Source organism: Cyclopterus lumpus, chromosome 15 (assembly GCF_009769545.1).
Source record: "Cyclopterus lumpus isolate fCycLum1 chromosome 15, fCycLum1.pri, whole genome shotgun sequence".
Taxonomy (NCBI): Eukaryota; Metazoa; Chordata; class Actinopteri; order Perciformes; family Cyclopteridae; genus Cyclopterus; species Cyclopterus lumpus.
Genome location: NC_046980.1, coordinates 14,109,090 through 14,180,674, shown reverse-complemented (window position 1 = coordinate 14,180,674; position 71,585 = coordinate 14,109,090). Strand labels below are relative to the sequence as shown.

Sequence of the window (71,585 nt, the reverse complement as noted above, 5' to 3'; positions counted from 1 at the left end):
TCTTGTAGCTGAACAAAGAGAGAGGAGTGCCTGGGCAGCTGATCTTACCTCTGCAGAGGTTCTGCTCATCTGCAGTGTATCCGGATGTACAGCGGATGGTCCGACTGGATTGAGAGACCCCCATGTTTCCTGTCGACCATGGGAGCAGAGGCTGGCTTGGTGGAGCAGCTGGAGCAGCAGGGACAGCAGGGACAGCAGGGACAGCAGGGACAGCAGGGACAGGAGGGATAGATCCTGGCAGCGGCACTTGCTCGCCATCCTTACTGATATAGATGACGGCGCTTTTGGGGAGGCACAGGTATCCACCAAAGTGGTTGATACACTGCATCCCTCCTTTGCATGCGTCGTCTAACAAGGCACACTCGTCGATGTCTGACAGGCAGATAGAAAGACATTACATATGACATTTCGTGTGGGGGAATTATTCCAATTGGTTAAAATGTTAATATTAAAGCTCATTAGCTTAGTTGAAAATATATGAAAAATAAATACACATTTAAACTAATTAAGCATGAAAAGCTGCCCAAATGTATGATAACTGATGCTTAACATTTCTCACCTCGGCACTGCTCTCTGACTCTGTCATACTCATACCCTTCTGTGCACTGTGAAGGACAGATAAAGATTACCATGAAATTATACATATTTGAGTGTCCTTGCATGTGTATCAACATCATATAATAACAATAAAAGCATGAACCCTGATGTCTCCATCAGCTAATAGTACACAGCATCTCCAGCATGCCAGGTTGTGTTAAACCTATACAGAAAAACACAGACTGATAAAAAAAAAAAATCTCACTTACTGTGTAGAAGACCGGGTCCTCAGGCTCCTGAGAGAGGACGTGTGTGAAAACCGCACAAAGACACACGCAGATCCCCAGCATGTCGACCAAACGTGGGAGCAGCACTGTAACGAGATGCAGAGGAACCAAATGGATAGAGCGTGCAAGATCATTTTTCGCTTGACAAGCCTTCAAGTTTTAATACCAGCTATTACATCATTGATGGCATTGCTTAACGAGTCCCAACATCTCCCGCTGCTGGCGTGATGTTTATGTTGGCACCACTCCAGCCAAATCTGCGACTTCAACTAAGTGAAGTGTTTTTCTGCTGTTTTTCTCCAAAAGGATTAGTGCGTAATACGCGTAAAGATCGTGCGTAAACATGCCCTCCTGTGTCAGTCAGTGTCAGGAAAATTAACGACTCAATCAGCCATGCAGAGCTCATGTTGAGTCAAATTATGTATTTGCACAAAACGTGTCCAATTTAACAATCGGCCCGATACAATATTATTCTGCTTTGTTCAAGAAACACTTGTTACTGGTCGATTTCCCGACAACAAGCGAGCGACATCAGAAACAAGTGCTACTGCACATTTTGTTTAACTTGTTTCAACATTCACACTCGCTAAACGGCTCTCATTGTTATCCGATTAGAGCGCTGTGCTCTATGCAGTCATCCCGTGGCGCCTTGGAGACGTACCTGCAATTACCTGCGGATCTCCAACTCTCCTGGCGCGCTGAAGGAAACGTCCCCGGTTTATTGTTCAGTCGCAATCCGAGAGTGCGCGCCTAGCAGACTGGCGTTTGAATGCAAACGGTGCAGTGGATGTTAGATCGTTGGAGGAGTGCAAGCAGCACTTGTGATGAACATGCGGCTCGAACAGTATGACATGTTGGGGGCGGTGTACCGGGCAGGTTGAGCTCCGGGTTTCTCTCTCACCGGGGAGCAGTAAACGATCAGCAGGCTACAGTGGCTCCCTCTATGGACTGATGACTAGTGATAAATTAAGGTAATCATCATAATACATCGGCAACCTATAATTTATTGTACACATTATAGGTTATCCAAATAAGCTTTATAAAATATGTTCATTGTACCAGTGTTCTTTGACCAACACTGTAGGGAGTTTAAAGTGATAGTCCTTATTTTTATATGATTTCAATCGTTTTCTAAGAGGAAATCTGGGGCCATACACCTTTTAGTTTGTATAGGTCTGCACCATTTCTGCATGTTATTTTAAGAAGGAGCTTCCATGACTTTTGGGGTTGTAACTTGCATACCCTGTCATGCTGTGGGGGGATATGTAGTATGTGTGTGCAGCAGGTGTTAAAATCAAATATTGTGTTGAAGACCTGTGTTAGCAACCACTACATTAGCCTATAATAGATGTCATTGTGTTTACAAGATGCCTGCACTTCAGTAACATCTGCTGGAATTGGCATGGCTTCCTGGATTTCCCATGTGTGAAGAGACAGCAAGTTATTTTGTGTGTGTGCGTGTGCGTATGCCAACTGCTTGCTGATAAAAGTGGATAGAAATGGACTTGGCACCATATCCTTAAATGCTGACCTTTCCTTACAGGGTGTGGATGACATGAGGATTGCAGATAGATTCTGCATGGTGCGATACCCTGCAGGTGCAGAATCAAACACCAGTCTTTTTCTGGCAGAAATCTGATTGTTTTCTACCAAGACACAAGTCCAGTATGTACTCTTTAAAGTGAGTACTTATCTTGTAATCAGAGGGCATTTACCAGGTTAAACACATTAAAACGGGAAATTTAAGATCCAAGTTTCGGTCATGCACTGTATTCAAGTCCGCTCACATGATGAGAATAATCCGAATATGGCAAAAGATTAAACTACAGAATATGCAAATAAATAACTTGTACAAACATAGATAACCCAAAAAAAGAACTGCGCAAAGGCTTGACTCTTCACTAAAAGTTTATTTTACTTGGCAAGCTATTTAACAGATGCACAAAAAGACAGATACATTGAGATAAAGCACTTGAATAATCAAAGTAGTTCATAGAGATTAATAGAAGATGTTATCCAAGACTGATGAAAGAGGATAAGAGCACATTCCCCGAGGTCCTATTCTTCACCGGAAACCAAATGAGAAAGTCATGCTTGCAAATTACAGAGGTGTTGGTGTCCCAACACCCTAAGGGCTAATACACTAGTGAGGTACATTTTCCAGAGCAGATAAGGAGCCGGTACTCTGACGTTTCTTTCGATGCTGAAGGCAATGCATCAGGTACTGTTGGCAATTAAGCATCAGCCAATCAGTTCCTGATGCAGTATCATCCACATCAGAAAGTTCTTCCTTCGCCCCAACATCAGTGCAGGCGCAGCAAAAGGTGAAAAGTTCACAACACATTTTGATCCTCGGCAATATCTCTTCATGGTGAGATGAGTGATTTAAAAAATACTCATAGAAACAAGCCATTATTATTCTTTTGATGCTACGATAATTCAATAGCTACTGTACAGTACACATCATTGTAAGTCAAGATGGCAGCAGCATCTGGAAAGTGAATTAATGCTAATTGAAAGTGGGCATGCATTATGAAAGAGCTGCAAGAGATGAGGCTGCACTTCAAAAGACTGTCGAAAAGAAGAAAAAAAAGTAAAAGTGGGGAAGGGGGATGCAAGAGGAGGAAGCGCAGACAGAGAGGGTGCCTGTGAAACGCGCTTGTGTAATTGCAGTGACATCTTCATTGAGAGCCCTCCATCTCTTTCCTGTGTGCTCCAAAGGGCGTCGCTGACGCCGGTCGATGGGGAGAGCAGCCGAGGCGCTGTGTTTAGCATAATCCCAGAGGCCATTGTGAGAGCAGCTACTGAACGACTCACAGTTGCCAGCTGAGATTTCACCAAAACACAGCAGAATGCAAGGAGAAGGGGAATAGACAGGAAAAGCAGAGGTGGAGGAGGGGTAAACATGGGTAAAGGACTCAGGCCAGAGACAGGAGGATTGATAGTAGCAAAAATGTAGATGTGTCAAATATTACTTTATATAGACATGTAATATTTAGTATGGTAGGTAGGTATAGTGCTGTGTTGGAGCGGGATGGCAGGATGGTTGTGGGAGCAGGGCGGTGGTGGTTATCTGTGCAGTTTGCACAGCATCAAAGAGGCAAAGTGTGAAACATGTTTTCTTCCAGGTGGACTGCACCTGTTGGCCCTCATTCAGGACTACAATGTAATAATACCCCCTGTTCTTCTTTTAAACAAGCACTAACTGTTTTGACTTGTAATCGTGAGGCATGAACAGATTAAACAAAAGTGTCTCATGGCGACATCTCTTTTATTGTGCAATCATCATTACCTTAAGCTAGAGCGTGAAATCCTCTTTGATCACCATTTCACAAAGGCAGACAGTTTTGAGCCAATCTTTGGTAAACAATTTGATCTCCTCCTGACATGTTACAGAAAACAGTGAGATGAAAAATACGTTTCATTATATGGTTTGTGATAGAGACAACAGATATGAAATAAATACAGTTCAAGGGTTTATATGAACAAGCTTTTAAGGCATATAAAACAAACTGCAGAATCTCTCCAGGTGATTGTGAGAATATAAAGCACCATCACAGTTGCCTGCAGAGATTACCCAGTCAGCCCTTAGATTCTTCACACACACACGCATTTTTGGATATAACATTGAATTACATTAATTTCCTGGAGACTTACCCTCATCGTAACAGCTACCAGCCTAATCCTAACCCTTAACCCTTTCCTGAAACAAAGTCTTAATCTTAATTAGTAACAATTTATGTTATGGGGACATGCATTTTTATTATCATTTAAGTAAGTGGAATCCCTAAAAGATGACTATATTATCAGATGTATGTCTCCAGAAAATGGGTCTCACACACACACACACACACACACTATATCTATAAGAGCAAATTGGCAGCATGTGATTAACACTGATCAGAATAAAGACCAAGCTTTGACCCCCCCCCCCCCCCCCCCTTCCTAGCATTCCAAAAAGGTCCTGGGTTACCATGGTGACAAGGCCAAGGCACGTGCCTCCCTTTGTTGAGCAGTATCCTCCAGGGTCAGCCGCACACCCACTTAGAGGTCAGATGGCACCCAGGCCTCTCTCTCAGGTCACCACTCACCAGCCCTCAGCCTTTGACCCCAACAAGCTCTGAAACAAATTGAGAGATGAGGGAGAGAGGGGAGGCAAGATGGCCAACATCACAACATATTTACTCAATCAATCTGCACGATCACATGACAGTTTAGGATATTTTAATACATCTATGCATCTGTTGTGTTTCAGACATTGCGAGAGCAAATTAGCAGTGTAGTCCTGTGTGGACAATGTACAGTATGGTGGAGAATCACTCTGCATGTTACAGTATGTCTCCCTCTTGTGGTGAAATATAATGTTTGAAACTGATTTTATGTGGACTTGAGTCGAAGTGTGGCAAAAAAAATGCTGAATATGGGGGATCCCAGAAACCTAGGGGTTACTTCAAATATATAACCACAACATCCTGGTTTGATTCTGGTCAATTACCCTTGTACCATGTGTTTGTAGTCTACATCTACACTGTAAACTATCTAATTGAAGGGGAAATGCCCCAAAATGCATCATGTCATATTTATGCTTTGAGATTTGTTGCACTGGTGCATCAACAATATGAGACACAGATGCTACTGATTGGCCTTTTATCCTTGAGGTTTTTTACAGTCACGTAATGCTTAATTTTAACCAAAGAAATTCCATTTAACATGTCGACATATTCATCAATGCAGTTTAACGGACCAAATCATACTTATGTACACACAGTTTTGAAAGTCTTTAGCCAGAGGTGCAATCTTTTCCACTGAGCCTTGATGCATGTTGGGATATTCAGGTCATCGAGTTGCAAAGTGTTGCTCTGGCGTTGACAAAAGAAAAATCTTAAGTTTATTAAACGGAACAGGCTGACAGTCCACACTTTGTTAGGCAGTGAATGAACAGAGTGGTTTTGACAGGCCTAACCTCTTAAGCTTCGGGTCCCACTGAGCTCGGCACAGCTAGAGCTAAATGCCATCTGTCCCAACATCATGAGGCCCCGCCCCCCCCCCGGACCCTTTACCATAGAAATCATGCAACACTGCTATTAAAGAAGAATATAAGATTATTCTACTCATGTGATATCCTCTTCAGTAGAGGCAAACATTTCAAGGCATTCCAGGTCGAACACTTTTGCAAACAATAGATGTGTGTGTAATCCACACAATTTTAATTTTCAAAAGGAAACATGCTAAATAGCTTTCTTGAAAGTAGCTGCAAATGCATTTCTAATGTAATATGTTTAATGACCAAATAAATAAATGAACCAAAATGATCTTATGTTGTATTCTGCCTTACACCAGTCTTGGGTGTCAAGAGTCCTGCTGTTACACTTGAAAATAAAGAGTAGAACAGCCAGAGCACTGAAAGGGGAGCGAGCAAAGACAGAGGAATTAAATGGTCAATCTGAGCTGATACTGGTGACCCCTAAATAGATCCTTTGCTTTACCGACTACAAATAAGTCCCAAACAAAATAAGATTAAAGTTTTGATTGAGCAAATAATGCTACTCAAACCCCACATTAGACCATGTATGGCTTTATGCAAGGAGAAAGCCTGGGAAGGTCAAGATGCTCCTGCACATTACGGGTCTGACACTGACAACCTATTCAAACCCAACTCATTGTTTTCTTCCGTTAGTCTCTCACTGTGACTCATCAATGGCTATTTCAAATTCAGTTTTGAACAAATTCGTGTTACGCTTTACTGGCTTCCACATATAGCTCTGAACAATAAAATAATGATATCACCATATGAACTTTAGTCTCCATCCTTTCACAGTGTTGTCTGCTTCGTTAGCTGTCATCTAATGTTAAGAGCAAAAACGACCTTTGTGCCCTGTAGCTTTAGCACTTCATTAAGGCCCTGGACCTTCGCTGTACAAGCAATTGTCTTCCTCTAACAAAAAGACTGACGCATTGTATCAGTTGGAGGTACATTTATCAAAGGATGCCGATACAATAGACAGAGCTGCCCAAATTATGAAACAGGTCTGTAAGGGGCCTCCTGGTGAGCCATATTGTACTGTTTGTTGATGGTCCAGTTTGGACTGAATGACATGTGGTAAGATTTCAAAAGAATGTGCATATAGAGAAATGCAATGTTCATGTACAATGTGCGAGTCTATAAATTTGAGTGCATGTTCAGCATGGTGTGCAAAGGTTGTGTGAGGTTGGGGCTTCGTTTGCATATAGAAGCCATGCTGAGAAACACAGGCAACCCATAGACCTCTTGGAGGTGCACACTGGCGAAAAACAATTGGGATCTCCATGAACTGATGTGACATGTGTATTTGTTCAAGCCTTTCCATGGGAGGGGAGGTGAAAGAAAAGAACTGCTCTAAGAAAGAGAGGGATAGTGGGATGAGGAGGGGGCACAATGTATTTGAGTAAAAGGCAGCAAACTGCAACAGTACAAGCAAGTTATGCCACGTCAACTATACGGACAATGAGAAGCACATGAAAACAAATAGAAAGTGTACCACATGTTTTCATTGTTTCAGTGATTTGTATTGTGTTAAATTTCCCAGATGTTTGCCAGTGGATGACTAATCTTAAAAGCTGCAACAAGTGGTCGATTGGTTGAAGTCCGTTTTTAAAGCAAAAATAAGACACATCCTCTGATTCCAACCTCTCCGACGGGAGGATTTGCAGCTTTTCTCTTTTATAATCACTATACAGAGATTATCTTTGTTTTTTTGGAATGGTGGTTGGACAAAACAAGATATTTGGAAAACTCATCTTGGACATTTTCAAATATTATTGAAATATCTGACATTTTACAGTCAAGTGATTAATCGAGATAAGAATCCGCTGCATAGACTAGTTACATCATATATTACACTTCCTTGTAGTGCTGTGGGGACCTTTAATTAGTTGCTAGTCGTTCGGTGTGGGACTGGCTGCCATTTAGCCCCTGCATTGCAGTCTCAGATGAAATGGGCCGGTAGCACATCAGACTACTCACTGTCCTGACCATATTTACATCCTCTCTCAGTTATTGGACACATAATTCCTCCACACATCTCTTCAATCTTATATTACCCACACGGCTGAGTACAATTATAATTTCATATGCCCCAGTGTATCAGCCACCCGAGCAATTTTCTGCCATTTTAATGTGAATTTATGTCTCATGTAAATGAGTGCAGAGTCGATTTAGGCCCAGTGGAGGACTGGCCTGTTCCGAGGGAACATTACGTTATAGGTCTTTGGTCATTTCAAGGTCTCCGTTCATTACCCTGATTTAACTGACGGCACCGGCATTGAATGAGGCCTTGCTATCTCATCAAATACAGTATCACCAAATCAAATATGAAGTAGCATCTCAGTTTTGCAAAGCTTAACAGGGAACAATGGAATGGTAACTCAAAGCATCTCCCAAAAAGAAAATCACAAACATGGGCCACATTTATTAAATAGTTCCCTCAATGCACATTAACTCTATTCAGTTTGCGTGGTATGATTATCTTAGACTTTTACATGGAACTAAAAATATAACATTTCAGCAATCTTTATAATCAACTTGCTTTGTAAATTTGACACAAAGGATTTGCTCTTTATAATGTTGGGTTATGTTTAAGAGGTTTCTATTATGAAGAGTCTGCTCTGCTCCCTTCTGAGCCGAAGGAAAACACTCAAGTTTTAGTCGTGAGGTGAGTTGCACTGCACCATCGTGTGGATTACCTTCGGCTGGATGCTCATGAAGGCGAAGTTACTTTATAACTTGCAGACGCGACATAAGAAGAAGGAACTTCATTCATATCCAATCTTAAACATGCTTATCAATGTCTGTTTTGTAATGACTGCTGAATTATGGGTTTGTGGTTAAGTTGTTACTTAAGTGTGTAGTTTCAGTTCCATAAATGAGGCTGTACGATTATTTGATGTTTCTTTAAATGGCATATTTTCAATTGTGAGAATAAAACCCTTGACAAAACATTGCAATTAGTGCATGTTTCACAGGGTCAGTTATTGGCTGTTTTATTGGCCGCATCACAACATAGCAAGCAGTAATGTGTGACCTTTGCAAAGAGCATTTCTTGATAACCCGGGCCCCGCATCCCTTCAGTAAGACTCCAAACACATCTGTAGGTGTCTTTATAGACGCTTTACAATACAGTTAAATATTCCATTCCTTTGATAAACTTTGCTCTATTGTATTTTCTACTACTCAATACATGTTTAAGAGGCCAAAAAAGATTGTTTCAACACTTCAGTTAGTTCAGGAGATAAATATGAAGTGAACCTTTCAGCTGATCAAACTGTCTGAAAGACAAGACCTTGACCGCACGATCAATCACCTGCTCTTATCACAACAACAACCAATCCACCTGCTGATTATCACACGCGTTCTCGAAAACTGTCGCCCGCAGCATACTCACCCTCGTGTCTTATCCAAAGCCCAAGGTCTCAACGTTCATCTATCAAATACAGCTGGCTTTGGCCACTACCATTGAGCTATAGTGGATTTGATGGTGTCCTTGCTTTGTTTGACTGTGTTTTTACATTTTCTACATAATTAAAAATAGCAAATGAGGGAGTTTTGTGAGATCATATAAATGACCTAATTAGATATATGGTAAAAGGTAAATTACATAGGAAGAATGTGCCTAGTGACCATATTAGGAAAACATAAGGACAAAAGAAAAGGGTAGTTCCTATTGGGTGAGGTGCACGCAGAGTTCTCTAACACCTGACATCAGGTGCATACAGGGAAACAATACGTCAAGCAGCCATGGAGATGCCTTGTTGTGAGATTAATAAAAGGCTTACAGTAGTTTCAGCAAGGGAAGGGCCTTCAATAACATATGTTGTACTCATACTGTTATTTTAAGACATTGTGGAAACCACGAACATTACGGACGTCCCTCTGTGCATATTTTACTGTGACTAAAGAATGAAGTCCTAATAGAAACAGTGTACAATTTATGGGGCTGATTTATAAGTTACACCATAAAATGTCACCTCTTGTCAGATTAAAAAGACATGGCCGCGCACAAATGTGTTGCTTGAGTTAAGATGCAGGGTAAAGACAGAGTCCAGAAAAATGCAGTGTTGCAGGTAAAATGCTGTGTAATTCCAGCCCAGAGAAAGGACTTGAGGGACCAGGAAAAAAGCAATGCGGCTCACCATGCATTTGTGATTGATGGTCTCCGTCTGTGCAATAGCTGACTGAGCAACATGTACATCTCTCTTGTTCACACATTTAATGGCATGCACAAATGGTGTGCCTAGTTTAACATATATGCACCACAAACCCATACATGTGATGTGCAGCCTTCCTTAAAGTAATACACATCAGGACCGTCGTGGTGGTTCATTTGGCGGAAGAACATACCATGCAAGTACGACGTCCTCGTTTGGAGTCCGACCTGGAATCTTTGTGCAGGTCTTCTTTCATGCTCCCTCCCATCACGCTGCACTGTTGAATCAAAAAGAAAAAAACAGAGGCAGAACATCTCAAATTATTAAACTCCTTAAAGAATGTGCATAATATACATTCCTGTGTACTTTGTTGGTAGTATGGCTCAGCAATACTGCATACTGTACGAGCATATTTTCCCCCCAATCCTTGATCCTGTCACATCTCTGTTGTCTGGTGCCAAGACATGTCTGGTCTGGCTTTTAGCCAGGCTGGGCTGGTCGCCACTTCGGCCCCAGCAGCCTAGCAGGCAGGCCTAGCTTAATGCTGACACATCAGCCAGGGAGAGCAGACCTCTGGGAGACGCTGAAACATCAGCACAGCACCATTTCAGATTTACAAGGAGGGGCACACGTTCTCATCTACAGTAGAATTTAAGTAAGTGTCACCGTATCATTGTAGGAGATTGTTTTAATGGCACAACTTAAAATGGGGGAAAAATTGTATTTAAAGAAACCTGAGAGGCAGAGATAATGAATATTAGCACACGATTGTGGAAATTAACTAACAAGGCCACACCGCTACAAATAGACCTATGATCAATTCACATAAAGCGATCATAAAATAATGATTATAATTATTCGCCTACAAGAAAAACATATCAAAATATTGACGTAGTCCTCGTTTTTAGAGTTTCACACTTAATGCAACATGATATTAAGGGTGTAGCATGCATAAACATAACCAGTTCACAGAGTCCATATATAAAAAAATAAAAAAATTGGTACAGTGGTTATAGTTATATATATATATATATATATATATATATATATATATATATATATATATATATATATATATATATATATATATATATATATATATATATATATATATTCCTGCAAAGAGAATCTTTTCTTCATTTACTGGCATTGGAAATAGGCATGGAAATCGACTGATCAGCGTAATCATTTATGAACGTTACTCAGGATCGTATTCAAATGTATGCATAATGAAGTGTCTTAAAATTAAACAAAGGAAGGATACACATATTATTGTAAAAGGGCAAACACAAACTGACATTACACAGCCTATTGACAATACCAATGTTATTTTTGTTCACATTTATATGATCATAATGGCTGCCTTTTGTGTTTAGCAAGCCATGCAAATGAGATTGGCAAAATCGTGCATGTGCCATCAATATGCACAGATATAACCATCTGATTGATGATGCAAACCTTCTCTCTATTGCCTTGTTTGTGACCTCTGACTCCTCACCCCTCAAGGGGTTAAACTTATTACCCTTTGACTCGTGTGACCTCTGCTGTGAAAGGAGCTTGATTGAAGGATGACCACAGTGTTGGTGCTATTGGCCGCTCTCTGACCAAACTGTGGCCAGAGGGCTGACCATCCCAACCCTAGAGGGATGTGACCCTGGCCCTGCCACACGCTCTGTGGATAATACTATTAACAGGTCAATATAAGCTTAAAAAAAGGGGGGAGAGAACACTGCTTTAACCTGAAGGATGAGCAGAAGAAAGGGGATGAGGGGGAGATGATTGTGGAAGGAACCGATTTCCAGGAGGAGTTTGGAGGTTGTTTGTCAGATCTGTTTAAACAAATGGTCACCAATTTGATTTCCAAACAGGGATGTAATGACCTGGACAATTTTGAGTACTACTGATAGACAATAAGAGTAGGACTGTGCTGAAAACTTCAATATTGTTAAAAAATAAATATGGTCATTTACAGACTGTCATGACATGTCCTGAGCAAACAACCAAAAGCTAGGCCAGTGAACAAAATGTCTTATTAGTTCAAGAAATTCCCGGGTTGGACAAATCCAAAATAGGGCAAACATTTTAGCCTAGTCATCCCTGTAAATATGTCACATATAATGAAATGGACAGTAAATATAGAATTATAAACACTTTTATAACTTGTGATTCTGTTGCATATAGAAATAAAATGTCTATAGTAACTAATTTAAATCAATATATTAGAGAGTATTGTTCCAGTAATTCTATCTCTAGTATCAGCAGAAGAGGGGTGTATTGGGTGTTCACCATGCAAGACATGTGCTCTGCCTCACTCACTTCACCGGATTATTAGCCATCTCCCTTATTTCTCTCTAACCAATATTCTGGTTTGGCCTTTACTAATTATGTTTTTATGTGACAGACAAATCTACTTTTTTATGATGAAGATAAATTTGCAGCATGGCCACAACTCATCTGACTTAGTTTTTTTTTTTTCATCTCCAACTCTTTCACACCATCATCACTACCACACCCAAAAAAAGTGTAAAACTTCACTTTTATTGCAAAAATGCTGCCATGTATTACTAGACTTGAGGTGACTAAAAGCCTCGACCCAAACATTATGAATCCACATCTAATTGGCAGTACACAAAGCATTCATAATGCGCTTTGTCTCCCTCCACCCTTAAGAGTTGAGCGCCAATAAAAATAATAAAATGCAAGACTAAACCATACAACAAGCAACCCCCATAATATTAGTTTTGAATGAAGCATTACATGATAATAAAATCGAGGTGAAACACATGTAGCTAATAGAATCCACTCTACTAAAGTTGTCAGACCAGCTGTACAGTAGAGCTTGTAAACAACCATGCAAGCATGCATCCAGTCTCACACAAACGCACATGTAATCTCCCACAAACATGTAAGCAGCAGTGTCTTACAGATTACTCGGAACAACGAAGGGAAGAAACCTTCGCGCAAAGAAGGAGAAACAGCAAACCCAAGAAAACTGAAGAAGAATTGGGCTATATGACATAAAGGAGAAATAAACAAATGGAAATAGTACCTTCTAAAGCATCCATGTGATGAGAGAAGGGTGGGACACCTGCAGAACCACGCATGGTCTATCCAGAGCTCTTCAGCGACTGCTCCCTCACGGAGCAGAGTGTGTGTATGAGCCACAGAGAGAGTGGGTGTGTGTGTGTGTGTGTGTGTGTGTGTGTCTGAGGGAGGGGATCCTACCCCTCCTCCTTAGGACTGAGCCTCCTTACAGGATGGAGGGGTAGGTGGGGCCACTGCAATAAAGCAAGCACACACACATATTTTTCTTTGGTTGTTATGTCCTCGCTTCTCTCGTTCTTTCCCGCCTCCACACTTCAATCTTTCTTTCCCTTTCCAAGACTTGCTCTCTGCTTCCTTACCTCAGCGACTTGCCTTGTCTGTCTGCATGGCTCTTACACTCTCCCTCCACATTTCATCTCCCACCCCACCCTACCCCTTGCCCCTATCTCTTCCTCTCTTGCTGTACGGTAATATTAACATGCTCCCATTAATCTGGAGAGGAGATGGGGGCATATGCCCTTTTTGGCAGGTGGTCCACAACCTGCTAAACTCCTGGCATGTGTATGCGTGTGTCCCGTCGGTCTTCGTTTCATAATAATACAGCGCTAAGATTAAGCGCGATAGTCAGAGAGCATGGTGTGTTTGAGAGATGAAAAGAGAGGAGGGCAGCGGGAAAGGGAGGAGTGGTGCCACGATCAACAGCAGTGAAGCACACTTTTTTTTTTAACCTTTTATAGTTCTTCTTGCTTTGGGTCTCTGTACCACCCCTCCTCCTCCCCTCCACTCATCCGGCCACCAAACACAAATCCCATCTGATTCAGGGAGTAGCCATCCCTACATAAATCATTCCCCTATTCCATTGGCCGCATGTTACATTGAAAGTATTGATTTTCTCCCCCCTGCCTGCCGCAGCACTGATTGCAAGGAAACCCTTCACAACAGTCACAAACAGGAAGTGGAAAAACAAACCGCGGGTGTGTTTCGATTGACCACAATGGTGGATCCCGAAGCTTTGGTCATAATACTGAAGACAGGAGATGTATGCTTTGCTGTATAGCACACAATGGAAACCCTAAGACAACATGTAAAATGCAAAAATAACACAAGCACAAAGAACTATGTAAAATATAACAAGCCATTCATAATGCTATTTCAACTGGGCAAATGTGCAGCCACATAACCCTCAAAACAACCTAAAGCATCAGTACTACAACAGAAAAAATTACAAATATCGGTATTTAATATTTCCAAATCTGGACATCAGTCCAAAAGGATAATATCTTAAGTTGTTCTGTAGCCACATCAAAGAACAAGTGTAGTTTTGGAGCTTTAAAAATAAACATCAAACCTTTCAACGCGGAGACAAAAAAAAAGCATATTATACTATAGTTTAAAATAAACCACTGCCCTTGGATTAAAACTGACCATCAGAGGAGTAAACGCTGCCGTTTCCATGACTGCACAGCTGATGATACTTTGAACTCTGACCTTTTACTCCTGCCTGTGCTCTGAAGCGGTGACCAAACCCAGGGTCAATCAAAAAGAAGGTCAGCAGGGATCAAATGGTAATGACCCCTCTCTGGTTATGCAATCACATGATATCAGCATCCTGCAAGTAGCATCATTCATCCTAATAAGAGCTGTGCACCTTCCAGGAGTACGTTATGGGGCTGCCTACTTATGAGATATATGTTCACCTGTGTGATGATGCATGAACAATCAAGAACAAAATACAAAACACTAAAATAACAAAAATATACATCTACACAAGAGATGAAACATTTAAAATTGATTTCAGGACATTTTTACAGTAGATTGATGTGTTAATACCTCGATTTAATTGGTAGCAATTTTGTATTAACTTTAAGTATTCCTTCAGGAGCAACTTCGATGAAATACAATATGTCAGTGTTTTACTATAACTTGGGATTGACAAAAAGGCCAGTTATCATGGTATGTACCGATAGGCCCGACTAGGTACTGTTGGTGTGAAGCGGCACAGAAGTTATAAAGAATAATAGTGTAATATTTAATAGCAACAATGTTCCTGTAAGGTGCATTTTTAGGTATGCTAGAAGCCTGAGATGAGTCAGCACAAAATAGAGAAGGGTTTAATGATGATAGGACAATATAATAGTTCAACCCATCAAACAGGAGATATTCAAAACTGTCAAAACTACTGGATTTGTCTAAGGACTATTGTTAAAACCCATCCCAAGAGAGGATGGGTGTCTTTAAGAAAGGATGACCCCGTCTTGGGGTAGAGAAACTGGGTTGCAAAAGAAGGGGGAAAGACAGATGAAGGGGTGGAGGGAATGATCAGAGGGGTGCCAGACACAAAGAGGCCAGGCTATGGCCGGTGGCACGCGATGGGCAGATTAACCAGCGTTTCCTCCCCTAACTGAAGCATTAGGACACCTGACTGAGTCCCGCCAATGGCAGCCAGCCAAGGATTGGGGGGGGGGAACAAGCTGGGGCTCGCCTTTCAGCACTCAAGCTCTTCAACAACACAAAGAGGGGTGGGGTGGTGTTCGTGGGGGAAAAAAAGAAAATAGGGAGTGATGGGCTGGTGGCTTGGATTTGGGAGGGGGGGCTACAAGCCTTGCCCCTCACCATCTGCTGCCCAGGCTAAGTGAGGACAGGGGTAGAGCCAGAGTGCAGGGTGGAGTATGTGAGCGTGTGCACATAAAATACACGTGTATCTGCGTGCATGCACCTGTTAGTGTGTCACTGGGTGGGTGGGTGAGTGGAATGGCAGATGGACAGGGCATACTCCTGGCACCAGAGCATCGATGTTAGTCATCCTACGTTAAGGAGTAACCCTTCCCCCACATTCCTAACCCCTGCTACCTAATCCACAGTGCCAGCCAATTCTTTATGTTTTGCTCAGTTTGATTAAGACATCCCTGATTAGAGACATTATGGGCTGGGTGAGAGGGGTGTGTGCGAGCGCCGCTTATCCATGTGGCTGTTTACTGTAATCAAAGCCAAACAGACGCTGCCCCTTTAGCCCCCACACCACTTACCAATGTCTGCCATTTTAACTAAAACATGTTTTTATCAGTCACTAATCCCAATCCCCCCCCTAATTTCTCTTAAATGAAGAATACACATGGTTGAGAGGTAGACTCCTGAAATTGTGGTAGATCAGATATATAGCACTATTGCCCCAAACAAACCACACTTTAGACAGTTTCTCCAATGCATCGTGTTTTTCTGTACATTATCAGTGAGCCAGCTATTCTGGCTGTAAAAAAAAAAAGAAAAAAAAAGGGGGTCAGAGCAGCAGACAGTTCAGTCTTGCTGAGCGGTAATCTGAAAATGCCTGTAATCCTCCATGGAGACCGTGGTTGTAGTGTGAAGAGGTGTAGCCTCGTCTCCGTTTAGCAGCCATGTGTTTGACCGAGTTTGACACGCAACCAGGACCTTACAGCTGCCAGGACACACACCGAGAGACCAGGCACAGTAAAGCTGCCAGTCACTCACTGGAATAATTATGCCATTTTTCGCCCGATACAATGCAGCGCAGGTCACTGAATTTATTCAACTCGGTGTTAGAACAAGTGGCATATTTGGGAGCCAATGAAATCACTGGTTTATGAGGTTGTGGAGAGTATATTAAAAAAGCTCCCATTTATGAAACACTAAAACACTGTTTGGGGATAACTGTTTATTTGGCAACACCAGCAGCAATCAGAATAGCTGTCAATGATTAGATGGATGACACTTATTTAAAGTAAGTACACAAGAACCCTCCCAGGGGATTTCTGTTACGATGAAGCGGCACTGAAGTTCCTGAAATAAATAGCAGATTTGTGCATCTTTATCATTTCCACACACAAAAACTGCACAGGGGTTAAGTAAGGAGCACATTTGTACTTGCAGTGTGTTTATGGGTGCATTTTAGTGAGTGTCATGGACCACATCGAATCCTGAATTCACCTTGGGCTCAGAGTGGAAAACACATGGTTCACCGTCAGCAGTGTAGATCCTCTTGCACATCGTACGTCCCAGCAGCATTTCCATGATGTAGTTTATACCTGCGACGATCTACAGGAAACGGGACTCATTAGGGGACTCGTGTTTATGGTATAACATGTACGTACATGACTCAAGAATTAAATCCTTACCTGAATCTTCGCCGACGTGATGTTCACAGTTTTGTAAGCAAACTGCTCTTCTGCATTGGCCCTGTTGAATTCAACCACAGCAAAGTGGGCCGCCCTCAAAACCTTGGTGCCGTTTACCGGGACTTTGTGTGGCTGACCAGTCTTCACTTTCTCGCCGCTTACCAGGGAAGCGGCCGAAGCACACGCGACAACACAAAACCACACGAACATCTTGCACCTGACAAGTCGTCTTGGAGAAGCTAATAAGAGTCACGATGAACGGCCGAGGGCGCGTTCAAAGCCGGGTTAAAACGTGCTCGCTGGAAACGCACACCTGCATCCTATCTGTTAATTAAAACATGAACGTCCGACCACACACACGTGTGCTGCTCCGCTGCCGTGAAGCGCGTGCTGCTACTGCTGCGAAGCGTTGTTGCACAACGTTGTAGGCTAAGTATGAGGAACAATACAATTCTTCGTCAAGAGAAGTACAGCAACGTTTAGGTCGACAAGCACATAAATAATACTCATACATGATTAACAAACAAATTCAGGAAGCACACACTTTTTTTTCACGAGGAAAGCATGATTGACACATTGTGACCTTACCTCCGTGGTTGTTGTCAATCCCACACGAGCCTATATTTCATGACCGCACAATTTGGCGAGAAGAGTCAAAAGTTTGCAACACTATTGACGTTTATTGTGTAAAAAAGCTGACACAATAGTAATTAAAACTATATATATATATATATATATATATATATATATATATATATATTCCAAAAAAAAAGTGCCAATCTCTTGACACACTTGGCCAACCATTGATCCTGTTGCTAATTGTTTTTAGAATGCACATAATTAAGCTGAATGGAGGTCACCTGTAGTGTAATCAAGGGATTTTAATTACAATCCAACCGCTGGTTAGTGGGCCAACATTTCCTGGCAAAAAAACTAGTGGTCAAGGGAATATTCTAATCCATTACATACAAAGGCTACTGAGTCAGTCTGGGGAATGAAATTCATAGTGCATTAAATATTCCTTGAAATTGGAATTTCAAATAGCGGTGCTCAAAATCTGCCTTAATCGGAGCAGGCTAAAAACATTTGGAGTCTGTGTGGCAGGCCACCACTAGCTCATTATAATGCAATATTTGGTGTAAGATAAACACTGAAAATGAACAGAAGCACAGCATTGCCACCATGAAGCCTGGTGGCAGCAGCACCATGCTGTGAGGATGCTTCTCTGAAGCAGGCCCTATGGCTAGTGGAGGTCGAGGGTCAAATGCATGCAGAAAACTACAGAGACTGTGGAAGAAGACATGCTTCAGTTTGTAAAACTGAAAGACAACTGAGAGTTCAGATGACAATTGCTTTAAAAATGTGTCGCAAGGCTTCAACATGTCTATTGACTCCCCGATGCAATTTGATAGAGCTTGAGCAGTTTTGCAAAGACGCATCCAAACTCTGACATTGATTAATGCAATCATTAATTTTTTGTTTCATATTTGTACTTTGTTTTAAACTATTCATTAATATGCCATTAAAGACTTCCTTGAGCAAAAAAGATTCATGATTAATGATATCGAAAACAAACAGGCCAAAATCCAAGGATATCGAATACATTTTATTGGCAATGAATTTCGCTTTATTTTTTTGCAATTCATAAGCTTGTTTTTCCTTGAGTAGTTCATTGCTGTGCCTTCCAATGACACAAATCCCTCTCGAACAAGGTTAACAATAAATGTATAAATATCATTGCGTCTAAATTCATTGTTATTCGTTTCGGGTAAGCATCCAAAAACTTTAACCGAGATTTACTTCCTGTCCGATGTCTAAAACTGAGAGTGATAGGAGGTAAACAACTTTATGTTGTGTTATTTGGGTAATGTATCGATAATGTGTGTATATGATCAAGAAAAAGGGTATTTTTTCATCCACCCACTTCATATACTGTGTATTTGATGCAAACAAATTAAGAGAAATGTGTTAAGCTCAGGTCACACTGATGAGAAGATCTTGTTGCCAGGCAGCAGTGATGGGCAAGGCAGGAAGCATGGTGCTGCTGGTTGGGCAGTTACAGTTCTGTTCTTTGGATCTTTTTCCTAAAAAAAAAAGGTCAAAAGACATTCCTTTGTCGTACTTGTGGCGTGGGTGGGAGACGACATACTGAAGCTGGGTGCAGGGTTTTGTTCGTTTTGTGCGCTCGGAGAGGATAACTTCAGTATGGACAGGAGGAATCATTACAGTGGGGATGCAACTGATGATTATTTTCTCAATTAATTAATTAATAGTTAAAATATATTTTTTTATGATTTTGCCCAATATAGCCCAGAGGTGACATTGTTTTGTTTCATCAGCAGTCCAAAGATATTCAAGAAAAGCAGTAAATCCTCAAAAAGCTGAAACCCGATAACAGTTGGCCTTTTGCTTGATAAATTACTTTAATTACTTGGTTATCATAGTTGCGTAACAATTTTCTGCCAAAAGGCTGATCGATTAATGGACTAATTGTTTCAGCTCTAAATTAAAGGTCAGGTCAACTTTGAATATCTTAATCCATCCTTTAATAAACCTCTTAAAACCTGTGCACACTATACAGCTTTGTTTAAGCTTTTACAACTTATTTAAAACAATGTATTTAGATACTACATTGTATATCAGGTGCAGGCTCCATTTGAAGTAATTGTGCTGCCATTTAATATTATTTTACTAACCATGATTCAGGTTCAACAAACCAAGCGGATACAGAACATATGTAAGGCCTTGTACAGTACAATGTGCTTTGGCAATACTGTGTAATATTATGGTCATGCATTATAGCCTCGTTGAAATTAATGGATTTTAAATAGCTACGTTAAATATTATTGAACTACTTAAGTATTCAAGGTATCAAGTATTCAAGCCCTGTCAGGGTTATATCATTAGATCAGTATCATTGTATGCAACATTTTAATGTTGTAGCTGCTGGAGGTGAAGTTCCTTTTACCTACTTTATAAACTAGTAGCTTAGTTACATCGCATTTTAACTGATTATGTGCAACATTATTAAATTGTGAAGTTTTTTTCTGCTGCTGCTAACGTCAACCGTTACGTTGCGTTCTCCTCCCCACCGGTAAACGGGTCGCAGGTGCGTTGAACACTTCCACGTAAAACCGACTGCCTGTTGACCACGAATACTGAGCCCACCTGAATGCATTCATTACAAATATGATTTCATGTCAACAAACCACCAATGGACGCTGGCAGCCATAATCAAACGCCGTTCTTCATTGCGCTTCTATAAAGTGGGCTAACGTTACCGCCCCCTATCGACTTGGAGTCAGCACTGCTTTTCCAAACATGCTTTCCAAGAAGTCTTTCCTTCGTTTACTAATTCAATATTCCTTCACGAAACATCCCTTAAAACAGTGGTTCTCAACCTTTTTTCAGTGATGTACCCCCTGTGAAATATGTTTTTCAGCCAAGTACCCCCTGACCAGTACAAAGCATTGTTTGGTTGAAAGAAATATGTAATACACAGCACTGTGCCATCAGTGTGAGATTTAATATATAATATATACAACTCAGTTTATGAATGTACACTTATATTTTATTTAATATTTATGAAATAACTATTTTTTTAAAGGATTTATTTTATGGATGCTCATTTAAAATATTTAATACAAAATCTCACATACCCCCATTTGAGAACCACTGCTCTAGAGGATATGAACTTTTGTATACAACATATGTAGCTCTTGTAAGATCACCATACCATTTTCTGGACCGAAACACTGACTTTATGGGACTCAGATGGGTTAAATGGCTGCCCAACCCATGGTGGTGTTTTAAAGTAGGATTGTGATGCACTGGAATTCTGCATTCTGTTTAACACAGAAAACAGAAGAAGAGAAAGAGCACCGTGTTAAGACATTGGTGTAGTGATATTTTGTACCTACAGTATCATTAAATAAAGATGCATTCTCATTCTGACCTCATTAACCAAGACAGTCTTTGATAGCATGGATATTGGTGTACAGTGTGTTCTAAACATGTTCCTATTAATCTAGGGTAAATGTTCAACATCAAAACTAGATCTGGAGGCTGTGTGGTTATTTAGAGCTTGCCAACTTTTCTACCTGGGATTATTTACCTCTTTAATTAAGAGTATAATGATTGTAGTAACACTGAGGAAAAAAAAGCATGTGCTCATATAACCTGTTGTATTTTTCCTATATGGTTTTTGAATACATTTATGACTCGACTCCCCACTTAATAAAATAATAATAATAAAAGCTCCAGCTCCAGATTGTACCCAAAGGCACAGCAGTCTCATTGCAAATACTATTAGTTGTACCTGTAAGAGGATAGTGTTTGTAGATGGTACAACGCTGACCTCTAGCGGCAGAGGTCAACAACTGCATGCCTCAAAGTGAGTAAACACTGATTCGTTGTTTGTTTTTGCAGATATTATAATGGAGGCCCATACGATTTTTAGGTCCTCCTTCTGAGACTGACAATCTCAGAATGTGGACTTAGTTAGTAAGTAAGACATCATTAGCATTTTGTATAATAACAAGTTGAATATACTATCTTAAGTCCAAACTCCACTGAGACAGGAGGATGCAGGACGGTCTTTGCAATTGGAACCGGAGCTCAGTTGATGATCATTGTTGCTCATGAGTTTACAATAAAATAAAAATATGACAACCCGGCTTTTTTCATTTCACGCTCTAGTTTAACATTAAAATTAAGTATTAAAGTATTAACTCGGAAGGCAATGAATGAGCAATGAAATATGTTTGGTTTTCAATTCTGTCAAAAGTACAGTATTACATTTGAGCAGGACAGCTTTGAAGAGATAGTATAATTAAACATTTGTATGTGGGTATTAATAAATATATTAAGCATTATGTCAGCGTAAAGATTCAGACATAATACACAGCAAGTTAACATCGACTTGTGATTCTCTAAAAGTGAAATTGATTTAACATAATCACTATCCATATTGTAGTTGCTTGTTCCTTTTGGATTTTATTTCACCCCAATTTATTTGCAACTTGCTGCATAATAAAAAATTTAAAAAAAACTGCATAAGCAAAACAATGTATAATTATTAATTAAAAAAGTAAATCTGTAGGAATTAAACAACTTGAACTACTACTTTTCTATACATTTAAGATACATTTGAGAATTTAAAATGAGTTTTATTTAAAACCAAACTACAGTTTTCAAAAGCATATTTTCTTCATTGTACAGAACATTAGTGTTGAACAAGCATCTTTTTTTATTTTCATGGCGACGTGAACAAACAGTCACAACAAATAGTGAAATCAATTAATAAATGTTCCTATTCCTGGGCAAGAATGATGTGAACCTGTTTCAGTAATATCCAAAATGCAGACCAGTCTTTTCCTTTAAAAAGGGGGCTCACTCGAAGCCAAAATAACTCCCATATACGTTTGGTCTGAATCTACACAACACAAAACAAATCACTCTACACAAAAGCTCCATAAGAGCAAAATACATCCAACAAATTATGCTTAGAAACAATCCCTTGGATAATGAAGGAATGTAGTGCTGGTTCATCTTTTTCTTATGGCTGGCAAAACCGGTACAAATACAAAGAAACATTTAAAAGAAGAAGAATATAAACAGCCAGAAAACAGACTTGGATTAAGCTACACATCAGAATCAGACCCTTTTATTGCCAAGTATGTTTTCACATGCAAGTCCACCCTTAAATAAACTTAATTAAAGTTATATCTTATTAGGTTTTGCATCAAAGTATGATTGTTTTGGCACAATATGTGGTATTTGTAGTATGAGATGTGCGATGCATTAAATAAGCAATTCAAAACACTACTTGGGCTGTGAAAATTGTGCCGATATGAGGAACTGATAAAATGCAAACCACCGTTGCCTAAACCAACTACTGTGTGATGTCTGCAAACGAGTACACTTGTTCATTATCTGCAGCTACAATAACCAATCTTGAAATCACAATTCAACGCATAATTACTTTCTTGGGTATGTTTCCATAAAGCATCTTCACCCCCATCTTAGGGAACGTCGCACCTGAGTTATCTTTAGCATCAGAGACGGCATTCAAGCTTGTCCAGTTAAAGGAAATCACGGCAAAAAAAAAAAAAAAAAAAAAGAGTATGAAGATTTTTTTGTTCTTCTTGACGCGAAATATAACAGCCTCAAGAGCGGCAGCTTGGTCACAAAACACACAATACTGACCTCTGAAATTAAGATTTTACCAGTACAAAAGGTTTCCACAGACCAACAGTACACACACACACACACACACCACACACACTTTTTCCAAACTTTGCTTTTTTGGATACCATTAGATGCCCGTTACTATGCTGTTCATCAAACCACACCTTGAAGCTCAATTAGATTTTCTCGTCCCATATATCTGACATAATGTGTGCATGGTACTAGGCATTGAGCAAATATTGCCCTTAAAAGGAAACGGACCCAACGTGAAACAGAACAGTTTGGTCCCTTTCTTGATGGTTTTGTGGCTCAATAAAGTTTCTGCTGCAGAGCAAATATCACTGGCTCGTCTGATATTTTAAGATTGTCTCTTAACACAATCTAACACAGAAACAGGCCATTCATAATCTGAAATGTTTACTACAAATTTCCATAGCTCAAATACCTCTCATTGATATGCGAGAATGGAGAAGAAGTGTGCAATATGATTTAAAAAAAAAAAAGGATCTACTGTGTGATACTAGCCTGCACAAAGGATATAACTTATGAGTGTGACTGCTGCTGTGGCACAACGAGGGTGGAAATAAAAGATGACCTTTTGAAAAACAGAGAGTTGACAGTCATGTTCGGTAGAGTCTTGCCGCTCCAGCTGGAGAGAAGCCCTGGTTTGTACACACAATGGTCTTCAGTCAGAAGGAAGTCCGTTAGAACCTCCATGTGCTTCTACAGGGTCTTATTCTCCGGGGAGAAGAGAGCTTCCAGGCCCAATGCTTCACTGCTCTGTACATCTTTTTCTGGCTTGGGCTGTTTAAAGAGCAATGGAAGATTTCGAATATGAACCTCCTTCCTGAACTGCTGACACAGAGCTTTCTGTTGGCAGGGGACAGAGAGAGGAGAGGTTAAACACAGCTATCTGAGCTCTACCAGTAAGAATTTCATTAGATTGTACAGCCTCATTGAGCTGTTGCACATTTATTTTGCTGCCAAGCACAACAAGAAAATGTACAGCACAGCCAGAATCAGAGTGCTGAGCAATCAATGCCTTGCAGTGTGAGGCCAGTCTGTGGCTCCAGTCTACAGTGGGATATAATAGAGGAGCACTGCTCTCTAGTGGCTAAAGGTGGCATTACCCCAACTGTTCCTGCAATGAGTCTCTTGAACTGGTCTTTCCTCTTCTTTTCTCCAAGCTTCTGGGCATTGGGGTCTATGAGCCTGTGATCGTACTGGTCCAGCGTCTCCACACTGATGTTTGGAATCTGGGTCATCACCGCTCTCAGCTCTACGTATCGAGGCCGCTAAGACAGATTGACGGACAGGAAAGGAGTTAAAAAGAGAAGGAATTAACTTGAATGTTCCACAAATTAAACTTATACCTCCAGCACTATGTTAATTTAAGATGAAACAAATAGTTGATAAATAGTTTTCGGCATATTTGACTAAACTGGTAGATGTAATTTTCTGTTTCTTTTATGAGACATTTCTCATGCCATTTTGTTTTTACATCCGTTATTTGAAGTTTTATGCTGCCTCAAAATAAAGATTTGAAATAGAATATATGGAATAAATAATAAAAACTAAGCATCTTTGGGTTTTGGACAGCAAGTTAGTGAATAAAACCTACTGACATCTTATAGACAACACAAAGAAAATAGGTTGGATAAATGATAATGAAAATATGGTTAGTTCTTTAACTGATGAAAAAGCAGAAACAAAGAGCACATATGGCACAGATAGCTGCCTTTAGCCTCACCAGGTTTTCATAGATGAGCATTGCCAGCTGAGAGAGGGTAGAGTTGCAGACCTCATGCTGCCCATGAATCTGAAGGCCTCTAAGGACACTGGTAAAGAACCATGTGACCGCCTCACGAAGAAGATTACCCCCAACGACCTGCAGAGACAGATGTGGAACAGAAAGAGAAATATGTTGGTAAGATACTTTTCACAGCCTCCTTTCAAGTCATAGGCTGAAACATTGAATTACCTCAAACTGACAAAGGCAAAAAAGAGTGCATTGAATGAGAGTAAAAATACATTAGTGGTCAGAGAAATGGTAAAGGTTTAAATGAAAATACATGACGGGTATTTCCTGTGTATCCAAAGCCTAAAGTAGCTTTTTCCTCTGCTGTAGATTTCCATTGTTGCAAATTATTACTTTTCTTTCCTTATTCAAAATGAAAGTATATTACATTTGAATATTTGTTCTTAAAACCCCCCCCACAGGTTTGAACTATTCGAACATCTATTTTGGGCATTATGTCCATGACACAGTGCCCTAACTGTCTGCGTAAGACCAGCTGAACTTTTGTTTCTCTTTATCCGTCGCTCTCTTGGAAAGCACTGCAGTGGCCGAGGGATGGATGATTGGGGAAGTTACAATACCTCATTTCACTACAAACACCGTATTGTGGCATTTGGCTGCAGGTAAATCGTCAGGGAGCTGAACGTTTCCTACTTGCTGCCGGCTGTGTCATTTCCAGTAAATATTAAATATAAAACGTGTGTTTTGTACTTAAAGTGCAAACGCAGGAAGATAGCAAGTACAAACACCCATCTTTTAAGTGGTTCCGTCTGCAGTCTGACCTCGAGGCATGTGGTTTGTTTATATGCGATAACGTAGCCCTTAATGTTAGGACACAGTGTGTCTCTCTCGCTGCGGCTGAGTTCTCTGCCATCAGTATGGATGTTAAATTATTCCTCGCTGAGCTTCACTTAATGTGACGTTTCATTTTCAATTAATGAAAGAGACGGTGTGACTCCCGTCATGCAATGCATTTAGTGGGAGCAAGGCAGAAAGCTGTAGCAGTAATGCTTTTTATCATAATGTAATATTCATTTTCATATACGAATATATATTCGGATTTAGAATATTCATTGACAGCCCTAATATACTTGTGCACAGCTTTGAAAGATTTACATCTTCAAAAGGAAAGTATGACATTAAATGGTATTGTGCTACCTGCCGCAGAAGCGTCCAGCAGACCATTGAAGCAGTGCGGTGACAGTTAGTGGTGTCCTTCCATGACAGAGAGGTGAAGGAGAGGGTCAACAGGGTCATGTAGATGTTCTGGACAGAGGAAAAAGAGAGGCATTAAGTTTCTATACAGCATTTGTGACCACACTGTCCTCTGGGTGTTATGCTCTTAGGCTGACCTCGTGCTTTAACAGGCATTTTCCCAGCTCAGTCAGCTCCTCTGTGGGCTGGGCAGGAGACGCCGCCTGCACTGAATCCATCATGTCGTCCTCTAAGAGAATATAGTCAAGTAAAGCGATCAGACGCTTTGTCAGAATCAAAAAACACAGTCTAAGATTGTGGGTATTTGTTTTGTTTCTGTCTGGTCAGCTGAGCGACATCACAGCACTGAAAGATGGTTGAGGGGAACTCTCGCCAAGAAAAAGAAACTCATGAAGTATAGCTTTTAAGAAGCACAGCTAGACTGTGTCTATTGTATATATTAAGATAAAAAATCAACCCAATGATTAAAATATTTGAAATGTGACTCTTACCATCTATTTCCTCCTTATTTGCTGCTGGTTCAGGCAGTTTTTTTGAAATACAGCTTACAGCTAGAAGAGAAGAAAGAAGAGAATACAATAACTTAACTCCCCAAATTGCAGTCAATTTACAGTCAGTCTTAGAGTCACAGCTGATCATGCAGTTGTCTGCCATTTGCTATTTCGGTTTTGGAGTGCTTAGTGGAAGTAAATTATTTAAAAGTTAAGCAAGTGGGTTGTTTGTCACCCAAGACAAATCCTATTGGTCTACCACATCTATAAAGTCTCAGCGATATCCAGCTCATATTTGCACTTTCCTGATGGTTCTGAAACCGATCTTGGCTTGTGTTGCTGACCCAACCTTCCCACATGACTAACGTGCACAAGCAGTATTAAGCAATAAGTCCTGAGCTTCCCTTACTGCTTCGCTTTACAGCGACAATATATTGCTGTCATAAAACAAGAGTAACATCATTGTGATTACAATAGATATTTTATTTTTTAAATCAATACTTATGCCGAGAAATGCAAAGTAGCTGGCACAAACCGCAACAAACCGGAACAAACCGCAATGCTCGTCAAGACTTCCTTCAACTCCAGTTTATTTCAAAATGATCTGTTTATACAGACATCAGAAGCATTTCCAGGTAATAGTTATCAATAAATCAAGTGTGCATGTATCGGAAGTTTAACCAGGCTTTATGTTGTCAGATTACAAGCAACTGTTGTTGTTTGCTATACTTTTCTGTTAATGGGAGAATTTACTAGAGATGCAGAAACTTACCGAGAAGATCCAGGACCTCCCTGCTGAGCAGGCGTACCAGCTGCTCCTCCAAGATCTCTTGCGTCACCTGGCTCTCCTGACACAGCGCCTCCTCCTCCTCATCGCTAAAAACACAACAGGTTACACACAACCAGTTTGAGTCATCAAATAATTAAATATACAGTATATGCAAATGATACTTTCGAGTGATTTAAGAGATCTTATCAGTGCTTATTTTGAACTGCATCAAAATTAAAAGGAACTGTGTTTCATAGATATTTTACATGAAAATGTTCTATTCTCCAGCTTAACAACCGGCATTTTAGTGGGAATTGTGATTTGAGGCATTCATGTTTAACTTGAGTTTTCAGTTAATATGTTTAACAACAAACATTATCCCACAACTTACTTGACAGAGCTCCTCTGGTTGATGACCTGCCACTTGGCGTTGAGTCTCTTTAGAATGAAACAGAAGCAAAGCCAAGAGATTTGGCAACAAAAACATGAATGACTGGGGGAATAAAACAGAATGATGAGATTAAGATGTGTATGAGATAAGTGTTACAAATTGGGAGTGGAGATCTGACCTGCTGCATGTAGGCGAACAGAGGTCCCAGCAGGGGGCAGAGGAGACTGTTGTAGTACTCCTGAGGACATGCTAGCACCAACTGCCTCAGGAACACCCGTACACTTGTTAAGGAAATGCCATGTTAACACGAAGCAATAGCTCAGCCTTGTTCATGTCGAGAAGTATACATTTAAAATGTATATAGAAAAATATATTTTACAAAGTATAACAAAACCCCTGAAATAGAAAAAAAACTGGGTAAATCAAATGAAGCAAATAAGGATATGAATCATAGGACGAAGTCTGTGGTCAGGCACATTGTCGAGGGAGAGAAAAGCAGAACCAGCTATTTCTTCACTCAAGCTCTCAATGGTGTAGAATTCCTGCTGTAAGGCCAGACCTGCATTTCCCAGGACATGAAAGCTACAGAGGTAGAAGAGCAGTAGAGGAGGCAGAATTTAAATCGGCAACTGCATGTGAACTGTAAACAACACAGAAGAAAAGTCTGGAAAAAGTCTCACCAGTTGTCATACAATGTGGAGAAAAAACCCTGCATTCGCTCCAGGTTGGTTCTAGTCACAGGAGAGTCATGGATATCCAGGATATGCTGAGAGAGACCTGGAAAAAGCCCATATTAAGAGGTTTTAACCAGAATCTTTTCAGATGATGGCTAATGGGCAGAAACCATGTGGAGAAAGATCTTCTCACCAAGAACAACATTTTTGTCTGAATCCATCACTTCATGGGCCCTGGAGAAAGACTCACTCAGACGAGCCATGTTCTCCGGCATGAACAGACTGTTGTTAGTTCTGCCGTGAGGAGCAAGAAAAGACACAGATCAGTATAATAGCAGGAAGTATTTTTGAGACGCTGTTAGACTTACTGATAACCCTTTTACACAAATGGCCCACATACAAGTCCCACCTGGAAATCGAGGTTAACGTGTTTGTTCACACGTTAGACCATGACACACCCATATGATGTGTAAATAACCTCAAATCTGACAATCATATTTTCATATAGGGGGTAAAACGATCCTCAGCTTTTTGTTAGTCCAATACAGTTCTCCACGTGGCTGAACACACGGTTCAGCGCCCCCCGACCGGCGTACCTGATTAGAGCCAGCAGGTTGGGGAGCAGGACCAGAAACTGGGCAGTGTACGGGTTTCTGTAGATGGGAGCTCCAGCAGCGGTGTAGCCCATCACAAAGCCACCGGCCTTGGCTTCCTCCAGATCTGCGGGCCAGCGGGCCCGCTTCACCACCCCCAACATGGCATACAAGCAGAAACCCAGCTAGAGGACGAGAAGAAGAGATAAATACTTGACTAATAGTCATTACTATAGGTGACTAAAAGCAATTTAGGATGACAATGTCACGTTGTTAGCCAGTCCCTCACTTTAGATCAGACTGAATCATCTCAAAAACTATTCACAGATTGCCATGAAATGTTCTACGTTCAATCGTGTCTCCTCACGCGTCATCACATTTAAGCCTTGATTTGTCCAATAATTAGCTTAATGACCAAACGCCTGAAAAACTCATTACTTTTCCCATTCTCCATCCTGGGTAGTGCTACTTAGCAAATGTTAGAATGCTACCTAGGGCTGGGCGACATGAGGAAATCTAATATCACAATATTCTTTCAATATAGAAATTGCGACGATATTGTAGGGTTGACTATTACTGCTTTTACAAAATATGTACACATTGAGATTTTTGGTAAATAACCAATCCGTAATTAATACATACATACATACATACAGTGGCATCACAAGGGGACAGGTAGTGAAGGGGCGCTACAAAATGGCCACCAGTGCAAGAACTACATCTCCCAGCCTGCCTCACCGCTCACCCAGCTGCAGCTGCTTAAGGCACCTGATTGAGGCAGGGCTGGGAGACTTAAGAGAGCACCTGGGAAGGAGAAAACACACAAGCGGAAGTTGAACCCACAAGCACCTGGAAGAGGACGACAAGGAAGAGGACCTCGTAGCCTGGAGTCACCAGTGTTGAATTTTGTTTGGTTAATTAACCACTTTCTCCTCCGGGATGTTTTGTGTTGTCTAACTGGACCCTTTTTTTTTTTTTTTTTTTAAATATAATACTGCTCGGCTACTTAACACTGGGCCGGCAGCAGCAGCGGATGAGCCACCTTTTTCTCATCTAAACAGCGTTTCCTGGATACTGCGCGACCAATTCCACGTACTCACCGATGGCATCATTTTCCGCGTCGCTGACGGCTTCCTTCAGGTTGCACTCGACATCAGTGCTTTTGTAGGCGGCGATCAGGATATTGAGTGTTTCCTTCTTAGCCTCGTCACGCGTAAAACCTCGATACTTCGCAAGATTGTCCTCTCCGCATGCGACTAGCAGCATGTGGCATGCCCACGCGAGTCGCTTGTACAACGTGGCCTTCACTGCTCCGAGATCCGCCCTATAGCCGTAGTACCGATTCCCTCCCACAGCGAGTGTCGCGGCCTGGGCAGCTTCCCACTCTTCTGGATAGAGGCGTCTGATGGCAAACCATGCAAAGTGTGGGTGCACATGGATGGCACGGTTGATGATGTCCAAGCTGGTGAGTCCTGCGCCTCTGGCCTGGGATATCATGACGCGAAGACGGATCAAAGCGTTGCCCGTGAAGTATCCCTCCCAGCGTTGGAACACCGCCTCGGCGTCGCCGTCGCGAACACACGCAGAAAAGGTCCTCTTCCTTGTCGTCCTCTTCCAGGTGCTTGTGGGTTCACCTTCCGCTTGTGTGTTTTCTCCTTCCCAGGTGCTCTCTCTTAAGTCTCCCAGCCCTGCCTCAATCAGGTGCCTGCTGCAGCTGGGTGAGCGGTGAGGCAGGCTGGGAGATGTAGTTCTTGCACTGGTGGCCATTTTGTAGCGCCCCTCCACTACCTGTCCCCTTGTGATGCCGCAATACATACATACACACACCTACCTACACACTTACCCGGCCCCTATTATGGCCTGCTTTGTCTGCATCTCGACTTTGCTCATTGACCACCTGATCAGCACCAACAAAGGACAGGAACACAGCGGGGTCACACAGCACCCTGAAACACAAAGAGATAAGAAGTCAAGTATCTGCCATGACACTGGAACACGTCATGTACGATCTAACCAAAATAGGGAGAACTCCAACGCACTGCCTCATCTCATCCGAGGTCCAGTCTGCAACCACTGAAGCCATCAGTTCATCTAGAAAAGCCTTCTGCTTTGCAAAGTCTTTGAACTGGTTACTGATGAGCACCAGGGCTTCCATCAGCGAACATTTCTCCATGTGAGTGAGCGTGGCCGTCGCTTGAGAACAACTTCTTGACGTGACTGTAAACAAGTCAAAACAAGGCTGGAAGAAGAAGAAGAAAAAAATGTCAAAGTCACTAAGATCTACTCTGTCTATTCATCAGCACGCTGTACTTCAGGTACACATTTTATGCATAAATATATTCATATAACATAATTTGTCATTTTACTTTAAACTTACCAGGATGTACTGTGGGTAATCCCGGCATATTTTGATGATTGAAGAACAGGCGTGCCTCCTCACGTTCTTTACAGCTCGGCTCCGAGGTGCCTGAAGACATTAGAAAATATATTTGTTTGGTCTTGGACAAGAATAGGAGGAAAAGTACCAAATATGGTTCTCCGAATGCAACTCTTACCGTACTTTCCTGACCAACCTCAAATGTTATCGCATTAAACAGCTGTAGGGACAACATTAAAAAAAAACGTCACAAGAAAACACTGTATAAACTATACATTTCCATATACAATAATACATCTATTGTAGATAATACACATCAATAATATGGAGTGACCAATGACGACTCGGCTGACCTTGTCGAGAATCTGTGGCAGGAAGTGCGGCTTTGTTTAACAAATGGGAAGAGGGCAGACACATTGGTGAGCACACAGGACAAGATGAGCGGGGTCTTTGGTGTTGTAGTTCAGCACGGCCTGCAGCAGCTCCATGCTCTGATCTATAGGCAACCTCTACACAGTAAAAGGCAGAAGAAAGGGGGAACCTTCACATCATTACAATCAACATCTTTTTTTCTCATACTGTTTTGTTCTGTTACATAAAAGTGTTCCTGTTACCTCCTCCTCCACATTTTTAAAAATCTGTGTGACCACACACTCCATGAAGACGGTCATTGCATCCCACTGGACCACTGATGGAGACAAGAGGGAGCACAGGCCCTCAACAGTCTTAGCTAGTGAATGTAAGAGAGAGAAGATATGTAAATTAGCTGCATGTAAGAATTCAAGCTCATCTACATGTATATAAAACTAGTTTTGAAGTCCTTCAATTTAATGGTCAGAAAAGTTCAAAAACATGTTTTGCTAATGCACACACACATTCCTACATCGCTATCAAAGTGAGTCTGTTGTACCCAAGTGGTCAATGGGGATTGCTCCAGTAAATTTAACTGATGGGGACTTTGTAAGCAAAGATTTAGATCCATATTGCTGCAGACTTTACATGTTAAACCAAACCCACCACATGTACAGAAAAATCCTCCCTAAAAGTGTCAAAAATGAGGACAAACACTTACACGCTGTATCCCGGTATCAATAGGGCTCGCGATCTGATATTGTAGCCATTCTGCTGCTATCTGGAACGCCTCCAGAGGGACAATACGACATGCAATCCTCAAGACCTCTCCCTGCTGTGCTCGAAAAGCTGTTAAACATGAACATGCATTGTGAAAAACATCCAAGAGATAAAATAACGAGTACTGATCTTACTTAAAGTAAAGTCAAATCCATAATACTTACAATTAAAGAACGAATTGAAGTCCTCATCACTGTCAAAGTCAGCACGGAATACCTGCAACTTGGGTTATCGTTTCTAGATGGAAATCCAGTACTGGGGAGAAAGACAAACCGTTACACCTGTTGGGTTCCATGTACACAGGGAATGGAAGCACTGACATCAGTGTCTCACCTTGACGAGGTTGGTCATAGACGCTCTGAGGTATTTGATGGCCATCTCAACAACAATACCGCGTCCTTCGACAGAGTCTCATGTCGGAACAAAGCTCCCCAAGTGGGCAGAGTGGAGGACTTTAAAAACTGCGGGGAAAAAAGGGGGGACAAGTCACAGGAGGAGAGCTCAAACACAGCTGCAAGATTAATATTGTACAGATTTTAAATGCATTGTCTTCTACCTGACTGGAATGTGTAGTGAAGGCTAAAAACGCTTCTGTGTACTTGCTGAGATTTGCAGGTACCTTGACCTCTACATCTGAACCCTGTGGAGAGAAACATGACATTTAAACAAAAGAGCCTGAACTGTTAAGACAAGCTTTTTGTTATTTCCCATTATGTGTGTAAATATGTGTGTGGACAAAGCCCAGATGAAAGACCATGAAAGCAAAAGGAACTAATTAACACCAATTCACCACTAATGAGCAGAGTTGGCCTCCCAGGGCACATAGGACCTGACACAGCCTCTTCAGGAAGATGTAACGCCGGTCCACCACCTCCACTGCTCTAAAGTCAGATACAGAGGACAACAAGTCATAGCTAGATGCACTGAACAAATGTACTATGTATTTTTATGAGTGCTTTACAGTGTGTGACATTACTTACTTTGATTCAGCGGAGGTCTCACATATTGCCAGTCCATCTGCTGACCTGTAACCAGACAGACACAAACCATTCAATTACTGTGAAACCGGTAAAGGGAAATGATGGAGAGAAGCAGTTGTACTCACTGGGCAGCAGAAAGGATGTAGTGGATGGCCACATCATCAAACAGCAGCATGAATGGCTTTCTATCCTCCAGCTTGCCCTGTGGTAGAATTACACAATTTATTACACATCTTATTATTGTCCGTTGAATTCTAGGCAGTAACTATGCATACTGTAGTTTGAGTCATATGATCTACGATTCTATAATTGAAGATACTGCTCATTGTAGTGAAATAGAAAAAAAAATATCAGATTGTCCAGGAATTCTGTAAAAAAGACTCTTATCCACAACTCTCAGTTGAGGAGTTATGAGTCAACGGGTGTTACAAATAGCCACACTGCAGAACTTCTTTCCATGGCCCAACTTTTCAACAAATTATATTTAAATCTGGTATTTCTACGATATCATAAAGCCGTGACTATCTGACGAACAGAGACAATAAATGAGACTGAAAGAATAATCTCTTTACAGCTCATATTATGTCTTCACCATGGGGTTTCAACAGCAGGTGATCCCCCTGTGACTCACCTTCCGGCTGATAGCGATGAGCAGACACTCGGCTGCTTCCAGCTGCAGCTCCGGTTCACTCAGCAGCAAGCACAACATCTCCAGTAGATGACAGTTTCCGGTGGTGATGTGCACCAGAGACACCCAGTCTATGTAGCCTGCTAGTGTATTCAGCGTAGCCCCCGCGACTCGACAGTGAGCTCTGGCCTGTGTGTGGAAAATTAAGAAAAAGAAGGTAAGTAATCAAGTCCATAAGAGGTTAATTTTAGAGCCGTGATGCAGTGATGTTTTCTCACCTGTAGTTCATGTCCGGGTGACCCATTCTGGATGAAAATAAATAAATAAAATGTAATTTAGCAACAGAACGATAATATATCAATCAATGAGATTAATACTGAGACGTAATCGTAATGCTACCCATTTCTGCAAAAGTTAAGTTAAGACCCCACTGACCAGTTTACGGTAGTCCTCGACATTAACATGCAGAATGGCCATCATGAAGCTGACGATGCTTTCCATGTTTAGGGTGAGTGTCTGCTGGATGTCTCTGCGTCGCTGGTTGGGCAACGTCTGGAAGGTGATCACATCCTCCGCCAGCCTCAACAGGATCAACATCACTAGCTCTGTCTGTGCCTCCTATGAAAGTCAGAAGTGCATTTTTACTTTATTTACTTACATTTGATTTTTTAAAGAGTTCATGACAGGATTAAAGGGCTGCATATCTTGGCCAAAAATAATGTTTGCACTGATAAAATAATCAAGTTCATACTTGCGGCACTTATCCCACACTTGCCAATATCTACCAAGTTGTCAAGTTGACATGATGATGCCACATGAAAATGAACACGACTGGTACATATTTGCATGCAAGTTACTACATAACTTTATTAAAATCGTATGCAGGCGGGCAAAGGATATGACTAATATGCAGTAACATACTATAGACACTATATATGTAACTTACCCCATGGCTAGTGAGAGCCTCCATCTCTTTCAGCATATCTGGCCAATGTTGAGGCCATTCCCCTCTTTATCATTTCCACAGTAATTCGTGACAGAACATCTTTGATGTGGCTTTCCTCCTCCAGGATAGCAAGAGTACCCTGAAAAGACCCCAAAGAGGTGTCAGATAAGTGTTTACGACTGTGACCGTAAGACAGAAATTAAGTTTCATTTGTTGTCCTGATTCAAATTAAACTTAAAATCAGGCCCATCTCGTCTCAAAGCGATGCAGAGAAATGTGTTCACGCATTTGTTACTTCTAGACGAACTGATGTGATGTCCCGGGACAGAGGATGTTGTACGTGCACAGATTGTAAAGATCTCTGAGGCGAATTTGTAATTTTGGACTATACAAAATTAATTGAATTTAATTGAACCACAAGACAGATGGTTATGTTGTGAACAGCTTAGTACTATCACACTCACGGTTGACAACAGCTGCATGGCACACTCCTTCAGCTGGACTTTCTCTTGTTGTTGCATGGTGTTCCATCGAAACCTGCAAGAATGTTTTGCTTTCTTTCACATATCCATCTTTTTATCAAGTAATTACTTGTTATACTTCGGTTATATGTTACTCACTTGATGACGTGCTCCAGGATTTGCAAACCAAAGTGTCTCACTACAGCTGGCTGGGCTTTGTCGGCTAATCGTAATCCACATGGGACACAGAAGGAGCTCGTCTCTTTAAACTCCTCACAAAACTGTTGTGGAAAAATAAAACCTGTTATATCACCAGCACCTAGTTAAATAAACTACGTCCAGCAGGTTTAATAATAATAATAATAATAATATCGTATAATTACTGTACAGGCGTAGGGCGGCCGTGTTGCTACAGCAACAGCTGCCTCAATAATATAACAATAAATACTTAAATAGCATGAAGCTAACCGACCAAGTGACGTTAGCCACACAAGCTAGGTGCAACGTTTCCATTTGCAACAAAACGTTTGAATGAATTGTATTTATATATGGAGCTCCGTCATTCATAAGCATATGTAAGGCTGCATTAAACCAGATGTTAACATTTCTAAGAATGAATGGCCCGAGAGTGGTCAGTGGCTGTTGCGGTGAAGTGACAATCATAAGTTGCGGCTAGCTCGCAAAGCATCTGGCCACCATCATCATTGCATATTTAGCTAACATTAACAAACGCACACGAACTGTATGAACTAACGCTACGCCTTTAATAACAACACATATCTATTCAGCTCTGCAGGTACATGATTCTACTTTTACGACAGCGAACTAGCTACAACACATGACAAGCTCCGCTAGCTAGCCGCTAGCTCGCGACCCATAACGATGTTACCTTTAGGGCCTCGAGTCGGTAAATCTGTCCCGTTTCTGCATCCATCATCACATGCACAGCTTTGACGAGCTGCTCACACATGATGGACACCTGGTCAGCCATGACTTCAGGTCGTGTCTGGCACACTGTTGAGGCAAAGGCGACGAGCTCTGCTATGCAAAACACCTGCACGACGGTGGGCTGCGTACTCTCAGAGAGGGAGCGTTACCCAACGTGCTCAGAGTGTGCAGCCTGTCTGTGTGAAAGGTTGGCTCCCCCTGGAAAAGGAGTTATGGGAGTTGTAGTTGCTTTAAATAATAATAATATTAATAATATATTGTCTAAAACAAATCAAATAACCGATGTCGCCCTAATGTGTGCGTCTAATTTTATTATTAATTATTAAGACCTTATTAAATAAATGATCATATTAGGACATTAATGATTCAATAAATTGTGAAATTATAAATGATCGAAACTAAACTTAGGGTGACATTTTATTTCATCACCTTCTTTATAGAAATTGAATTACAGTATTGATTACATTTTTAAAAGGCCTTTTTGTGACAGTGGAGTAGAGCCAGTAACCTTTGAGGTCATCAAATTATTTCTTATATATATACTATCTTGTTTTTACGTATATATATCTTATTTTATTGTGTCATATACGTATTTATATTATTACAGTGTTTCAATTATTTATTTTATATTGCATATATTGGGGTTCCATAATAGATTGTCCTCTCATCTCACCAGCAATCAGATTTTTTTCCTAATTGTCATCATTCCAGCCTTGAATAAGTGGAAGGTCACATTTTATTAAATCACCAAGAGATGCACTTATTATACAGTCCCCAAACATCCAACAGAATAGGACATAGTGACTTGTATATTGACATGTGTTATTTATACCATTGATGATGGTAACCTGTGCTTTTTATACTCTGCAATGTCAAAATGTCGTCTGTGAAAAATGCATATTCCCAAACAAATACTTAATTAGATTAGCACCAACTAGCACCAGGTTAAAGGCTGGAGCTTTCAGGGCCCCTGCAACTCTGAAAAACAATACGGGGCAGTTTCATGCTTTGTAATTCAGCCATCATATTTGTCATCAATAAAATAAAGATATGGGGGATTAAAGGTTACACTTTTTCAAGTATGTCTTCAAACAGTATCATCATTACTATCACTCTGCTGTGGCTTAGCAAGATAAGACTGTATATTGAAGCACAAAGAGATCATTTCATCCCAAAGATAGTGGAGGACATATCATTTGATTTGTCCAATTCAGGCTACCGTAGCCCCATATTACTTTGGAAGTCATTTTTACACAGAATAGATTCAATAATAAATCCACATATACTTACATTTAAATTACGTTAGAAAGGAAACTCTGCATGGAAAGTATGGACAGGGGAACATTTATAGGAACCAATAGCCCTATAAATATTGTATTAAATCTATCATTTAACATTTCAGATGGCTCCATCAGGATTTTTCCTGAATCCTGATTCTCATTAAAACGTAAATATGTCAAATATCAGAGACCTCAGTTAATTATTTGACAAATCATAAATGAAACGTGAATCCTGTCAAGCTGTACATGAAACATTCATTGGCAAATAGTTTAGCTTCTCAAATGTGCAAAAACTGCTGCTTTCGACAATAAATAAAGTAATGCAGAAAATAATCAGCAGATTATTAATGAAAATAAGAAGCAGTCCTAATAGTTTAATATGAGCTCCATCTCAACCAACTACAACTTTTACATTAATGAATGAATAATAATGATCTAACGATATCATAAATCATAGTGTTAGTCATACTTAAACCCTCATCCTACCAACATATTTAACATGCATGGACTACCGACTGAAGGGTCCAAATGGATTCCATTAACTACTGTAATAAACACCATCATAACACAATGTTCACTCGTTTCTTCTCAAAACATTATTGGTGATATCATAATTTCAATTGAAGAAAAAAATGATCATGCTTATTTTAGGAAGAGGTTGATTTACACTTTGTGTAAAACGAAAATACAAAGCACATGAGGAAATTGGTGTTTGCTGTACCTGTTTCTGTCTCCCCTTTGTGATACTTTAAATGTTGACCCATGGTAAACATTGTATGTATCTATTCTATTTCATCTAACTGATATCAAATACATTTTTATTTAAAATGATCATCTAAAAGGCACTAATTAAAACAGAAACATAAAACAATGATAGGCTTTGGAATCGATTAGGAACAAACTGATTGACAAAGTAATACAAAATTGGAATGATATAATAAGACACCTGTGACATATGACAACAACTTTTACATGTACCAGAGTATTTCACTGTGTAGTATTAGTGAGTCTACTTTGACTTTTTTAAGGATAATCTTGCTATAACTCCTCCCACTTCACGTTTGGCTTTCAGCCTGTCAATTACGAGCGGAGTGAGACATCGCACTTACCTCCGAGTAAACTCAGGTTGATTTTTTACCTGAAATGGAAGTTTAATTTGCTTCTCAGAACTGAATGGTGTCGACCTGTAGTATATTGTAATGAACATATGTGTTTTTCTTCCTACACGTGCGCGTGAAGGGCTTAGTATTTGGTTTACAGCGAGCAAGTCTGTCCGTTGGGGGTTTTGTCTCTTCCAAAAGGAGGCGGAGCTTGAATTCCAAACGGGAACGAGTTTCCTCCCTCTACGTCACTCTGGGATAGGCTGCGAGCGACCGAGCAACGCTGTCAGTCAACGGGGTTTCGGGCTGATTACCTAGGCGCTCTTTGGTAAGCAAAACATAAAAAATAGTAAATAATCCTTTCATAGATGTTTAATTTGTTTTACTTTTAGTCTACTCACAAAACTTGAGGTGTTTTTTTTAGCATTGCCTCGCGCTCGCATTGAGCCTCCACAAAGTTCTAAAGCTATGCTCGCGAAACTACAACGGAAACTTTTGTCGTGAAGGCCGTGCTATTCGTTGCAACAGGTCGTCGAGACAAGATAGTGTATTTTATTCTTTTGACATGTTGGTTGTATTTAAAATCACGATGTGCTTTGTTTTTTTTTATCGCAGCACGGGACTCCCAACAGGAGAAAGTCGCCTCGCCCGTCGCGGGTTCGTGCTCCGGGATTAAAGTGATCGCCAGTCTCACAGCTTTCGTCGAAACTGCCCCGTGGGGATTCATGCCGTGTTGGTGAGCTAAATGCGGTACGAAGCTAAAATGATGCCGGTGAGTTTGTGCTTTAATCACTTGGCTACACGTTTAAACGTTGTCCTACAGCTAAATACGTCCGCTTTCGACATTATATTGCCGCATTGTTTACACAGTGAGTTACCTGGACATTTAAACTGGCAAGTTGGGGCGGTTGCTATTCTGTGTCTCCCGTAGCACGGGTTTGTTTTGAGAAGTTTATTAGCAGTGACAGATGTGTGTGCGTGTGATCGCCTTGTCTGGTTAGAAGCTATGTCATCTATTTGCTTTCTGGAATAATATCCGCACATTTGACTATTACATGCACCGCTGAACCAGTCTCTGTCCCCTGCGTCATAACGCCACGGTGTATCTAGACTAGAGCCTGTCTTGGGACAGTTGACATCTACCTGACAACACAGTAATGTATCGTAGATGCATGTATTGTAGGCGTTGTTAGTGTTACACACATCCAGCCTTCTCAGAAGAAGCAGAAGGCGCCTGCCAAGTCTTGATGGCACTACGCTAACCTTCGCTCTGGACTCCTGCCATGTCTTCACTATCATCATCACCATCATCATCAGAGGTCCATTGCTCTTGCTGCAGTGACAGCGTCTATCTCTCAGCATTTTGTTGATGTATGTAGAGAGGGCAGTGGACAGTGGACCTCTTGTATGTGCTCACTGTCTTCCCAACAAATAGAAATAATGACTTTTTTTTTAACGAAGCACTTTTACTTCTCTGTCACGTTGTCTGCTTGCTGGTAAAAATTTAAAAAAAGTTATGTCTAAAATGTATTTATTTAACTGAGAAACTCATGGAAAATAAGGCTGCAAACAAACGTTTTCATTATTCGTTTGTCAATTTATTTCTGATTGAATTTGTAATTTAATTAAATGCTATAAAGTAGTGGAAAGTTCCCTTCATAATTTCCAGAGCTCAAGGGAAAGTATTTATATTGCTTTTTTTTTTTTTTTTTAAACCGAAATAAAGAGAACACATATATAAAACAAAGAAAAGAAGCAAATAAAAAGAAACATTGGTGTAATTTCTTTTTTGGTAATTTACATTAATGATTAATCAAAATAGTTGTAATAATAACAATACACATATTCTGTTGATTGGCTTGTAGCTTAATAAACTAATAATGTCAAAACTGAGGACGGTTCAGCACTAGTTGCCAGAATGTTGCACCACTGTTGCAATTAATGCTTTTGTCTCAACTTCACTGGTTAATTCTGGACCCTTCTCTCGAAATATGTTAAGTAACACGGTGTACAACACACAACTAATGAACAATCCAATGTAATCCTCTGTTGTAGTAAGTTCTGGTTCTACTAATGTTACCCGTCTCTGCTCAGACCTGTGCTTCCAGTAAAACCACTTGATTAGATAATTAATCATCTTATCTGTGGAGACAGTACTCCTGTCTGGTGAATAACCTCCTTCGTCTGCTGGCACATGGTCATTTGTTGTCAACAAGCTCTGTTCTTGTGGACACTGATATAAACTGTCACCCATGCATGTTTTCAGACACAATCTGCTTATTTATAGGCCTCATGAGACTTTGGTAACTACCCTCTTTACCCCAATTCTTCACCTGATTCTGTATGTGTGGTGTGTTTGAATGAGATGCAGCTTCTGGTGTTGCCTGATAAACTCAAAATGGCCTCTATATAGAAACGTCTGATGTGACGTATTGTTACAGCCCATGACCCTGCTTATACACAGACCAGGGGCTCGGGGGTAGTGAGAATGTAGTGTCGTAATTATTGGCTGGGATGGTAAATAAGGGGTCACTGTTTGCTGAACACAATGAGCTGCAGGAACTCTTTAACAGCGTGTTGTGTAGAGCACATTGTGTGTTGCCTGTGCTGTGGCAGCACCCTGATAAGGGATGCTCACCCTTTATTGAACCATAGCAAGGTATAACTCATTTACCCCTGATTTACTTTTATCTCTACTTAAACCAGGTGTTGTTCTGCAGACACTTATCAATGCCACATTTGGCCTTGAATTCTCTGCCATTGTATTATGAAGTTGTTGTATTTTTGGTCAGGATGAATTATATTTGATAGACCACTCTGGCAATATGAAAGAGGAGAAACCAAAAATCTGTTGGGGGGGGGGGGGGAGGGGGGGGGAGTTTTGCAAGATTTCAAATGTTGTAGGAACCATTCCTCTCCCATGGGAGGTGTATATTGCTTGATGTGTATATTCAAGCAGGTACACTTATTTATGCCACATTGTTAGTTTTGCATTCTTTGTCCACACACAAGTGTAGCATGTACATTTACACCGCAACACATCTCACTGTAGCGATGGTATGATGGGGGGAAAATGAGATGATGTTCTGGAGGCCTGTGTGTCAACAGAAACCTGAGAAGGCTTTCTTTGCGCCACCACAGGCTTTGTCTTTGGGAGAGTATGTGGTAGTTACGTAAGCAGCCTCATCAGTGACAGCCAAGGACTTTCAAGGGCAATGTTTTGACTCGTATTTGAAGAAGAAGAGTTATTGGTATTAGCCGAAAAGAGTGTTGCAAAAGTGCAGCATTGATACTTTGCTGGCAACTCGGCAACCTGGTTAAATGTCTTCATAGCACTGAGTAGTCGATTATAACATTTTGTACACAAGTCTGATTTAAGCATCAAGAGGCAAAACAAAGAGTATTAGCTCAGACAATTGATAATATGTTAAATCATTTTCTTGAATGCACACTGTCTGACTGTGTGCAGCGCACTAATTCCAGCATACAGGCATCACATTAGCCTGGTTTCTAAGAGGAAGCACAACAGTCACATTAAAGTGGTCCAATGCCAGAAAGACCCCTTTTCAAGCAGCGAGTGCATTGTGACAGCATTGTTTAAGGCTGAAACACTGGCCTAGCCATGGGGAACAGCGAGCCATGGTTCAGAAGTGTAGCCAGGGTGGTCTGGGAATCAGCCTTCTCAGAAATCTGTGGCCCCTTTTTCCCAGGAACTACAGTAAAGTAGGAAATAAGTGAGTAATAACAAATGTGTTCTTTATGGTCCTGTTTTCACATTTTAACACAAAGCCTTTTTTGGAGAGGGAGTTTTGTTTTGCATGTCACAAGACAACAATTCCGATACAGCGTTCTTTTATAATATACTATGGTGTGAATGGTTGTTTTTCTGGTTTGTTTAAATGTCAAACATTTAGGCTAAGCTTTTGTTAGCCTACTATCGATACTACTGGAAACCAGTACTTGGTGCTCTGATAGTTACTCTAACCCCTAACCCCTTTTGACTCCTCCAATCCCCCTCTCTCCTCACCAAAGTCTCTTTTCATATGGCAGATGAAACACCACAAACGCATCTTTCATTGTTTTTTTTTTTTTAGGAAGCCAATTAGCATGTCTGCCACATTTTGAATCGCAATCTCTTTGCTTTTAGTTTCCCTCCATGAGTGTTGATGAAAGATTGTTTTGTACACAGTAAGTCCACCTATAACAGACTAAATAGCATCTTTCTGTAATTTAAGTTTTAGTTTATGATCTGTAATAGTCTCCAGCTGTGGCTTGTTACTCTGAATTACTTTGTCCAACTGTCAAGAAAGCTGGGAACAAAAGATACATCCTTTCCCCTCTGCTTCATTTTGACTGCCATTTCCCTTATCTGTCAGATAAGCACAAGTCGGGACGCTCTCATACCACGAATGGAAGACTATTGCGAGAGTGCAGATCAGTGATTGTCTAAGTACTGCAGTGCAGACAGAGAGAAGAGGTTGTCCTGATCGAAGAGTCACAGCTCGCTGCAGCTTCAGCGTGTAAAAGCTGCATGTTTTTTTTCTCTCCTAAATGTTGCAGCTGAATGAGGCGACCGTGCGTTCAGATTCCGCATGCTTTTTCCTGTTTGTTGCCCCTGACCTTTTCGCCCTCACCCCTTCATCCCCCTAATGCAGCATACGGAAAGTGAGAGATACTGAAAGACAGATGAAGAGGAATAATACATCAAGCCATTAGTTTTCTGCTGCCTTGCCTTTTTGAAGGACTGCTGTGCTGGAACTGTGTCAACTTTTGAAGCTGTGGCAGGGAGAACGGACACGAAGATGATGCTGCAGTGTCTTACTGACCTGCTGTAATCAGATTCAGAGGTTACTCCCTCAAGAAGACCAAGTTGACTCATTCGCTTACCACAGCAATATGTGTAATTGAAAGTGTGTGGACAGAAGGCCCGGCAGCCAATACGTGAGACCCCTCAGGAGTGGTCAAAGATCTAGTCCATCCCCTGTTATCTTCTGCTGTTGTCACCCTGCCTCAAACTATCCACTTCCCCAGTTGTCCCATTTTGCTCCGAGGCATTAAATCAGATGTTTTATGTTGTTGTCAATCCCAGTGTATTATATCAAGCTGTCTGACACTCTGCCTCATTTGATCTGACTACATCCATGGTGCTCCTCCAAGCCAGCGACGTAGTCGACATGTAGATGCACGCAGAGTACAAATATAAAACGTAATATTGGGTTTTGCACAATATTAATTAACTCGGATATTGGGCTCTTTTATCTTTGGAGCATAATGCAGGTTTACCAAATTGGTGTCGATGTGAAATTGTTGTTTCCTGAATTCAACACACTGAAAGGATTTGTCTTATTTATAGAATACTACACTGGCCTTCACTTCAGCAACGTTTTACCTACTAAGAAATGAACATAATTGATTAATATGTATCACTCTTTTATCAGCTGGAGGTTGTAATCAGGTCTACCGTGGACCATATAGCGACGCAATATGATATGTATGGCTGAAGTTCTCTGTTTGAGATTTAACAGACTCGTGCAACACTACGACAAACTTAACATATATTAAATGCTACTTGGTGGGAGAAAAGTAATTATTTCCCTCTCACTCGAGCGTGAAGTATAAAATTAATAATGTTCAACGTTTTTAAGTTGTTTTGAGTTGAAATAGTGTTCAGTGGATTGACAGAAAATGAATAATTCTCACTGAGTTATAATTTAAAGTGTTGAGTAAATTTATCAAACATTTTGTGGTTCTGACTTTATTTTGTACCATATTCAATTTACTACATTTGGGTATTTTGACTCTTGGCTTCAATTAGTTTAACGTTGTGCTCCTACAATTCCAGGTGGGATTTTGCATTCCTTTATTTATATTCTGAATAACAATCATTTTAACATATATTATTTAACATAAATAGACAGTAGTGTGTGCTTGCGCGCATTAAACACCAATCGAAGATAATGAATTATCTCTGACGTTTGCTGCGGGTGTTTTTAGTTGTATTGATGTGAATTCTCAGGAACGGGATGATCTTTGATTTGCTAGTTATCCTGATAATGAAGTAATTCCATTACAATACAATCCTCTTGTGGTTTGTCTATTCTTGGAAATGGGAAACTGCAGTGGCAGACAGTTTTGATCACCCTTAACTCAATATGGGACCAATTGCATTTGGACAATGATCTTGAGAGACAGATAGAATTGACCCTCACAAGGAGAGAGTGCATTGTGAAGGTGGGACAGGGGTTGATATGCTACTAGGCCTGCTTGAAATAACATCGTCAAAAGATCATTCTTCTAACTTAATTTTCCTGGGACCTGTCCTGTACGTTTTCACTCTATTGCTGCAGTGCACATGTTCCTTATCTGAAGGATCAGTGGGAGTGCCACACACACACACATCAGCATAGCATTCCTTCCTGTAATTGGTTACGGGTACACAGTGTTGCTCTTTAAACTCAAGTCATCTCAGAGTCCTGTCTAAACAACTGGAGAGGCTTGAAAAGCCTGTTCCCCTCAGGTCTGCAATCAATGGCATTTGCTTCATGGCCCCTCAGGCTGTTAATGGAGCAGGGTTCCAAATTACACAGTAAAGCGCCAAATCAGCATTTTATGGGCTGGAGGCATTGTAGCTGATATCTTCATTTTATCGCATAATAGTCCTGCACTTTCCCTATTTAATTTCATACAGGACAAATTCATTGACAAAGAAGCCTGTTACCATGCATTAATCCAGAACTACTGTTACAGTATACCTTTGTGTTTTTGTTTCTTTCTCAACCTCTCAGCCCTTTTCAACAGGGCAGGTTAAGTATGTGCTGCCAGCTGCAGTCACCCTCTCTAAAATATGTTCTTATTACAGTGTCTTTTGTCTGAGGGTTTGATGTTACTGCCTTTCATCTCTTGAGAGAGAGAGAGAGAGAGAGAGAGAGAGACACACACACACACACTCCTATCTGTTATTATAACAGATGTTCTAAAACACTTTCAAGACTGTAGTTTTTTCATCTAGCCAAGTTACTGCAGTACCTGTTTTCATGGATAAACCAGGCACTGAACTGGTTATGAAAATGAACACCTGCATACTTTTGGGCCTTGGTTACCTGGAATGATATTCCCTTTAACACTTAAGGCATCGTGGCTGTAGCCTATCTGCAGGCTATTGTATTTAAGCTTACTATTGTTAGACTGAGCCAGTAGTCTGTTGAAAGGCTATATTTTTATATAGCGGATTAACTTAATCCCAGAGATATAGCCCCAATGACCTCGTCTTATAGCTGCGCTGCTTTCAGAATATCTACAGTACAGGCTGCAGTGTTAATGGCCACATTTCTTTGCACTGGCTGTAATTGTCATCTTGCAATTCTAAACTGTGACACCAGACCCAAACCCTGGGAGAGAGATTGGACTAAACTGATGCTGCGATGGAATTAGAAATCTATCGTTATGATAGGGAACCACTGCAGCAGAGGCAGCTCTTCCCCTTCTCCTTCCCCAGGGCGATCTCTTTGCCGGTCTCAGGTAGGCAGGAAGTGCAATTCAGCAGTTGCTTCTGTCATCCACTGTGATAGACGAAGGCCAGTGTAGCACACTGTTGTCAAATGTTATGGTACGTGTCATATACAATCCAAATTGGTACCGCTCAGCTCTCTGGTTGTGGAAGGCTACCAAAGACGATTCTTTCTGCTCAGCTGTTGTGCTACGCTGTCTATTTTTAAATAGGCTATTGTTGTTATTGAGCTGTTTAATTTTACTCGCTGTTGTATCTATGAATATTTAATGAACTCTCAAGTTATTTGGCTCAGTCGAAATGAGGGTCTCTCTTCTCACACGTCTGTCTAGGTAGATGACATTAATCAAGAAGCTAGCAGAGGCTTTGCAGTAGGGCTGGGCGTTATGGAGATTTCTTTCTCATTATGTGTTTTTGCATGACAAATTACGTGTGAAGTTATGTTGTTTACACACACAGGTCTGCTACTAATATTAAGTCAAAGTGTTTAAATAAGACAGTGTATGAACAATATGTTTCAATATGAATACAGTTATAAGAGATGCAATTCAATTTATTTTAATGTGTTACATAACCCAATGTTTTTTTGCATATTTTAATCTACCTAAAGCAATATGAATATGAAAATATGTATGAATTCAGTAAATGTTACACATGTGTGCGATATCTATCTTCTGTGACCGTGTGCATAAGGTGGATGAAGGTCAGCAGCAAAGTGCTAACTCATCTGGATCGAGGCTAGGTCGGGGTGGTGGTGGCCTTGGATCATTAACTTTAGTGTTGAAGAGAATTGGCTTTTAGTGTAGGACTCTCTCAGGACTCCATTCCCCTCCTATCGATGTGTCCTGTCTCCTCACTTTCTCCTAGTCCTGCACGCTCCCACTCTCCACCCCCCTTTGCTCTATTGTCTCTCTTTCACTCTCCAAATATTAACAGGGTCATTTGAATGTCCTACGTTGCTGTAAAGTTGTGATGCTCTATGCAGATCTCTCAATGGCTTTTTCAAAAAGCTCAAGGCAGACTACATAAAATTGTTGCCAGTTGAGGTTTTAGTTTAATTACACCCCATGACTGTAATTTATTATGTTAACTGATAACAGTTTATTTCTCAGCTCCGTTCCACAAACAGTAAAACTATTCTGATAAGCAGACAGGAAGGGAAAAGTCTTGGTTTTGGCTTTGTTCTCTGGGGTGGTCTTTCATCACAGAGCTGTTAGGTCTTATATGGCCGGTGAGGAATACAGGGCCAACGTCTGTACTGTAGATTACCGACGAGGATGACTCGCTGCTGATTCGCTGCTGATTCGCTCTATTGATGGGGAGCCTTCATTTGCATCTCTATGAAACAAACCAGTTGACTCTGGTCCTCTGAGTCAGACCGCTGCCCCTTGTTTCCACCTTTACCGTGAAGAAAGCAAACCGGTTGTGTATGTTGCTAAGGAGATTTTGAGAGGAAACATGTCACCTGCCCACTCAGTAAGCTTCATTTGAAGAAGAAAAGAGGAATAAAGCCACTTATCTTAAGGCTGTTGTGCTTTGACGCTGTGCACCTCACAGTTCAAAAGCAACTCAAATACTTTTGTTTCTGCACCATGGCTGCAGCTGCTCTGCCCCCCAAGCCCTTTGTGCTCATGACCCTGCTGACCTGATGTTCCCACCATAGCCCCGATAGGCACAGCTGTTCACGTCAGCGTGCTGAGAATAGAAAAACCTAGCAGTCCAACCTGGAGGTTTAGGACACACTCAATACTATTCTAACAATTATACACTTTCCAGGTTATTCTAGCTTTTGCGCTGCTGATGTTGGGCTAATGCAGAAAGTTTCAAGAAGTTAAAGTCGTGTTATGCCCCAAGACAGCCACGTTATGTCGTAATATTGGTATTACGGCCTTATCAAAGCTCTTACTCTCCTTTTGTCGTACGCCTACGCGATAACACAGAGACACCAGTTTCACTTTCATGTTTACTGTCATGTTTTTAAAAATAGATTTTCTAGGCTTTAGTTTGATGTGGGCCTTCTTTCTTTTATTCAATTATGCACCCAATGCCTATTATGACAATAATATAACAATATTCTGTATAAGTATTGATTTGAGAATTCCCTTTTAGCTTTTGAAAGCAATACAGACGCTGTTAACGCTTCAGTTTGGAATGTGACAAATTCCAGCTTTCGGGATGCTTGCTGTCAGAGGGCTCAATTTTCTGCTCAGTGTGGTTTTTCTGTAGTAGCTGAAGGCTTTCACAATCCTCTTCTTCACCAGTGAGTCTTCATTGAGGTGTGTGTGTGTGTGTGTGTGTGGATGTGGATGTGTGGATCTCTCACAGTGGTGACAGCACTAGTTAGCAGTTAGATGACATGGGGCATTCTGGGAGCTGGCCTCTGATGAGAGGAATAAGAGCTCGGAGTAGATATTGCTATCTGTTCCCCCTATCAGACACACCTTTATGTTAACCTGACACTATTTAACTAACAGGTTGCTCATATCTAAATAAATATTCTGGTCTCTTTATGTAAAGCTCACAACAGCAATCTTTTTAGGTTGGACCTAGTAACATTTCCGTATCACTTTCAACACAATACAAGTCTGAATTGAAGGCTGTCAGATTAAGTTCAAGTAGCCGTGCAAAGTGAAACACGCAGAGAAAGAGGGTGAAATTAAATCCATGTACCACTTGTACCGCCTCCTAAAATGACTGCAACACATGTATTATTTGAATCAATAACCATCTGGCAAACAGTCTCTATGCATTTCCAATCTTCATTCATGCCAACTGTGTGGATGAATATATGAATATCCAGCAACACATTTTGCATACACTAAGTGAGCTAAGAGGAATTAAATGATTGTTCACTGTTGGATATTATGAACCAGGCAGCAGAATCAGTAGTTCACTGTTAGAAGTGGTGAAGAGCATCCCTCATGCTTCAGTGACAAAATACATTTTGATTGTAAATGTGCTTCCATGTTTGAATATGCTGTACAGAATATTAACTAAAAGTGACCCATATCTGAATGACAAAATGCTATCACCTTAACGGATGAAGCCAGCAATTCATTCCATGTCTGAAGAGCTGGTGAAACACACACACGCTCCTCTTTCTTCTGTTATTTAACTTCCCCATCTAATCTGCCCCTCTCTCTTTTCGTCCCCAGATGTTCCTGACAGTATACCTCAGTAACAATGACCAGCATTTTACTGAGGTTCCTGTTACCCCGGAGACGCTGTGCCGGGACGTGGTGGAGTTGTGCAAGGAGTCAGGGGAGGCAGACTGTCACCTCTCTGAGATGTGGCGTGGATCTGGTGAGTGATAGTGACACTTTCCGCGGCATTATCCTTATTCATCTGTGCACAATGAAGAACATGGGATTTTCAGTCACATGCTGTTTTTCGTTGTGGAATATTATGGATGCATCCCAAGGGACTGGAGTCAGTGTGTAGACACTTGTTTGTCTTCTTTCTTTTAATTAGAGGGAAATTGCTTTTCTGAAGTGGACCATATATGGAGATTAGCTGTGTGGTCAACTGCTTAGTAATTTCTTTTTGAAGGGCTTATCTATTTGGGTCCACAATGCAGATGAAGCAGAGCCCATAATCCCTGCAACAAACACAAGCACCCAGACATTTCTCAGGTGGAAGAAGGAAGATGGGGAGATTTCATGCTTTCCCCTCTTTCCTCCATCTTTGAGTCAGGAGGTATTCAGAATCAAAACTCAAGGAGTCGGGGTTCGTAGCTGTTTCCATGGTGATGCTGCCGTAAGAGTGAAGAAAGTGCCAATTATTGTGGTTGAGTAATTCCACAAGTAGTCTGACAAGATTGTCTCATTTTGCTGCCATTTCTCTACAGACCACTGCTGACTCTCCTTAAAAACAACAGCGGTGACACTTTGCATTAAAATTTAGATGTAAATCTATTAATAATCGGAATATTACATAATTCTTTTGACTTGTTTTGCAGTTATACCATCATAATACATCTGTTTTATTGACCTCTACTTGACTGTAATGTGTCAGTCCATTTGTGTAATGAAACGGTCTTAAGCCGGTTGAAGAAAATGTCTGAGGAATGGATGATGAGCCTTTTGGCTCAGTACCAGCTGGAATAATTGACAACACATCACAGTTGTTTACACTCACGGTCATTACTCAGAAAGATCAACTAGATGCAGATGACGACGGTGAAATGAATCTCCTTTCACTGTCGGCCAGCAGTGTCGGGCTAGTACTTGAACAGGATTTTGCAAACCTCACATGCACACTTGACCTAAATGGTATTTTAACCGTGCCAAATTTAATCAAAGTAAACATTTTCAATGTTGAGTTTATGGGTGTGTTTTTATCTCACGCTTGAGCGCTGACGTATTTATGTATTCTGTCTGCAGAGCGAGCTGTCGGTGACGGTGAGAGGATGCTGGATGTGCTCCAACGATGGGGACAACACAGGGCAGAGGTGCGCTTCTTTCTGCGCCACAATCGAGCCCCTGGCAGGGAATCGGGTACGTGTCCCATCTCCAACACACAGCCCAACCGCACATACAGGTAGAAGCGAGGGTTTCTAAGGTCTCTCACATAAGAGTCATGATTTGGACGAGGGCATTCCCCAGAGAAAATACATTTTACACCAACGTAGTAAACTCCAGAGATGCCTGCAGTCTCTAAACACACATCCATTCTGGTTGAAAGCCTTAACATTGTGTTTGAGGTAGAGAATAATGGTGGTACTCTGAAGACTACTTTAGGAAAGGGTTTTATATTAGCTGGCCTCAAATCTTGATCAAGCCTTATTTAGCCGTACTGTTGGAGGCCAGGGTGTCCCAGGCACATCGTCATTAGCCTGTTACTTTTCAGTTTTCTCAGGAACACAGAAAACTCTAGTATTTTGGTATTGTGTTATCCTCTCAGCTCCCAGTTGCGTAACTAAGCCCTTTTACCCCTCGCAGCTTGAGTCTGGCCCAGGGATTAGATGGCTGTTTTCCCTTCCTGTTATCTTAGCTTGCTCTTGTTTTCCCACATTGTTAGCTTAGCTCTGCTCAGTGTTTGTAACACAGATGATTTGTTAATGTGGTCTCCTGTTTCTGTGCTGTTAATATTATTTATGGAAATAGTATTGTCCTGTACTCAGCCCTACCGGTAGTAAGGAGTCGGTTAAATGTTCACACTTCCTGTTATGCAGGTGTGTTCTTTTTCACCAGGTCAGAAGACAAATTAATTCTTCGTGAAGTGAGCTAGCTAAATAACCTCACACTAAATGACTCTTAATGAGCCTTAGCATGGTGTTATGTTCACAACATTAACCACTGCATTTATTTAACAGACATTCTGTATGTCAAGGGTCTTCTAAAACCATTATGCAAGCTAAAGGGCTTTGGTCGTGGGCCAAGGCTTTAAGGATGGGATCTGGATTGCCAGACTTCTCCTCTCAGCTGTCAAATGCCAGTCGCATTGTAGGATATAATAAGTGCCTTTATGTACACAGACAAGCACATACACACACGGTTGTGGGACCCACCGCCAGACGATTATGTATTAGGTTAAATCCTGAGATTACTGCAAGTCACAAAGAACACTTATCCCAGTTGTTTCCCAGAGAAGCTAAAATCATTCAGCACTAGCCAGTCTGTTTTGCCTAGTCGTCTACTGATCTACAATATCCAGAGTCCAGAGAAAGCCGTACAGTGTGTAGCCATGTTCTTTAGAGACTGTGATAGGCAGAAATGCAAGGGGAATACATTTGTCAAAGTTGTCTGCAAAGGCCAATAGTTTGCTTGATTTGCCGTTTCTTGGTTTGGACTAAACTGAAGTCGTCAACTAGGATGAAGACCGACAGTAGATTGTGATGTCTGATCGAGTCTTCTTGCGTGTTGGTTACTCAGGTGGGCCAAGAGGCTCAGAGCAGAAGAGGAATGGAGTGAAGGGTCCCCAAGACAGAAGAATGGAGAATGGGGTGAGTTTGTGTGTCTTATTTTTAGACTATTCAAAATACTTCCAACATGATGTTTCCATTGTTATAAGAAGAAATTTGATTTATTCTCAGAAACAATTGTTGTCTTACCCACTGGCAACACCGTATCCATACTTTAGCACACTTCATCATTTTATTTTATTCTTCAAGTTTAAGAAGAACAAATGAGTTGGAACTCAAGATGTTTTCATTTTTATTTGTATTCTTGTCATGTGGGTCACAGATTTTTATTATTAACATAAATGCTGTGACCTGTTTTGTTTCTTTTGTATTTAACAAGCAGCCAACTTGATGATTTTCGAAAGGGTACTAATTGATTCAATTAAAAAACACCCTGCAGTGTATAAATGCAAATAAAAAAATAATCAGTGCATCATAACATCAACATGTTGTGAGTATCAAGTTGAGAATGTCACTTGAAAAAACATATTTTAAGGATCCTGAAATCCCAAAATAGTCTCCATCGGTCCGATTTTCTGTGTAAATATGAAGGGATTGCTTCACTTATTAACCCACATGTGTTTGTCTGATGCTACTTTTGCTTTTCTGACTTCAGTGCTACACTTGCTGTCTTGTATTACACCTTGACTGACTGTCAATAGTGTGTATTACAACACTATATTGAATGCGTATTTTAAAATCCTTTGTCCCTCTATCAACCTCTGACCAGGTGGCAACACCCCGGATGGACATGACGCTGGCCGAACTACAGGAGATGGCTTCCAGACAGCAACAACAAATAGAAACTCAACAACAGCTCCTTGCTTCCAAGGTGAGTTAAGACAGAGTGCAAGATGAAAGTGGAGATGGGGATTGGTAGAGAGCTGGGTGGATTCAGGGGATGGAGAGCTTTAAACGGTGGAGATGAAAGTAAAAGCCAGAGGAGGAGAGATAAAATTATGGAGCTGGATTAAAGAGGGAGTAATTGGTATAAAGTGGGGAGATGGTACACAAAACAAAGGTACTAAAATAAGTCTAGTGCACTTATGACAACAAAAATGTGAAGACAGAGTGCATGTGATGGTTGTGATAGACAGGTTAGATGAGTTGTGGATGGCTGCAGGTGTAGTGTTTATAATTTGAGACGCCTGAGAATGCTGTCTGCCTTTGATTCTCACTGCAGGAGTCATCTCATATTTGAAGATTTTTTTTCTTTTTTAGGACATTTTGCTCAGGATGTTTTGGTGAGAAAGACATTTGACAGAAAACAGGCGTGATCTAATGAAATACTTGTCTTTTTTTCTATGCATGTTTTGGTTCTTGCTGAGGCACTTAAAAATGTTCCTGTTCTGCCGACCCAGAACGTGTCTTTCTCTTTTGTTTCAAAACACATGCTTAAATATGTTCTGCCAACTGCAACCTGTGTCATTAACACACTCAAGCATTCTGATCCAATCAACTTTGGCTTGAGAATGATTTAGCAAGCAAGGAATGTAGCCTCAAGTAAACAAACAGGCATTACCATCGGCACACATCACCTGGAAACGGTGTGCTATCTTAGAACCTGTTTGGGAGAGCTAGATCAGGTGTATAGCACAGTGTGTCAGAGGTCAAGTCTGACTATTGGTTTGGAATGTTTAACGAGGTTTCGCTCCACAGAAGGTTTTCTTTACCCTTGTTTCACCACGTATGTTATGAATAGCGGCCTTCAAGAGTTCAAATCGTGTTCTTACAACAGCCCTTTTACTGCTAGCCCCTAACATCTCAGTACAGATGTAGTTCAGTGCTTTGCCTTATGACACTTGCACAGCAGCTGTTGAGGAATATGCGGCCATGGATTACTCATAAATTAAAGTGAACAGGGATGTGTCTGATTTATTATGTTTCTGACCTTTGCGCCATGTTCCCCTTTCCGCTCTTTTATCTTTCCAGGAGCAGCGACTGCGCTACTTAAAGCAGCAGGAGCAGCGGCAGCAGCAGCAAGCCTCTGAGCAGGAAAAGCTACAGCGCCTCAGAGAGAACATCGAGAACCAGGAAACTCGGCTCAAGAAGGTCCGGGCCCTCAAGGGCCAAGTGGAGCAGAAACGCCTCAGCAACGGCAAACTGGGTAAGCTAATGGATTAAGTGAATTTTATGAATGGATGCCTGCTCTGGATTTTGCACGAGTAGAAGCTTGCAAGATTTTATTTTAATAAATTAAGACACAATGTCTTCCTACTTTCTGTCTTCATGATATTGTTTCTCACACCTCCCTGTCCCCTCGTCTCCATGCCTCTCCCTCTCCAGTGGAAGAGATAGAGCAGATGAACAACCTGTTCCAGCAGAAGCAGAGAGAACTAGTGATGGCTGCTTCCAAGGTGGAGGAGCTTAGCCGTCAGCTAGAGTTGCTCAAAAATGGCAAAATGGACAACTGCCATGACAACCAGAGCTCGGTGGCTGAACTAGACCGTCTCTACAAGGAACTACAGGTGTGCAGAAATAATATAGACTAAATTCAATTCAACACCAAAACAAAACTGAGCTCCAAAGATGGTATTTGTTTTAAATGAACACAAACATTGAACTATGTCTTGTCTTGTCTTTCTTGGCGGCCAGCTGAGGAATAAGCTCAACCAGGATCAAAACTCTAAGTTGCAGCAGCAGAGAGAGGGTCTGAACAAACGCAACCTGGAGGTGGCTGCGATGGACAAACGGATCATTGAGCTCCGAGATCGGCTGTGGAAGAAGAAGGCCGCGCTGCAGCAGAAGGAGAACTTGCCTGTAAGCATTATTATGCCACAACATCATAAAAACATTCACATAACCTAATACAGAACCCCCTCATGTGTCATCTCAATGTTTTGTGAACGTTGTTCAGTTATCTTTTAAAAAATACCAAATAAGTGATGGAAATGTTTTTTATCAGAGCTCCCCCTAGTGGCCAGATAATAAAGGATGTTTGTATCTCTCTTTGCATCCGGAAGCCTCAGATGCCCTGTCATTCAGAGCTCACCCATGCCAACGTAAGCTATCTTCTGTGAGGGGAAAACAAAGTGACTCCCTCTCTGTCGAAGGAGTCCACTCCTATCCGTCTTTTTCCATTCTTTGATCTCTCTATCTGAGATGGTTGGTGGGGATTGATCATCATTTTGATCATATCACAGAGTTGCATCTGAGTTTACTCTCTCACTTCTTCACTCGGCTGTGTTTCAGTCCCATTTGGCAGAAACAACTCCTGAAGATGAGAGAGGAGTAATGAGTGCAGGCTGGCATCTCAGACGGGCAGGAATGTCAGGGGAGATGCTATCTTATTTGGCTCCGCGGACACAGGAAAAGGCAAATAATCTGTTTACTAACAGCAAGAACCATCTTACTAAAAAGCATTGGCTTTTCAAAACACATTAGATATGAAATGCATAGCAGGGTTTAACACATAGTAGAAATAAGAAGGCTGAATAACCCAGTCTTTGCCCCAGCTGTAATGGGTGTCAACGTTTTGGCTCAGAGTTCGCTGCCTGGTGTCTCCTCTGCTCCCCTCTCCCCTTTCCAGGAGTTGTTTTGAACACAGGTTGCCATGGGACTGTAAATAAGAGTCAACAGACTTGTGTGGAAGACAAATTAACATATTTTACTGCTTGAGGATGCTTGTGTTGGGATAGCAAAGATGTAAGGATGGCCAAAAAGAAAACATAATCATTCTGATTGGATGATTTTATGTTTTTACCCTCTTATTAACACAAGTCACTTGACTTTGTCCTCTATGCTGTAATTTCTTTAATTTGGTACTCTTATTGTGTACCCCTGATGGGGTCGATTTCCTCTCAGACTTAATTAAGGGGTTTCATTGGCCTTCACATTAACTTTCTTTCTTTCATCCATATTAACATTCAACCAATTAACCGAAAATATTGATTTTCATTATATAATGCTGATTCATAACTTTGTAGTCCAAATCACAAAGCTGTTTGTACTCAATCAGAGTATCTTCTCTGTGTTGTAGATACACAAATTGGCTCCTTAGTTTGCAGCATGCAATGTTTTTCGAGCAGTGTACAAGATCCTAAGTGACATATAAGTTAGAAGATAAATAGTAAATGTTATAATGGATATTTAACAAATCCTTCTGAAGCTCAGCTAGCTTAGATAAAGTAGCAACTTCCATCCTTAATCCAATTTTAAAGAAGCCCAACTTCAATTATGATGTGCCTTCGACATACGTAATAATGTAGGAACAGCACAGAGAAAGGTGTGTGTGTGTGGTTTAGAGATGAAGGCCTGAATAGGCCCTAGTAAGGAGGTGATTTACCCACACCCTGCCTGGAATCATAATGAGTGGCCCTTTTTCACTCTAGCACAAAGGCACACTCCATCCAAGCTGCTCTCTCCTCCAACCAAACAGCAAGCGTCTGGCTGACATCACACAACAAGTGTGTATGACCACACTGATGAAGGGAGGTAGTCTGAGCGCTGCCGGCATAGAGGCGAGCCTGCACCGTCTTAGAGTGACATAGTTCAAGGGACACTTGGAAAATGCTTATATTAGATTGGAAAAAGGGTATTATTCGAACTGCTGTTTCATGTTTGTGCTTTTGTTTTTTTCAAGAATGGCTACCCTGGTAAAGAGAGGCCTTCAAAAGACACTCATCTTCAGGTAACTAACCTAGAATTGGAGCTGAACATATGTATCTCTTTTTTTTCTTTTCAGACCCTTAATGGGCATCATGAACCATGTTCATCTTGTTTTAAGAAGACGGCTTATCATCATGACATTAGCTGTAGGATATGTTTTTGTCCAGGAGTTGAGCTGTTTTAGAAAGGTTTGAAAAGCATACAGGCATTTCTGTGAGATGGTGTAGATGACAACGTTACTTTCCCCTAACTTCAATGTTTATAATTAAGCCTCAAAGTAAGATGCAGCATTTAAGAGGTTGTACTGTCAGTGATTATTTTACATCACCTGTCTTAGCTGCTTTAAAATCCCTGCATGATTTTCAATTGTAACACGTTTTATGAAAAGTAACATGCTAATAAAAGGAAATGCATGACTAATTAAGAAATCTGGGTAAGTTAACTATTTCCGCATCGGCAACAGGAATCAGTGCATTTTCTTGAAGCAATATGGTTATTCAGTAACAATTAAACCGAGCGACTGCTTAGAGACTTAAATACTAGTGTGAGTGGTTCAAGGCCTGGCTCATATGATGGCGATGTTGGACTGTCATTTCAACATTTTAGTCTCCAGTAAAACATCCAGATTATTGTTTGGTGGGTTATATTGTTGCATTTATAGACATTCATGGTCCTCGGAGAACCATGACCCATGATCAAACTCGACCAGCAGGTCTAAATTTCCACCTGTGCCAGACTTCATGACCCCACAAACATTCATAGCTGTCTCACTGTGATGCCCATTCTGCTAGCACCACCCACAGGTTAGACAAATTAAGAGCTTATAGCCTTACAGACCTTTAAACACTTCCAAGCTAACCAGAATAAATCCTTTTGATTTGAGTAACAACATGGTCCGCTCTGGCTCTACACTCAGGTCAACGCTTATATTGTCGCGTGGCAAGAATCTAAGAAGACCAAGTTGTCGCACCCTATTTTAATTTTAATTTATTTTCCTTTGTCATGTCATGAATATCACAGCCTCAGAGGGATGCTATCAATTGTGTTGAATAATGCCTCAACGTTAACAGTAATTTCAGCATGCTTTCTGTGATACTCATCTCAATCTCAACTATTTTTTTTTAATCATTCATAAAAAAACATCACATACAGTTTTGGTCACCGTGTCTAAATAGTGTGTTCTCTCTTTCTGCATGCTACCGTAATGCACAACGTTAAGATTACTCTCACCGACCTATGCCGCTCTAACAGGCTTCTCTTATCTATTCTCTCATATCCTTTGACTGTGCAGGTTCCCTCTGATGGTCAAGCCGGACAGCAGTCGGGTCCGTCTCGTGTGGCGGCGGTTGGCCCATACATCCAGTCGTCCACCATGCCTAGGGGCCCAGTAAGGCACGACCTACTTGTAAAACCGGCCTACCCAGACGGCATCGCCACCCTTCCAGCCCACGAGCCACAGAGCAAGGCCGGTACAGGTGAGCCGCCAGAGACGACACATTATCTGCAGCCTTTCACCTCTTTTCCTTGAGGCTCATGACTCGGATCTCTGACTGCGATCCTTCACTTTGTCTCTAGTGTCTTTTTACAAATAATTTCTTCAATTAAATTTAGCGATTGCTAAGTCAGCAACAGCTCCCTCAGCGGCAGCAGAGTTAAGAAATGATCACAAACTCGTAAGGAGAGAGTCTTTAACTACTGCTCCCTGTGTGTCTTTGTGAATGTCATCATGGGATTTGGTACGTTGTTATTATTATAATTTTTTTAATTGAAATGTAACTCATTAAATTGAGAGACTGTCCTGCCTCCAGCAGGAGCAGAGGAGTCTGGGACACCAGCTGGCTGTGATGTCAGTCTGAGCTCAGAAGGTATCTAGTTACCTCCTGGATGGTGTGTTGTGACCGAGTATTGCTTCCAGTCTTTTTAAATTTTTTTAAAATAACTCTTTATGTTTTGCAGTGAGTGAACAATTTTTTTAAAGATTGCAGTGTGTGTCTCTTTATGCCACTCTTTTTTTTTTCTCAAGAAAAAAAATCAAGTTTGAGAGACTGTACAAAGTAAGCTGTTGTTACACCAGTACTGTTTTCCCTCAGACTGAATTAGCATGTGTGCTGTGTAATAGAGGGGAAGAAGTCTGCCTAAACCAATGACAGACCAGAGCAACATATCCCACTTAGAGATTGTCTTTGTGCCATCCTTTTTCTCAGTAATTCTTTCTCACGCTCTGTAGTCTCGCTGTCTTAGACCTAAATCAGTCCCCCAGTGGATAGTGGGCCAGCAGTGTGCTTTATATTAAAAAAATGAATGATCTGATACCAAAAGTAGTCATTACACAACAACAATAACAAAAGGCCCCTCCCTTATTCTCCCTCTCACTTTTTCATCAGTCCATGTTTTATATTTAAAGCATTCTACATTCAGGAAGTAAAAGTAACAGGCTTTTCCCGGTCTGTCATGATGTTGCACGCAATTATTTCTGCATGCTGATTTGATTTGCAGTATGGGAAGAAGAGAGATGGGGATGGGCGGGGATGCAGAGGAATCTGCTCTTCGTATACACCCGTCCCCAGTTATTTTCAAGCAGGGACGTTGTGCATAGCATCAGGCAGGCTCCTGGGGGTTGTGCTGGTCTCTGTGTGACCCCTCATGGGGGCCCCTGCCTGTGCCCAGTCAACAGCTGTCTAGAGCAAAGGAAGATTTGGAGCTCTAAGGCTATTTTGTTTTTCTTTTCTTTTGAATGCATCTTCCTCAGAAGCCATGTTCTTGCTTAAGCCTCTGAAAGAGCTGCGGGCTAAGAGAAAAGGTACACACTTGTGTTTGTGGCTGTCTGCTTCTCAAAGGCTTTGTGTTTATTTGTCATGAGTGATTCTCACTGAAAAAGATGAGATATTCTCATAATTACCTAGCTGGATCTTTGGTCCTGTTTCCTTGTTTTGCTGCTGTTTGTTTGTTTGTTTGTTAGCTTTTTCTTCAGTTATTTTTCTGCTGCTCTAAATGGGTCAGTTGGAAGAAATACATAACCTTCAGTTGCACTGACATGCTGTTTGGATTCTGACCAACCCAATCAGTTCTAGTTTGCAAAATGTGTTTGAGTTTATTGGCGAATTTGTACAACACAGCATTTAACTACAGTCTGTAGGCACTCTGATGAAAATCATCATGTTTTACCATCTTTGATGTGATCCTAATCCTGCTAGTTGTCAGAGCCCCATGTTTTGTGGCTCATCTGACTGTGGATGTCTGCGGACAAGCATGGCCAGTGGCTGGGTCTTAAGTCAGTCAACCAAAACAACAAATGATGAGTAGCGAGAAAGGCAACATGCTTCAAAATTCACTGTTTCTTTTCTTACTTTCAAAAAACTCCATAATTGTGTGTTCTGTGTGAACCTGTTTAACACACATCTCTGGGAAGTCTGTGTTTATCTGGATAAATAATGTCTGAAGCTAGTTTCTAATATGTGCACTGGTACTTAGTTGTGTCTTATTCGTATGTAATAAATAAAATAGAAAAGTTATTTCATGCTAACATTAAATTATCTGCCTCTCATTTTTCTTTCTTCTCTCTCTCCTCTCTTGCCGGTCCCACAGCCCTTCAGCCATCCAAGCTGGGAGACCGGGGCTCTTCAGGCCCAGAATCCAACACCAACGGTCATGGTCCAGCTTCAACACTGCCCCGAATGACCTCTCACTCCAACGCTAACACAGAACAAGGTAAGAGACATACACACATACTGCACAACAGTCATTATGGAAACCACAGTAATGTGACGGAACAACAGCTTCCAGAGGGGTTTCTGTTCTACTGTAACGTCACACTGAGTCTGAACATGACATGAAACTGATTAATGCCTCTAACTGTGGTTTTTGCATAGATGAGACGGAACTGAAGAGGGACAGGAAGGTGCGTCCATTTTCCATGTTTGAGCCAACTGAGGCTCCCGCCACCTCCCTACGCAAAAACCAGAGCAGCGATGACCTGGTCAGGGACGCTATGGTGAGAGTGAACAGCAACATTGTCTTTACATCCTCACAGCAAAAAAATCTTATTTAGTAATTACCAACATTAACACACCCTGGCCTCTAATTATCTTTCTCATTCTCTCTAGTTGGCTCCCAAAGCTCCAGTCAAGGTGCCTCCTCCTGTTCCCACAAAACCAAAAGGCCCTGGTGTCGTGCCCTATGGCAAACCAGGTCTCAACACAGGCACCTTCCCCAAAACCAAGCCACACAGCCAGCAGCCCCAAGCTGCACAGGGCCGCAACCCTCTCCCATCTTCACAGAGCCAGACACTCCCCCTACCCTCCAAGCAGGACATTCCACCTGCAGCCACCGTACGGCCCTTCACCCCAGAGCTGCCCGGCTCCAAAGACTCCAGCATTAATAAGCCCCAGACCGTAGCGGCCAGCTCCATTTACTCCATGTACACTCAGCAGCCTGGCTCAGGGAAGCCCTTCAGTCAGCCTGTTGTGCAGGGCGCGCTGAACAGGTCTCAGAGCCGCACCAATGGATTTGTCAGTGGTAAGAGTATCCATATCCATAGTGTTGTTGAAGGGACACAGATGAATGGGGTCATTCTTCTTTACAAAGTGTAATTAGATAGATTACATGTAGAAATAGAGGGTCACACCTTATTCAGTCATCTTTAGTGAGAGTATAGATACTGTACACAGTATCCCTCTGAGTGGAATTAAACTAAAATCTGAAGACTGACTTGGTATGATGTAAACAAGGGTTAAGACAAGTACTATCTTCTGTCACTTGAGATATATTCACCTAAAGGTAAATCTACCCGGAAGAAAATATTTACACGCCACTGACCAGAGGAGCAGCTAGAGAAGCGAAGCCATCTGTTAGATCTTCACTCTACAAACGCAATCACAGGCAACTGTATCTGCAGCCTCTGACTGGAATTGTGGAAATCAAATGGAATATATATATATATATATATATATATATATATATATATATATATATATATATATATATATATATATATATAAATAAATAAATAAATACAATGTCAAATAAGACACCCTCCTGACAAATTTACAATGGAAGCTGTGGATGGAAAAGACAACATACAGAGTCGAAAGTCGAAATAGATAACATAAAATAAGTCCAATATGAGTACATAGGTCCAGTATAATTAAGTAAACCATTATACAGTAATTTAGACTGGCATGGTATTTATTTTAAAACTGATTATGTAGGTGTCTAGTGCTTAATGTCTCAAAGCACAAGTAAAACAAATATATGACCAGAACAGTATTTCAATTGCATCCAAAATTGTTATTTGTGTCAGATGAACACTATTGACCACTGCTCTCTTTATGCAATGACTCATATTAAATACAAAAATGCAACTGGTTCAGAAACCGATTCAAAAGACAAGTCATGTATTGGTGGAAAAGATATCTTGGCTTTATTGGATCTGTCCTAACTGTGTTTATCAATGCATCTCTTGAGAAGCACTTTGCTCACCTGAAACATGTCTTACAGGCTTGGTAAGGTGGCAGGGTTAAAGTACGATATCTAACAATGAATTAGCATGATGACTTTCATTTTGTTGTCAAGATTTTAAGGCTGTATTATAATTATCACGTGATAACACTCACCTTTGGGCCAAGAAAGCAGTTCATACTGAAATTGGTAGAACGGCTCACTAAGGGTATCAGTGTGATATTGGTGGTATTTCTGTAGATGGCAGTCATGACACTTGTTTCCTATCTTTGTTTGTAGTGTATGGCAAACCAGTAATCCCTGGTGGAGGCTCCCTACATCCAGAGAACCCTTACATGGACCGGCGGTCCCCCGGCTTAGAATCGGACATTGACTACAATGGAACCAACAACGTCGGTCCCAGCCCGTCTGAGGGTCCCCAAACAGAAACAGAACGCATCCCTAGGCCCCTCAGCCCCACCAAGCTGCTCCCCTTCATCTCCAATCCCTACAGGCATCAGAGTGATGGCGACCTGGAAGCCCTGAGGAAGAAGCTCTACAATGCACCAAGGCCCTTGAAGAAACGCAGCTCCATCACTGAACCAGAGGGTCCTGCAGGGCCCAACATTCAGAAACTCCTCTACCAGAAGACCACACTGGCAGCCATGGAGACTGTGACTACACCAACTACTCCAACCTATGCTGGTGAAGCAGAGAAAGCGGCGGAGGGATCAGTGGGGCCACATGTTCCAAGCCATCTGAGTAGTGCAGAGAACCACCCATCAGAGATAGGACAGACTCTGGAGGGAGGACAGCTGCCATCTCACATCCCAGGTGCTAAAGTCCCTGTTCCAGGCCCCGCTGAACAGACCAAACCACCTTCAGCCATCCACGAGCGCGAGCACATTATCCCACCTCCTCCCCCATCTCACCCAGCCCCCAGGCCAGATGATGCTCTTTTCCCACCACCACCCTTAGCTGGCTTGGAGGATGCAATGGCCAACCTGCCTCCTCCACTTCCGGAAGGCTTCCTGGAAGAGTTCCCCCCCTACCCACCACCCCCATACCCCAGTGGAGCAGAGCAGGACAGCTTGGGAGAGGACACCTTTAACATGACGGCCCCTGAGGTCACTGGCCAGGTCACGCTACCACCGGTATGAATCCCCACCGTAAACTGTTGAATCACAATTATGATGTGGCTCTCTTGTGGTTATCTTTTTTTATGTCAATTTAGCCAGGAGTCTACAGTATAGATTATCCTGGTGTGCTACGTTTGGTTTTAAATCCCCATCTCACATGTTTGTTTGTACCACGGCGACAGGTCATGAGTTACAGTTGGTACACATTCTACTTTTTAATGACCTGCCAGTTAACGGCAGTGACCTGGGCTGATGTTATATAGTTCAATAATCCCTATGAAGTACTGCTATTGTTTCTGGAGAAAATGGGCCTCATTCTGCTTCCACTAAGCGGATACCAACTTTCCCCCCCTATTCTGTGTTGTAAATAAACCCCAGTTTACATGTTCTTGTTGTTAAGCTCCTAGTGAAACTCATTAAGTGGGTTTATGGTGAGGTGGCAGGTTTTACCCCAAAAGGACAAACCAATAACCCCCCCCCCTCGGTCCCTCCTTTTGTCACCTGTTTAAGACCCATTTGGTTGCATAATCATGGTTTTAGCAAACAAGTCCCTCCTCTGCTCTCAGTCCACATTGAACCCAACAGAGAGTGGACGCTTGCACTTCGGCAGGACACACTTCAGGATGAGACTCTGCAGTCTCACGTCTTAGATTTTACATTTCTCTGTGTTGTGATGGCTGTTTAAGATTGTTTGTGTGATACACCGTTATGATTGTGTTTTTAGGGAAAGAGAACCAACTTGCGCAAGCTTGACTCTGAACGCATTGATCACGACATGAGAGTAAAATTCAACCCACTGGCTCTGCTGCTGGACTCTTCTCTGGAGGGAGAGTATGACCTGGTCCAGAGAATCATCTATGAAGTAAGACATGTGCTCCACAAGAAGCATTTGCTATGTATTATAACATGGTTATGTAAAATCACATCGTTAAAGTCGTGTTTGTTTTTTTACTTGTTTTTTATGAAACCACTGTTTCATAGAAGTTTCCATTAAAGATATCTAAAAGAAGTTATATTTCAAAATGTTCTGGTACTAAAACTCTTTGTAATTTGTCATTCACAGGTGGAAGATCCCAGTCAGCCCAACGATGAAGGAATCACTGCCCTACACAACGCTGTCTGTGCCGGACATACAGAGATTGTCAAGTTTCTGGTTCAGTTTGGTGTCAACGTCAATGCTGCAGACAGTGACGGCTGGTAAGTTCAAGTCTGCCTCTGACACGATTGATTTACCTCAGACCAGTCCAAACTGATCTACATGTTGTTTTTTCTTCGTCAATTCAACTTTGAGCATATTCCAGCAGTTTGAGCTGGTTAACAACAGAAACCTGAATAAAGTGCAGTGGCTGCAACTGTAGTCACCAAAATCCAGTCATTAAATGAAAGTATTTTGAAAGTCTTACTCTCTAGTTCTACTCTAGTGGTTGGTGTTTCTTATCTCCCGCATCCTCGGTTCTTACCTCCTTTTTTCTTTTCTTTTCTTCTTCTAATATAGGACACCTCTTCACTGTGCTGCATCCTGTAACAATGTGCAAGTGTGCAAGTTCCTGGTGGAGTCTGGTGCAGCAGTGTTTGCTATGACTTACAGTGACATGCAAACGGCAGCTGATAAATGTGAAGAGATGGAGGAGGGCTACACCCAGTGCTCCCAGTTCCTCTATGGTCAGTTAAAACTATGTTATTATTTTTTATTTCTTGTTTTTTTGCTGTTACGCATGCTTTGTTCCTTTATACTAATTTCATTTTAATTCTGTCCTGTGTCTATTGTTGTGTCAAAACAACTCACTACACGTCAGTCTTTTTGTGTTAAATTTTGTTTCTGTTATTTTAAATTTGTCTACCCTAAGGTGTGCAAGAGAAGATGGGCATCATGAACAGGGGAGTGGTCTACGGTCTGTGGGACTACAATGGCGAAAACCCCGATGAACTGAAATTCCGCGAGGGAGACTGCATGACCATCGTTCGAAGGGAGGATGAGGACGAGATAGAATGGTGGTGGGCGCACATGGGTGACACTGAGGGGTACATTCCCCGCAACCTCCTGGGGGTGAGTCATGAGTCAATGAAACTGTAATGAAGATAAGTGTGTTCATTATTTCATGTACAAATGTGCATTGTTGACATGTCTTCATGTTGTCTCCAACAGCTCTATCCCAGAATAAAGCCAAGACAGAGAACCCTAGCTTAAGACGCCGCGCATTCCAGTGTGCCAGAACTCTCCGAAACACACACACACACACACACACACACACACACACACACACACACAGGCTTTAACAGACTGGGGAAGAGAAGGACACTGCTGAAATGAAGACACGGAGACAGACCAAACAATATGAAGGATCAACTATGAACTCTTTCTGGCACTTTTTTTCTGTATCTACAACAGAGGGATTCTCCCTCACTTATTTTTCCAGGCCACACTATGTACTATGTACTTAAGACGCTATTTACATTGTTTTCCTTTATTTTACTGTTTTTGCTGTTTATGTAATTAGTGTCTGAAACTATTTCTTAACTGACAGAAACACAAATGTTGGGATATAAATGGATCAAGCGGTATTCTTATTGCGAGACCTTTTTACACTTTTAAATAGTCTTTCAAAACTACTTTGGGCTCAACATTGCATGAGGTGAGCAAGTGGATGATGATGATGATGATGAAGATGCTTTTAAAAAGGCTCTGTTACCGAGACAATCTTTGGTGCGCCTGTTTGTCATCATCTGTGTGGAGTGACTGTGCCTCTTGATAACAGCACTAGAGGGTAACGTTTCAGTTGTGACCATCACTGTTCTGACGAAACAAAACGAAAAGGAGATGATTGGTGGAAAGAAATGGTGATGATCTTTTGATTGATCTATTGCTGTTTATTCTGTGGTCTGATACCCGGAAAGCCAGTCTGCTTTCTTGCGTTGTGGTTGAGATGCCATAGATATTCATGTATTTGTATGTCTTAAAACTAGTGAAAAGTTACTGTAGCAATTATATTGTTATGAAAATGGACTCTCAAGCTCTTTAGAAACCCTTTGACCAGAAAGGAGATGTCATGCAGTATGAAAAATAAGATTTTATTACAGCCATTTCATGACGATATAAGAATGTAAGAAGGCAAACGTAATACCAGAAACCTTTTGTGATAATCAGTAAGCGAAGAGTCGAAAACAATATCTCCAGTCAAATAAAAAAGAGAGAACTTATACAATATGAGTTCCCAGGACCATCACTTATCTGTCAAAGCAGATGTATTTATTTTTGTTACTTTTTTCTTTAGCCCTTTGGCCAGTACTATAACCACATTTCGTAGTATTTCAAACAGTTACAATAAAATACTTTGTACTAAGTGTGTATGTTCTTCCTGTATGACCACAAATACAGACTGTTTTCCAGTTTTCTCATCTTTGTGATAAAGGCTATCGTTGCTGCCCTCTGCTGGAGAGATGATGACTTCACCTCCCAGAGCATGCATCCAAATATGGAAAAAGAGTCGGAGGTGAGGGAGCAGGTTATATAATAAACGAATATTGTATGAGTGATGCGGTACATAAAACATAGCCATCTGTTTTTAATGCCACTGGGATGGAGATCGCTCTGTTCGGGCAATTGCTTTTACGGAAGGAAAAGTTATCAGATGATGCAAAAAAAGGAGTGTATTTTGAGCAATCATTGTAAGGTGATAACTTGTTGTATTAGATCATGTTTAAGTATGTTGAATTTGTCTTTTTCAGTTAATCTTTATGGAGTCCGGTTGTTTTTTGTAAATCAGCGCTCATGATACATGTTTATTTAGATCAAAACATTTTCCAAAGTTGACAAGAAAAGAGTAAGCGATGAAGTGAGACACTTTGTGTTTTAATCATCTCCTGCAGGTTAAACACATGAACGTGATGTGACTGCTGGTGACTGTTTGTCTTTCATACCAAAGACTCCCCTGGTTATGGAGACTATGTCCCTGTGATACCCAGATTCATATGGCACATGATGGGAACATGACAAAGGGTCCTTTGTTCTCCAGTGCTACATAATGCTCTCCCATGGCCCTTCCTATGTTCCCATGGTTCTATATGTTCCCTCCACCCATTCTCATTCCCAATCACTGCAGACGCCTGGTCAGGACCCCTCGACGTCAATTAGGTTAAGGTAGCAAAACTACTCTGGTTTTAATTAGTTTTAGGAAACTATCAGGGTTTGTGTTCTAGTAAGTTTGTTTTTGACAACCTGGCCAGTTTCCCAGCTCTATAAAGCACATAATATATAGGTACCTCAAAACATGATGTGTAGCAGGTTCACCATGCACACCATGTTAGTCTGGTAGGTTAGCAGCATGCTAACATTAGTTTACTGGCACTATACTAAAGTCTGCAGGATTTATACTCTGGGGATCGTGAATGTCTGTAGAAAATTATATGGCAATGTATCTCATAGTTATTGAGATATTTTAGAGGTGCACCAACAGAAAAATGTTCACCATCTTAGGTTGTGTTAGATCAGCTTCCGTGTTATATATATATATGGTTAAAACTGACTAGTGTAAGTCCTACTGTATGTTCTGTTTTATGTGCAGATCGATCTGTCACAAAGTGGGAGGCAAAGGGAAACAGTTCAATCCAGTTTTAAATTATTATTCCAGCACACACTGGGAGAGAAACGGAAGTGCTGCACCCTTTGATGTAACTACTATATCCACAGCATACTGTATGTCGTCATATGAACCAACCCCTCTTTCAGGCACCCCTGTTGCTATGGTAACCAGTGACAGTTCTTCGTCCATAAGCTCCAGCGAAGTTCCTCTGTTGCGTCCCTTTGGGAGTTTTATGGGGTTAATGCAGCTGAATCTTTAAGTCGTTGCCCTATGCTGCACAAATCCCCTGCTGTATTGCAATAAGGAGTTGAGATAAAAGGCTGAACATCAACACTGCTCACTGAACATGACTCACTGTATTTATAATTGATACATACATTTATAATGGATTAAAAGTACTGATAAAGACTCTCTCCAAATAAAGCCATGTGGAGTGACTGATAGCTGCTCTTCTACCCTTCATAACCAGAGCTCTCATTGATCTCTGCAGCACACTAGGCCTTTTGTGAGCAGTGTGAAGGTCTGCAAGGTTTATACACACGGATACATATCTCATGTTGTTACTGTTGTCTTACGCAATGTGATAATGAAAGTTCCATGTATGTCTCCTCTGGGCATGTTGTTTTATTGGGTTTGTGTCTCTCTGGGTATAGGAACAAGGGAAAGTGATGGATCTGGCTTCCCTCACAGACACACTCATTAAATGTTGAACCCCTGTGTACATAACATCCACATTTACTGGGATATGAGATCTGCTTCACCATAAATCTCCCCCAATCTAGGATGCAAAATGTAATATTTTACCCGAGGGTCTGGAGGAGAGGAAGGCGAGGAAACAGATTAAGACCTTAAAGTGGAATTATGTCTGCATGCCTGAATGTGAGTGATGTGAGTATTGCATAACAGTGTTTTAATACAAAAAGAAACGTGACTAAAAGCTACAGTGACATCCTTAGTTCAGGATACAAACATCCATTGTCTTCTGTAAACCTTTCGGAAGCATTGATCATTTGATATTGATCTTTCAAACAGGAATAACAGATTTGTGGCCAGTTGGAGACAGCTGAAACAAGTTGTGAACTCAATTCTGACATATTTATGTTGGTGAACTTAACGGCAATATGTGTTTTATTTACATGTCCAGCAGTTACAGACCAACATAATCATTAATCTGGAGCGTTCTATCAATTTTCAAATACCAATACCAAATGAAATGTTCTGGCATACTAAACAATATGGTAGTATGGGTATTGGCACACAGTTATGTGTCCCAATATGTAGTTTGTCAAATGCAATATGCCAAAAATACCAGGATGTCCTATATCTGGTTGCATTTTGAAGTATACAAGTCAACATGCTTTTATGGCTATTATGACCTACAGTCCTCTGCGCAGCTGATATATGAGCAAGAGGGTCAAAGTTCGAGGGTCAAAGTTCGAGTGGCAGTGTTGTGACAAAGTATGTCCCAATAAATAAATACTGCATGCAACAGTGTGTATTTTGCAAAAGCAGCTGCAATATGTAATTCATGTTTTTTTTTTAAGTATGCAAAGTTTTAAGCGGTTACGATTGAATTTAAAAAGCAGCATCAAACACCATGAAATGCTTACTAACATGTTAACTTGATTACATCTTGTATTTCTTCTTGTCAAGAGAGACCAAAGCAGCAGTGAATAAAAACAGGGAGTGCTCGCAGGAGAAACGTGGTATAAGTCGTAAATAAGGGGGCAGTCCGGTCGGTTAAACGTATACGACTTCCTACAACCAGCACACCTGCTCGTGTGCAATCCCCTCTGTGCACGCCAGGTGTCAGTGTGACGCCACCCTGCAGCATTGATTGGACAGGTCGCATCTACTTTGCCTCATAGCTGTGACTGTCCTCGCGCTGGCTGGATCTCGTGACGCGTACAGTCCAAAAAAAGTGCCACGGCGAACCAAAAACTGCCTCTTTATCAAATAACAACGAGCTGGTGGGAGAGAAAAAACGACCGGCCTACCTGACGAAGAAAAAAACGAAGAAGTGGGAGCGTCGTGGGAGGGTGGGCCACCTGTGACGGCACATGAGTGGAGAAGAGCCTCGAGGCAGCCCCACTGTTAGTAGCCTACTGCGCGTGGTTCAGTGGGTGTCTGTGTGTTTGAGAGGGTGTTTCGGCGTTTAAAGTCCACTTGGATTATCTTGAGCTCAAGGAAACGTTCATATCTTTCTGTTCGAGGAATGTGTACGTGATTCAGGTAAGAAGCACTTAATATTTCACAACCGCTGCTTAGCCCACAGAAAAAATACCTTTTGAGTTTACCTTTTAATATTTATGATAGTTGCGCGGTTTGATTCTCTGTCGTCGAGGTGGACTATTTTGTATCTCCTAAAATCGTTATTACAGTTGTGCAATGGTCCTATACGGACTTGTAATATGTATAGGCTTTAATAGGCTATCCTCTAATTAAAATATAGGATCATTTATGTTTCATTTTCCGAGGGAGTTGAGCCGATTCAGACAGGTGTAAAATATCACCAAGCGAAGCAGGAATTGGCTTCATAAATGAGTGCAAATGGCTCATTTCTGTATTCTAAGCACCCAGAGAGCCATCCTTCAATTCACTGCATCCCCGCGTTACAACTCACCAGAGGCTTCATTTGGGGGACTGACTTTCAATCCGTAAGATAGCAACAGGGATGTGGGCAAAATGCAAAGTAAAGCTGCAGCCTAGTGATTTATCATGTAAAACATGTTGCGAGAGCAGCTCCGATTAGAGTAAACGAGCTGTAAAACACACATTGGTGATGTTGAAGGTGCTTGAAGCGCATGATCGATCTGTGTAAGATGTTCGTTGTAACTGTGATGTCATCATCAGTATGGGGAAACCATTGAACCCACTTATCTACTTGCTTAGGCGTTGGAAACTTAGTGGTTTGGTAAGTGGAAGGAAATGGCCGGAATAGATGCAAAGATGTGCTCCTTTAACAATAAGTGTGTCATTGTTAGGTAGATTGTGCCCTTGAGGTTCTCTTCCTATTGTTGATTGTTTTATATTTCCTCATTTCTCAACCGGTTTCACCTGTTCAAATGTTTGTATTTTATAACTGTGCTTGTAAGGACGTCAATTTTTTTTTACTGTAGTTTTGTAATGTTCTCTATTGATTTCTATCACAATGTCTATGTTCATGCAGAGTAATACACTTTGTTTCTTACCAAATAAGTGCACTAATACTACAAATATATTTGTGTTATTCCTGTCAACATCTATTGAATCTGTGCTGG

The 71,585-nt window shown here is 41.2% G+C and overlaps 5 protein-coding genes across 9 annotated transcripts in view; 2 read left to right on the top strand and 3 right to left on the bottom strand.

The window, feature by feature from the left end:
- efemp1 (EGF containing fibulin extracellular matrix protein 1) overlaps nt 1–1,655 on the bottom strand; it is an 18,590-nt gene extending 16,935 nt beyond the window's left edge. The window contains exons 1-4 of one of the 2 annotated variants that reach the window (XM_034552853.1): nt 1,486–1,655; nt 807–910; nt 560–605; nt 49–372 (exon numbers count right to left, since the gene is read on the bottom strand). In XM_034552853.1, the coding sequence (XP_034408744.1) occupies nt 49–372; nt 560–605; nt 807–887 (451 nt within the window). In that variant the 5' untranslated portion in view covers nt 888–910; nt 1,486–1,655. The remainder of the gene's footprint in view (nt 1–48; nt 373–559; nt 606–806; nt 911–1,485) is intronic. The other variant, XM_034552854.1, reaches the window with a different exon arrangement.
- Nucleotides 1,656–16,739: 15,084 nt separating this feature from the next.
- On the bottom strand, nt 16,740–17,595 carry LOC117744342 (cystatin-like). The gene is made up of 3 exons (XM_034552543.1): nt 17,183–17,595; nt 16,995–17,102; nt 16,740–16,847 (listed from the first exon to the last, which is right to left on the bottom strand). Exons 1-3 carry the CDS (start codon nt 17,390–17,392, stop codon nt 16,758–16,760), a joined length of 408 nt encoding a protein of 135 aa, XP_034408434.1. The 5' UTR covers nt 17,393–17,595; the 3' UTR covers nt 16,740–16,757.
- Nucleotides 17,596–22,831: 5,236 nt separating this feature from the next.
- On the bottom strand, nt 22,832–36,937 carry LOC117744260 (exportin-5). Its single transcript, XM_034552448.1, is given in 38 exon segments — nt 22,832–24,241; nt 24,502–24,666; nt 25,122–25,259; nt 26,328–26,435; nt 26,522–26,613; nt 26,876–26,935; nt 27,648–27,751; nt 28,036–28,082; nt 28,214–28,311; nt 28,481–28,617; nt 28,716–28,812; nt 28,903–29,003; nt 29,306–29,487; nt 31,146–31,248; nt 31,342–31,541; nt 31,680–31,769; nt 31,858–31,899; nt 32,033–32,070; nt 32,073–32,124; nt 32,126–32,188; nt 32,294–32,409; nt 32,742–32,879; nt 32,975–33,022; nt 33,025–33,065; nt 33,127–33,197; nt 33,200–33,271; nt 33,367–33,450; nt 33,601–33,691; nt 33,791–33,835; nt 33,916–33,992; nt 34,422–34,607; nt 34,697–34,723; nt 34,854–35,036; nt 35,365–35,424; nt 35,426–35,503; nt 35,829–35,901; nt 35,985–36,106; nt 36,715–36,937. Coding segments are annotated over 38 exon segments (3,678 nt in total). The 5' UTR covers nt 36,817–36,937; the 3' UTR covers nt 22,832–24,094.
- Nucleotides 36,938–39,403: 2,466 nt separating this feature from the next.
- On the top strand, nt 39,404–67,090 carry LOC117744169 (apoptosis-stimulating of p53 protein 2-like). 4 transcript variants are annotated; one of them, XM_034552314.1, is made up of 21 exons: nt 39,407–39,481; nt 39,769–39,903; nt 49,816–49,963; nt 51,043–51,156; nt 52,534–52,604; nt 53,293–53,394; nt 54,495–54,669; nt 54,849–55,030; nt 55,158–55,322; nt 55,526–55,564; nt 57,145–57,192; nt 58,462–58,645; nt 60,756–60,878; nt 61,040–61,161; nt 61,274–61,685; nt 62,907–63,760; nt 64,470–64,607; nt 64,809–64,942; nt 65,241–65,407; nt 65,593–65,792; nt 65,892–67,084. In XM_034552314.1, exons 3-21 carry the CDS (start codon nt 49,816–49,818, stop codon nt 65,931–65,933), a joined length of 3,420 nt encoding a protein of 1,139 aa, XP_034408205.1. In that variant the 5' UTR covers nt 39,407–39,481; nt 39,769–39,903; the 3' UTR covers nt 65,934–67,084. The 4 variants fall into 4 exon arrangements, with proteins under 4 accessions (XP_034408206.1, XP_034408207.1, XP_034408205.1 ...); XM_034552313.1 differs by having other exon boundaries at nt 39,769–39,925; XM_034552315.1 differs by lacking the exon at nt 55,526–55,564 and having other exon boundaries at nt 39,404–39,481; nt 39,769–39,925; nt 65,892–67,090.
- Nucleotides 67,091–70,209: 3,119 nt separating this feature from the next.
- sema4ga (sema domain, immunoglobulin domain (Ig), transmembrane domain (TM) and short cytoplasmic domain, (semaphorin) 4Ga) overlaps nt 70,210–71,585 on the top strand; it is a 22,982-nt gene continuing 21,606 nt past the window's right edge. The window contains exon 1 of the mRNA XM_034552687.1: nt 70,210–70,557. The gene's annotated coding sequence lies outside the window, so the exon portion shown is untranslated. The remainder of the gene's footprint in view (nt 70,558–71,585) is intronic.

What these genes read in the sequence shown, in the direction of transcription:
- LOC117744169 (XM_034552313.1), top strand. Translation starts at nt 39,899, where the DNA reads ATGCGGTACGAAGCTAAAATGATGCCG. An exon ending in CCTCAGCAACGGCAAACTGG is followed by an intron (nt 54,670 to 54,848) that starts GTAAGCTAATGG and finishes CTCCCTCTCCAG; the next exon opens with TGGAAGAGATAGAGCAGATG. An exon ending in ACAGAGCAAGGCCGGTACAG is followed by an intron (nt 58,646 to 60,755) that starts GTGAGCCGCCAG and finishes CCGGTCCCACAG; the next exon opens with CCCTTCAGCCATCCAAGCTG.
- LOC117744342 (XM_034552543.1), bottom strand. Translation starts at nt 17,392, where the DNA reads ATGTTCGTGTGGTTTTGTGTTGTCGCGTGTGCTTCGGCCGCTTCCCTG. An exon ending in TCACGTCGGCGAAGATTCAG is followed by an intron (nt 17,103 to 17,182) that starts GTAAGGATTTAA and finishes CGTTTCCTGTAG; the next exon opens with ATCGTCGCAGGTATAAACTA. An exon ending in TTTTCCACTCTGAGCCCAAG is followed by an intron (nt 16,848 to 16,994) that starts GTGAATTCAGGA and finishes TATTTATTTCAG; the next exon opens with GAACTTCAGTGCCGCTTCAT.